Here is a 72,089-nt window from a genome sequence, read left to right on the forward strand (position 1 = left end):
TTAAACAATGCTGCTTGGTACAGCTGAACTGGCAAAGAGCTATTGTCAATACATTGCTCTACAAAATTTTGTTGAACAATTTTTTTATCGACAGGGTGAATGAATTAAATAGATAGGGGAGGTTTGTTTGGTGACTTGTACTGCACAATTAATCTGCATTAGTTCCTCAGCATTGGGCTTACTCTACCTTACAAAATACTCTTAATCCTTACAATCATCTATTTACTAAGGAAAATCAACAAGCAGCCGTAGAGTGAGCCCACAACAGGGAGTCTGACTTCCCTCTTGTTAGCACTAGAGACTGTTAGCTGCAGAAGAGCCGAATAAGTATCCCTCTTTAACTTGGCCAAGCTCCCAAGGTCTAATGAGGAACTGCTGGAAGTAACGTCTGGAGAAAGGATGCTTATGACTCCGCGACTAACTGTGGCCGTTTCTTCTGATTTAGTGCTCGTAAACAAACGGATCTTACAGCCTTGTGAGCATTGCAATGGTGAAGCTACTGTCCAAGGAATTGCTTAAATTATGATTGAAAACAATCGTCTACTGTATCTTCGTTATTCACGCTTAGGAATAATTAAATGGCATAAGTTCATTGGACAAAGGCAACGCTTATTATTTTCACTGTGGAAAAATTAAGCGAATGTATCTTCCACGACAGAAAATGTTATAGCTGATGTATCACACTGTGTTGGATTTTTAATGTAATGTACTTCAGTTATTCGATCAAATAAGCGATCGACGGTAAAGAGGAAACTGTTTTCACTCACTCTCTCAAGTCATTATCTGCATAGCGAGAACAATGCGAAAGATGCAGATTTACATAAAATTTGTAGCTAAGCTTGGATAATTTCTCAAAGTGGTACATACTTCAAATTATTAGCCATATTTCTAATATTGATGCCTTAAGGGAAAAGCAGTCGACGTATCTGTTATTTATTAAATGCCTTCTACACAAAGTTCTTCTAAATTCAGTGGAGATTGCTGGAGATACAATAATAATAATAATAATAATAATTATTATTATTATTATTATTTTCAACGCTATCTATGTACCAAAGAGAGTAAGATACTATCATGTTGTGCAGAATAATAACAGCTTGCGGACTGCACATATAACTCTGCGTGAATTGGTTTGCGGCAGACACTATGTCCCAGAGACAGTCGACTTTTGTGTTATTCATGACATATTGAAATGGTAAGATACTATCTTTTCCCACTTCCATGATGAACTGTATTTTCGAATGGAGCGAGTTCAAATGACAGAGAAATATGGGTGATGTGTCTGTTCCGTGTGACCACATCAAAAATATCGCCAGAAGCAGGGAAGTTGGAGACTTACCACTTGCAATGCTTTCTCCTCAAAGTTTCCCGTAAAATACTTGGCCAACATGGATGGCAGAGGACTTACCATGGCGACACCGTCCACTTGTTCAAAATACTGATTACTTAATAAGAAATAAGCACATGTTTGAACAATGCCACAAAATCTTTCTCAAACTTGCTGATGATAAACTCTCATAAGTCCTGCAGAGGTACGTCCGTGAACAGAGAGGTGGTTATCACACTGAACTCGCATTCGGGAGGATGACGGTTCAATCCCGTGTCCGGCCATCCTGATTTACGTTTTCCGTGATTTCTCTAAATAGCTTCAGCCAAATGCGGTGATGGTTCCTTTGAAAGGGCACGGCCGACTTCCTTGTCCATCCTTACTTAATGCGATGAGACCGATGACCTCCCTGTTTGGTCTCTTCCATCAAATCAACAACACCAACGTCAAAGCTAACTAAAAGAACTGACGGTTGTAGCCTAAGGGTCTCCAGGTTTCATATGCTCCGAATTTCGGTTATAACGGTCACATTTGCCTATGTGAGGTCCCAACAGCGAAGTAAGATGTTTATCGAGGAAATAGGCGGAGCCTCCAATGTTGCTCACTATTGACCCAAGAGGCGACCCGTCCTTATCTATCTTCGGTAGGCGTACAGTCTGGAGGTAACTGCAGCCTGTTGACGCTGGCCTTTAATGACTTTTCTTTAGAAGATCTAACGTATTTCACTGAAATTCGCCGGTCGCATCCTCTCTTAGCGTGCGATAAACAGAATCGTCGAGCAGCGCTTATATCTTATTGTTGTATTCAGCTCGTGAGCGAAGGACAGTGGCGTTCCCCTTGTTCGCTCCCAAATTTCGCAGGGCATTCCTTTCTGCTGAACTGATATTAAACTTTTTCGGCTATCACCAACTGGAGACGTCGGACAGTTGAGTAGACGAAATATTGTGGGATTTACGCAATACGATCCCACAGCAAATACGAGAGGAGTATTTACAGGAATATGATTGTGGAGGGAAGGCTGTCCATTTTTACTGAAGTGCAGTAGGATCTCGCCAATCCGACTGCGGGTGGTCCGAGTGCCCACTTAGTCCGGCCATCCCATCTCCGGTGTTTGTTTACGAATACGGACCAATCATACAGACAGGTCTGAACTTGTCGACGACTCAAGATCTGTGATATGTATCATTAAGTAGTTCACCGTTGCTAGGTGTGATAGATCGATCAGTTTTAGTATGAAATAACTTTTACCTGACTCTATCAATATCTGTTATTGTGCACGCATTTGTTTTATAATTTAGTGACAGTGCTCTTCTTACATATTGTAGTGTATGAAAGTAAATTGTGGCACCAACCAAACGAAAACTGTGATGCTATCTTTACAACCGGACATTTAGTCGAAATGGAAATGAGCGTTTGGCGTCATTGGCCGGGAAGCCCCTTGCGGGGGAGGTCTGGCCGCCTTGGTGCAGGTCATATTACAATCGACGCCATATTGGGCGACCTACGAGCTGGATGGGGATGAAATGATGATGAAGACAGCAAAACACCCAGTCCCTGAGTGGGGAAAATCTCCGACTCAGCCGGGAACCGAACACGGGCCCGTAGGATGGCAGTCCGTCACGCTGACCACTCAGCTATCGGGGCGGACCGGACATTTAGTACAGTGAGTGGACCAGTACAGTTGACGTTGACTGCACAACAGAACAGAATTAACTGACGATCAGATCGTTGACGCTGTGACTCGAACAACCGGAGACAATGAGAAATGCGATGAAGAGAACGAAGACAATGACTTACTGCTCCAGTATCATTTGATGTAGCCTTTTAATACATAGAACAAAGCTCCTGCCCCAGTAAACATTTTGTGGGATAGGAAATAGCAGAACATCGCGACAACATCAAGTTCATCGCGTTTTAAGTAAAAGAACATTACGAACTTTCTTCGTCTTGCTTAAGAACAGACATTTTGTACCGTGTGATTTCTCATGTTTTAAACAATCAAGGGCAAATCTCTTATGTGTCAATACAGTACTGTAATGAGATATGTACAGATTTTAAATTCTCATTCACAGTAACAATATCTTACAACACGATGCAGACGTATTGAAAGTACAGGCACTACTGTACATTACACTTTAGTGTAAGATTTTTTAATGTGTCCACGTTTTCTTTTCGTTTTGTTACGGTTTTAACACGTAACAATATTTCAGACGGTATTTCTAGTTGAAAATCTAAGTTTTACTGTACCGTATTGTGATGTTAAGGGACCATGAAAGTGTTTCTCTGATAATCCGATCTATTTTGCGTTCATTCCATGCTCGCGGTCCCTTAGGGAGTGATTTAGCGCGGTTTTACTGCAGTGATATTGAATTTTCTTTCGTTTACTGCAGCCCGCCACGATTTTCTCTCCTGTGTCAACTTCATCATCAAGAGTGGCACTTAAAACCTACATTCTCAAATACTTGCTGGATGTGTTCCTGTCTCTCTCTTTGTCTACAGTTTTTACCATCTACAGCTCCCTTTAGTACCATGGAAGTTATTCGTTGATGCCTGCTTTTGATGTCCTCCTTGATCCGTCCATCATTGGTTATTTTGCTGCCTAGATAGTAGAATTACTCAGCTTAATCTACTTCGAGGTCATTAGTCCTAATGCTAAATTTCTCGCTGTTCTCATTTGTGCTACTGCTCATTATTTCATCTTTCTTCGATTTACTCTCAATTCATTTTCTAACTCATCTCAAAGATTTAGAAAGGTGTTCCACTGGGCTCAGACCGCGACTCTGGGCAAGCCAGCGCATTTCGGGAACGTTATTTTCCAGGAACCGCTGCTTCTCCGACGCTGCTTATGACAGTGTGCATTGTGATGCTGGTCCAAACAATCGTCGTCTTCGAACTGTTTCTTTACTGTATGCAATGCTGTACAATATTTTAAAATCCTTCCTCATTTAGCGTTTTCTTAACAGCAACAAGAGGAGCACACCCTAACCACGAAAAACGTATTCGTAACGTAACGCCACCTCCTCCGAAGTTTACTGTTAGGGCTGCAAGCGATGGTGCGTAACGTTCTCCATCGGATTGCCACAGGGTATAGCGTGATTCCTCACTCCAAATCACTCTTTCCTCCTTCATCCATTGTCCAGTGCCGTCACTCTTTACACCTTCTCAAGCGTCGCTCAGTACTGACTCTACAACTGTGTGACTAATGAGGAGCCTCTCGACCTTAGTTCTGCTGATACAAGTGACTTTTTACAACCCTACGGCAGTACTCGATGGCCCCTGTCCGTCAGGTCATGAGGTGTGTCTGGTCCTGATGTAGCGTAGTGGTTCCTTCGAGTTGCTACTTCACAATCACTTCACCAATAGTCGACTTGAGTAGCTTTAGATCGGTTGAAATGTCCCTGATGGATATGTTGCTCAGGTGACATCCAGTGACCAAATCACGTTCGAATTCACTGAGTTCTTCTAACCAACCCATAATGTTATTACTACTTCCCGCCTCCTTTTATACTGGTTGGTCCGTTTCTGGTTGTGAGTTCGCCATTACATGGGGTGTGCGGATACATTTGATCAGACAGTGCAGTTTATGGTCATTTAACTTATTTAGCGTTAATACGTCGTAGACTAGCATCTTGCTTACGGGAGTAACAGTCATATTACTTCGTTTGTTTAAGAGCAGTTCTGATGGTTGATTAAAGGGATCCATTGTCTCAATTCGGCGTTGTGGAAGTGACTGTAGCAATATGTAGTTAATACAACACCACATTTTAAATCAAAAAGCAGTCCTGTTTTCAGCCCCGACTGTATTATTGTCACAATAATCTGCATTATAATACAGCTAAAGTGGAAAAAGGAGTTGTCTTTGAATAAATTAGTGATTGTGACACCGTGTATTGAAACCTTGTTGTAAATCCACAATAAGTTTTTCTGCATACATATTGCATTTAAGAAATAAGTGTGGGGAAATTATTGTGCCGGAACATATCTAACGAGAGAAAATACCGCAAGGGGCTGGAAAACATTTGTAAGCTCGCTGCGACTGACGGAAACTGCGGGGTTACTCACCGCCACCGTGGGAGTCCGCGTGCAGCACGATGACTTGTTTGTCGCTGGCGCCGCCCCCGCCGCCGCCGACTTTGGACCCCAGCAGTTTCTTGACGAGCTGTATCTTGCTGATCAGTAGCGCGAGCGAGCCTATTAGCAACGCCTTAATCGCTTTCAACTTGATTATTGTCAGCACCATCGGCATAACCATCATCATCTTGCCCATCATCATCATGCAAATCATCATCATCATCTTCTTCATTCCCTTCTTGTCACCCTTTCCTTTTTTCTTCCGTGCAGTCCCTGTACAAAAGAAACCAAAGATTCAGTATTCGTGTCATTTTATTCCTTTTTTACAGTCGCCTAGTTAATTTACGAGACACTTTAAATGGTCGTTTCGCTTTAAATCGGCCCGTGTACACGCTAACAGACATTTATTGGCTGGCTGTCAGAAATCAAAATCTCCTAAAAAGGAGAGCACACGGATACAGCTGTGAAATATTCGTGAGTGTTGTGGAGCAGGATGTATATGGGAGATGTGACTTCACTTATAAATTATTAAAAAATTTAAATTAATCAGAAAGAGACAGCACACAAATAGATGCGATGGCGCATGATGCATGGACTGAACATTATAAAAATATTTGGTTGAACACTGAGGTAGACAGTTCTACAAATCCTGAGGGTAGGAACGGAGAATTACTAAAAACTATTGTGTTGCTTACTTTAGGAGAGTTAGAGGCAGTAATAAAAAAACAAAATCATAAAAAAACAAAATAATAAAGAGTCACCTTAAATATTGAATTTGTAAACAATCGAGAATTTTCACTCAAACTCCATCGTCTTCATCTATTAAACACTTGCTGACTTACGATGTTGATCCGCGATACATCGTTGACGGCCAACCTCTAAACTGTACGCTGTAAAGCCAATAGTAGAGTCACTCTTGCAAAAGTAACTGACTGGTTTTCGTAAAGGGGGAGCTTGCATCGACAGTGTATTCACTATGAAACAGTTAATAAAGAAAAGAAAGGAATGCAAGTTGCCCTCCTATATGGCATTTTTAGATCTATAAAGGCCGTCTCTAAGGCAGACAGGCATGAGTTTTGGAATATAGTGGCGTCAACACAAAATAAGGTGTATAAAAAACTTATATAATGGTAGCTGCTTCAGAATCAATTCACCCAATTATAGTGAGGCTAAGTATAGTTATTAATCAGGGAGTAATACAAGGGTGTGTGTTATCATCCACACTTTTCAGTATTCGTATAGACGATATTCTCACAGAAGAAAGGCTCAGGCACAACCTGGAATTACTTGAGCAAGGACCACTTTAAATGTGCTAGCATTTGCTAATGACTTAGTGATTGTGTAAAACACGAAAGATAATTCTCAAAGAGATATTTATTTACTAAATAACATTTGTAAAGAAGACACTTTAAAAATTTCTGTTTCGAAATCAGCAACCATGCCATTCCAGGGAAAACACACAATAAGAGCAATGATTATTTTCGATGACAATATTTTAGAAGAGGCTCAACATTTAATTGTTTAGGTTGTGAGATATCGTATGATTACAATAGAGACTTGACTAATAATTTAGTAATGGACTGTTGATCCAGATTGTCCCACACCTCAACGGCGATTCGGCGTAGATCCATCAGGGTGGTTGGTGGGTTACATCGTGGTGGGTCACGGAAGTCATACACAAGATGTGCACAATGGGGGCGCGAATGCCTCTCCAGTATTCTGCCGATATAGTTGCACTATCGATCGGAGCATGGCATTCACGTGTCCTACAGCCGTTACTGCACCTTTCATGACCACCAGCGGCGTAAGGTGTCCCCACGTAATGCCACCTCAAAACTGCAGGGAACCTCCACCTTGCTGCACTCGCTGGACAGTGTGTCTAAGGCGGTAAGCCTGATCGAGTTGCCTCCAAACACGTCTCCGACGATTGTTTGTTTGAAGGCTTATGCGACACACATCGGTGAAGAAACGTGATGCCAATTCTGAGCGGTCCATTAGGAATGTTGTTAGGCCCATCTGTACCGCGCTGCGTGGTGTCGTGGTTGCAGAAATGAACCTCGCCATGCGCGTTGGGAGTGAAATTTGGAAATTTGTGGTAAGGTCTTATGGGATCAAACTGGTGAAGTCATCGGTCCCTAAGCTTACACACTATTTAATCTAACTTTAAACTAACATACGCTAAGGACGACACACACTCTTCCGACGGGGGGAGCCGCGCGGTCGGGAGTGAAGTTGTGCGTCATGCAGCCTATTGCGCACAGTTTGGATCGTAACACGACGTCCTGTGGCTGCACGAAAAGCATTATTCAACATGGTGGCGTTGCTGTCAGGGTTGCTCCGAGCTATTAACCGTAGGTAGCGGTCGTCCACTGCAGTAGTAGCTCTTGGGCGGCCTGAGCGAGGCATGTCATCGACAGCTGCTGTCTCTCTGTATCTCCTCCATGTCCGAACAACATCGCTTTGGTTCACTCCGAGACGCATGGACACTTCCCTTGTTGAGAGCCCTTCGTGGCACAAAGTATCAATGCGGATGGGATCGAACCGCGTTGTTGACCGTCTAGGCATGGTTGAATTACAGACAATACGAGCTGTGTACCTTCGTCCTGGTGGAATGAGTGGAACTGATTGGCTGTCGGACCCCTCCGTCTAACAGCCACTGCTCATACATGGTTGTTTACATCTTTAGGCAGGTTTAGTGAAGTCTCTGAACAGTCAAAGGGACTGTGTCTGTGATACAATATCCGCAGACAATGTCTGTCTTTAGGAGTTCTAAGAACCTAGGCGAAGCAAAACTTTTTTGATGTGTGTGTTTAAGACGAATAAGATCCATCGTACTATACGAAGTAGTAGACGGTAAAAGTTGTAGGGGAACAATGAAACTGGGCAATATCCAATCAATAATTGATGCTAGTGTGATTTCTGTTCTGATATGAAGACGTCGGCACGCTAGAAGTAGGCATTATTGGTCGGATCTGTCAGCTCGAAGAATAATTTCCTTACCCTCGATGGCTGTTTTACAGACATATCATTTTTCTCCAGGATACACAGTCTTTCTCGTCTAGTTAAAGATAATTATATACGTCGAATACTTTGTGAGTATCTCAAATGTTTCTATTAACCTACGATAAACCACTTTTATTCTTGGCACTGAATTTGAAATTCTTCATTTGAAAGCAGGGTTGGCAAAATACAGTTAAAGTAAACAAACCTAAGACTCAGAATCAAGTTTTAATAACGTTGTGTTAAATATATTGATGTCAGTGAAAACAAAAACACCAAGAATGGTTCATTCTGCTTTATGCGACAGGACTAGACAACATACAAATTTTGGTTAACCGACATTGTGAGAAGGAAAGCGATCTCTGAACCTGAGTAATGTAATCTTCGTACTAGAGAAATTTATTTACTCAGATCGCAAAATATATCAACCCGTTGAAGAAGACGCTTTAGTGTAACCTATTATTTTATTTATTTTTTTGGTTGTTTAACGTATAACGAGACACAGGAGTTTCTTCTTCAACGAGTTGTTCCCGGATGTGTCCATGACTAAATAAGAGTGCACTACCTAGAGCGGCACAATGTTTATCAACTTATTCAGCAAACATTGTCGGTATTCATGGACTCAGTTTTTCCGTCTTTTTATCTCAAATATACACACCTATGTCCAGGAATGTGTAGAGCGCTACCGGTAATAAAAGCTCTGTACATGATCTGAAAGTGGTAATTTAACTTGTCAAAACTAGTTGTCTGTACATAGGCTATATGTTTATTGCGAGGTGGGCAAATAAACTTGTCTAGTAAGAAGATTAAATTATTCAGTACACACATGATCTCTAACTTCGGGAATTCATTGTGTAGTGAGTCCCAGATGTAGTGCAGTCAGTCCCTAAATGTTGTGGCATGGAAGCAAGGAAGACACGGATATATTCCTGGGGAAGTAATGTGTTTATTCCAGTTACTAATCACAAAATTTTGTATTAGGTTATTAATTTCGGTCTATGATAACCATCTTCGGGAGGAGCTGACGCAGTGGTTATCACATTGCACTCGTATTCGGGACGGCGAAGGTTTAAATTCACGTCCGGCCATCGAGATGCAAGGGTTTTTCATAGACCCTCACTTTGAAAACGCTGGGATCGTACCTTTGAAAGAGCACAGCCGATATTCTTCCCCATCATTCCGTAATTCGAGCCTCTGCTCCATCTCTGGTGACCTCGATATCGACGGGACGTAAAACTATAGTCTTCCGTCCTGAAGATGGTGATCATAGATCGCAATTAATAACATGTAAAATGTTGTGCCTCGCAGGTGGAATAAATGCAAATTAACCGTTTTGTTCTGGAGAATTGTGGAAGACGGGTAGCAGCGCTTCGTTCCACGTTTTCGATTCATTTGACGGCTCTTCTCAGCCTAAGTTTGACGTAATATTTATCTTTGTATGACAGAAGATGACGTACTGATGGGACTAAGTTCAGATCATCTATCCGTTCTACACATCCTCGAAGTTTGATTTCAATAGAGCCATTTTCTATGGATATTACAATTTTCAGAACAGTTAGTTCATAATAAGTACAGGTAGTAACATTGGAAACCGGGGGAGAAAATAATATTTCATCTGGATGTCAGTGGCAATGTTATTTACTTCCCACGTGATACACAAATACTTTAGTAACAAACACAAATAAGAACTTCAAATAGTTGTCACACTATTGTTTATGGTGCAGGTTACACCTCAAAAGCTGATGAAAACTGGAAGTCCACTCTAATACTCGTATTTATTCTAGCTTAGAATAATTTGTGAGTCAGTTAGAATGGTGTCATGTACTGCCAAATTATGTTGTTCAATTTTGCGTCTCACCTGATACATGGACAATCAATTCGGTAGTCAAAGTGATTACTTAGCTCTGACATTACCGGACGCTGTATGAAACACTTAAAGCATAATGCAACTCGTTAAACGGTAAAGACAATTTTGATACCCAGGGACCTTATCTTCGAGCCTCACTGTTGCTCCAGATATATCAGACAGAGCTACACCTGCTTCTTGCCACGAAGTGTATCACTCAGTGACTACATTGTGATGCAGTGGCCTTAATGCAATTTGTATAACGTGAATATGCACCATCTCTGCACGGATCTCTGAGTCAGATCCTTTCCTTAAGCTTGTGTATAAACTGAAAATTGTGTTATTTTCTGACAGGGAAGAAGTGGACACGTGTCTCATTAGGTTATTGTATAAAAGTGACGGATCTTAAATTCATCTGATGATTACGCAACATTTTACACATTTAACAAGCATTAAAAAAGCGATTTTTCTTACACGAGAGTTTTCATCGCGGAAGTTGGTGGTCATCCGAAATAGAATATATGTCAGTGTCACACACAGACGTATCGAAACATAGCAACGCTCTAGATGGGCATATATGAGAAATCTGTTCTAAATTTCTTCTAGCCAGCGGGTCGTCTCCACACCTTCCAAACTACACGGAAGCTCCATTACGGCGTTGAGCCATTAACATTTTTGGGAGTATAAATGTATGTAGAAGGATTCACTATTTTCTAGAGAATGTGGTCTGCTTTTTATAGAGCATCTAGTGTTTTATTAAACGTTTGTGTTCGTATCTGATGTACTGTACGTCACGAGTGATATTTTAATAAGAAGTACTTTCTCAAATCGTACATTTTTGCAGCCGACTTCCAAGAGCAGAAATGTAACTTCTTAAGTATGTGACACAGAGCTGCATTAATATTCTGTTATTACAACGAATTACTGTAATGTACCGTCTTCTCGGTATGTGTATCAACTAAAACTAAAACAACTACAGAACGATACGAAAACACATCACTTGTATATATGTGGTATGTGAAGTAATACTTACGAAAGATTAATATTGCTGACTGAAAGTTTTGAATATATATATATATATATATATATATATATATATATATATATATATATATATATATATATATATATTGTTTTCTGAAAGTAATTATTTACGTAAAGATTTATAAGCTTAGTGGTTAACAAGAAAGGTTGCATATTTTGAAAATGTTAAAAGTAGAAGTATCGTCTTTTTTTTATATCGATTTCGTTATCGACAGTAAAATTAATGGAACTGTAAATGAAGGCAGATATTTTGTTTGCAGTTAATACTGAAAAAATAGAAATTATTGTATCTAAGGTAGACTTACTTTCAGATCATATAGTTTTGAAATTATGACTAGTAATTGTCATTGTGGAAGAGCGCTATCTGATAACACATCGAAATTCCGGTAGAAAGATAAATTTACGGAAAAACTGTATTTTATAGTTAGGAAACTTCATAAGTTATTTTACGGAATATTCTGTCTGTCCTTGGAGGAACATAGACACGTTAATAACATGAATACACAGTATTAATATTGCACAAAAGTATTTTCTTAATAGTTCGTTATGAACCGGCTTTCGGTTTCTTTGGTCATCGTCAGATAACTTAATACTAAACAGATAGTCCACGCAATTACAGCGAGAATTCATTGCTGTTCAAAGATTATTGTAGAAAGCTATGTTATAGTTTATGACAGTATCGATACAAAACACAAGCATAATGTAGTACCTAAAGAGACTCAGTAAAATAAATCTAGCCGGCTGGTGTGGCCGAGCGGTTCTAGGCGCTTCAGTCTGGAACCACGCGACCACTACGGTCGCAGGTTCGAATCCTGCCACGGGCATGGATGTGTGTGATGTCATTAGGTTAGTTAGGTTTAAGTAGTTCTAAGTTCTAGGGGACTGATGACCTCAGATGCTAAGTCCCATAGTGCTCAGAACCATTTGAACCATTTTTAAAATAAATCTTCTGTTACAGCACGTTAAAATAGTAGAACTATATGAATGTAGTGCAAGTGTAATGGCACAAGCTACTGTGTTCTATGGATGAATTGTTGAATTTGATGAACAGCCCAGCCGGCCGCTGTGACCGAGTGGTTCTAGGCGCGTCAGTTCGGAGCCGCGCTGCTGCTGTGGTCGCAGGTTCGAATCCTGCCTCGGGCATCGATGTGTGTGATGTCCTTAGGTTAGTTAGGTTTAAATAGTTTTACGTCTAGGGGACTGATGACCTCAGATGTTAAGTCCCATAGTCCTTGGAGCCATTTTTTGATGAACAGCCCGAAAAAAGAGGAGGGGGAGGGGGAGAGAAAAGTATGTGGAATGCGAGTACGAAACAGTTACTATAACCTTATTATCTAACGGTGAGAGAAATAATAACAAGCTGCTGTTACTTTAGGAAGGGTGAATAACGGAACTGTGTTTGGTCATTAAGGAATAGTGCAGCATTCTTTGATTGATGTTTATTAATGACTAGAATTTCGAGTAACGTTAGTTTTCTGCCTTAATTCCTCTATTGAGAACATCACATTTCACATCATTTGAATGACTTTCATTGATAGCATGTTCAACAAAGGTGGGATCTTTCTTTCTCCATCTCAGCTGCTTTCATGCTCGGTCAGTCTAGTATTGATAGCCCTTTCTGATTGACTTACATGTAATTTGCCACACAGATTGTAAGAAATTCTATAAATTCCACTCATGAAAAAGAGGAATCTTATCTTTGCTATTGAACAGAAGGTACTCAACAGTATTCCTGGTGAAAAACGCTGGAACATATTTTCTGGAGTTTAGTTTGCTAACAAGAACCTGTGAAGTCCTACCAACATATAAGATGGGGGCCCATTTGCTATCACTGTGCATTTGTAAATGTACTGTAGTATAAGTTTCATTCATTTAGAATTTCTTTAGGTATTACGTTATGCTCGTGTTTCTTGTCGATATAGTCACAAAATGTCGCATATCTTTGCACAAAAATCCTTGTACAGTTATGAATACTCGCTGAAGCTGTGTGGACTATGTCTTTAGAATTGAGTTATTTGACAATTGCGTAAAAAGCCGAAAGCTGGTTCATAACGAACTATTACATAAATATAATTGTTTAACATTGTAAGATGGCAAGAACTATGCCTCTTACATGAAGTCATTAAATATCACCTAACTCACGTTGAGCGAACAGTAGGGCTGAACAAAAATGACTGACAAGGCACAATGCATCTTGTAGAGGGTATAGTATGGACGTACTGGAATAATTAATGTCGGGTGATGGTTTTAAAGTAATTCACACAACATGAAAACTTTGTGGAAACGTGTCGATTTACTGGAGGCTAGTTTACACCAGGGAAGTACTCAGAATTGACCGCCACGCTGTATTCCGTAATATTGCGCCCGCTCCGGCCACTGATTAATTTGTTGGATCACGTCGGCAAAGGTTCCTCGAGGGTTTCATGGGCCGTGTATTGTAGAATTTTTCTCGCACTTCGCATTACGCCCTGTCAGTCGATAGGAATTACTTTTGAGTTATCGCGCTTCACTCCATGCAAACGCAATTTATTACCACTGCCTGATAGAAGAGTCTTGTAATGTGATGATTGAAGGTCGGGAGTTAAAATAAATTTGTGCTAATCGACTGCATCTGTTTTCAATCAAGTAGTTGAAATCCCAAGTCACTTCCTTAATTAATTTTGTGTTCAACATTTGCATCTGGTGTTCAATAGCTGAATATAACATCAATGTGCACCCCTTTTTATTAAAAGTTATCAATTCTGAATCAATTAATGTCAACACTGACACCGCAGTTCAATCAGGAGTCACAGGGCCTTATTACTTTTTTTGCGTTATCCCATATTGCGGCAGTTTTGCACTCTCTGTTGCTCTGTTAGTCAATTAACTGGGTCGAACACACGCCAAAACCAGGTAAGGGACGGGTGGGGTGTTACAACATTAATACTACGTATTAAAGCTATTCATATCGAACATTTCATTAATTGAGTGGAAGCTCTCTGAGGAGTATATTCATTACATGGTACATTACCGAAACTGGTTGTAATAAAAGATTATTACTACAGCTGTTTGTCTCATTATAAAAATTCTCAAAAGCGAGCCAATATGATTTTTTCACGAAATGGCTAATATTAGAGTTTCCAAAATATCATCGTGTTATTCGTTCTTGGTGTTTAATTTCAGAGTCGCCCAACATTTAATTCCCTGCAACTATTGTGGCTCATAGTGTACTTACCTGCATCTGTATCGGGCTTCAGAGCGAAGTCGACAGTCTTCGGTCTGACTGTGTCTCCAAACCACATGGGCAGCTGGAGGCGCAGTACGTGTCGTTCGAAGAAGTCCGCAACTGCTGCCTCCAGGTGTCGGGATCCCTCGCCGCCGCCGCCGCCACTGTCTTTGTCCCTTGACGTGGGCGCCAGCCGCGGCTGTGTGGCGTCGGTGCCCACACGTACGACGTACACGAGCCCTTCCAGCAGCGGGAACTGTGGCATGGCGTCCAGGTACCGGATGAGGCGCGCCATCCGCCACTGTGCGCAGTCCAGAGACAGCCGCGGTAGGCACTTTGTCACGACATCGGCTAGAGCTGCAGCAGTCGCGGGACCCGCGTCCAATATGTCAACATCTGCTTGCGCCGTATCGAAAGACGAGGTGAGGTCTCCATTAGCTGGAAAAGCAGTGATCAACCCGGACGGTGCTAAGACGAAGGAGACCAACGCCGACATCCACCATCTCATACGGACACGCCTCTCCATCCTCTCGCTTAATGGTTTGCGGTCGCCGAAGCACGAGGTGATATATGAGGCGGCAGCCGCGAGTCCGCAGCTTTATTTGCATCAGTGTCAGGTGGAGAGGGGAGGCAAAGTAGCAGTTATTTTGCTGATTCGCCACTCAGTCACTAACGGTTACTTTCTAGCGCATTTGGAAGGTGAGTTCCTTCTTTCCCCAACCCCAGTTCAGACCGTACGGGTGGCGAGAAAATTCGCACGCATCGGCCCCTGCAACAGAGCATCGTAAATGTGTACTGCTTGCAGGAAAGGTAGGGAAATGGGTAAAGAGAGAAGAACGGGGTGGGAGTAGGAGAGAGAGATTGTAGCATGACTCGACGGGCCGTGGGAGGCTTAAGAATTGTGTGTGTGTGTGTGTGTGTGTGTAGGCGGGAGTGGGGTAGGAGATGCGGCCAAGTGTGTAGCTCTCGGGACCAGGAGGTCAAGAGCGAGTTCAGTGTCGTGCCTGCATTACCTGGCGCAGAGTCACGGCGCCGTAGGCAATAAACATCACTTGCGCGATAGCGTCGTAGCGGCCCGCTGTGTCTGTAGTCGCGGCACGACCTGATTGTGGATCCAACGTTTTGCTCTTCCCTGTGTTGGAAACGTTTTCATAACATATGGAATGCTACACAGATGTAGCTAAGGATAGTGAAAATTAAACTGTAGCCCGCATCTCGTGGTCGTGCGGTAGCGTTCTCGCTTCCCACGCCCGGGTTCCCGGGTTCCCGGGTTCGATTCCCGGCGGGGTCAGGGATTTTCTCTGCCTCGTGATGGCTGGGTGTTGTGTGCTGTCCTTAGGTTAGTTAGGTTTAAGTAGTTCTAAGTTCTAGGGGACTGATGACCATAGCTGTTAAGTCCCATAGTACTCAAAGCCAAAGCCAATTAAACTGTATCGATTATACAATGCCTGCCATTACAATCGCAACTCCATGACCAAACACCACATTGGTGTGAAGTGCAATACAGTCACGTATATTCAAATGATTAGCATTTCTGCTCAATCACAGAAAACAGATATGCATATTATCATCTACATTATGAAAGGATCGAAAAGATAACACAGCTAGTTTCTCACTGTAGTACGTTAGTACGTTGGTTGTTTGTCAAAATATCATTTTATGTCAGTGTAAGAAGGAGAAACGTGTACCACCACGTGTCGGAATTCGAAAGCGAGAAGATTGTGGTTGAACGAGATTTTGGTTGTGATCTTAATATGGAAAAGCCATGCTGGATCTCAGCAGTTCCACGAAAGTAGCGCCCGAGAGGACAGACATATTTTTCGCGAGACACGCTAGGTGCGTTGACGTGTGGAGCACCACACACCAACAGCACAACGACCATTGTTGAGTTTTTAAGGCCCAACACACAGGGGTGTACCGACAGCGATGCACTCAACAACACAGGACACACGAATAGAGTGAAGTCGTCTCTTCAGACGCGTCCCAGCGGCACGGTGATCCTCCGAGGAGGTCTAACGTTGCCACATTGCTTTCGTCATCACATTGGCCCAGAAGTTGGCTTGTTTTTATCGTACAGTATCACGTACACAACAAGGCCACATCTGCTTCGCTCCATATCACTCTCTGACTGAAAACATCGGGTAATGGGTTCTTGAGAGATGCCTGTCACTGCTAGCCAGCCACAATGATCAACTCTGCTACGGAATTGTAGCAGAATTTAATCACATAGCAGTATCTTTACGTCATCCAAACTCCGCTTTGCGCGACGCCCAACAGATTTTGAGCTACTGTAGCTGCTAGAGACTGCAGCTTTTCTACTAAATTTCGCATCCAATATGCTCCCGAATCAACAACATATTTAATCCTGTATTCTTCCTACCATACCGTCTATGCACACTAAGTAAAGTTTCGTTATCTTTCTTCTTGGTTGTATAGTTTTAATAGGCAGTAGCGCAGATGCCAAGATTGCTACCGACTGGACGAGAATGGTGAGCGTGATAGCACAGCGTTGAGCACACTGGACTCGCATTCGACAGGACGACGATTCAAACTCGCGGCCGCCCGTCTTGATTTAAGTTTTCCGTGATTTCTCTAAGTTGCTTAACGTAAATCCCGGGGTCGTTCCTTCGAAGGGGCTCGGCTACTTTCCTGCTCCATCCTTCCCTAATCTGAGCTCGCGCTCCATCTATAATGACCTCAATGTCGACGGGACGTTAAACACCCATCTTCTCCTTCGGACGGAGAGGCGGGCAGCAAATTACGAGTTGAGCTCACCGAGCGTACCTCACATCTTTTAAATTACACACCACTCTGCCACATGATATGGAAATAGTACCACTAAAAGAATGGAATCGGCGGAGAGCTTGTCTTACACACAAACATTATACAAGCCAACACAACGCAGGAGGCTGTAGAACCAGAGGAAAAATTTCAGTACTAACTTGATGCGGAAGCCTTCCTCCTTCAAAAGATGGCAGATAAGGAGGAGGAGGAGGAGGAGGAGATTAGTGTTTAACGTCCCGTCGACAACGAGGTCATTAGAGACGGAGCGGAAGCTCGGGTGAGGGAAGAATGGGGAAAGAAATCGGCCGTGCCCTTTCAAAGGAACCATCCCGGGATTTGCCTGAAGTGGTTTAGGGAAATCACGGAAAACCTAAATCAGGATGGCCGGAGACGGGACTGAACTGTCATCCACCCGAACGCGAGTCCAGTGTGCTAACCACTGCGCCACCTCGCTCGGTCAGTTGGCAGATAAAAGAGATAGACTGATTGACTATGCAGCAAAATAATTGTTCATTAACATATCATGAATTATCAAATACTTTATTTCAATTTTTTTAACGTTCTGTATGAAAGTGTGTTTATATTACGATGAATGACTAGGTGGATCAACGAAAGAGACTTCTTTTAAAATTTACACAATCTTCGATACGCGACCGCATCTCGTGGTCGTGCGGTAGCGTTCTCGCTTCCCACGCCCGGGTTCCCGGGTTCGATTCCCGGCGGGGTCAGGGATTTTCTCTGCCTCGTGATGGCTGGGTGTTGTGTGCTGTCCTTAGGTTAGTTAGGTTTAAGTAGTTCTAAGTTCTAGGGGACTTATGACCACAGCAGTTGAGTCCCATAGTGCTCAGAGCCATTTGAACCATTCTTCGATACGCGGGATCCACTAGTAGTGTGAGCTACTAAAACGTGCGAAATAAGTAGCGTTATTGAAACAAGCGTAACATTACATCTGTTTGTAGATCTTCTTTTAACAGATGCCAGTTTTTGAAATAGCACGATGTATAAAATAACATTGAATCCCCTTTCTCTTCCCTGTCGACCTCTGTTTCTTCTTCTATCACGCCATCAGACAAGTCCTCCCCTCATAGAGACCTTCAATATACTTCTTCCGCCTATCCGCTCTCTCCTATGCATTTAAAAGAGGAATTCCTATTGCACTTTTCATGTTACCACCTCAGCTTTTCATTCCACCGAAGATAGTTTTGGCGTTTCCATATGATGAGTCAGTCCTTTCCACAATAATTTCTTTTTCGATTTCTTCAGATTTTTCACGTAGTCATTTCGACTTAGCTTCTCTGCACTTCCTGCTTATTTTAGTCCTAAACATTTGTATTTCTGTTCTCCTGAATATCCCTGAACATTGTTGTGCTTTCTTTTTTCGTCTAGCAACTGAAGTATTTCTTGTGTTACCCATGGTTTCTTCACAGTTACCTTCCTCCTATATATGTTTGTCTTTCCAACTCCCGCCATTGACTTTGTAGAGACGTCCATTCGACTTCAACTGAACTGCCTTTTGAGCTACTCATTATCGCAGTATCGCCTCAGAGAACTTCAACTCCTCTTTCCTTGATATTTTCATATCCCGATTCATTGCCATTGATTCTTCGTGACTAGTCTCTTAAACTCATCTTCAGTGGTAAGTTGTGCTCTGAGTCTGTATCTGCTCCTGAGTACGATTGCTAACTATTATCAGAATCTATCCGTGACAATGATGGTCCGTGACAATGATGTAACTGAAAACTTCCCGTATCTCCCAGCCTTTTGCCACGTGTATCTCCTCCTCGAGTGATTCTTGAATACAGTATTCGGTATCATCAGTAAAAATTTACTGTAGAACTCGATTACTCCTTTTCTTCCATCATTCCTAGTGCCTAGCCCATATACTCCCGTAACCCTTTTTTCTAATCATTTCCCAACAACTGCGTTCCACTCTTACATGACTATTAGATGTTCATCTCATAACTCAAAAACCTGTTTACTGTAGTCATATGCTTTCTTTGTCTGATCATCTTCTTCATACGAGTCGAGCATGTGCGAGGGGCGTTTGAAAAGTCCTTGCAAAAATAAAAACTACTTACATGTTGAGGGTAAACCATTTATATTTTTCGACATAGTCTACTATTAGACTTATACACTTCGTCCAACGCTGTTCTAATTTGTTGATCCCTTCCGAATAATAGGAATTGTCCAAGTCTGCACAATAGCTATTAGCTGCTGCAATCAACTCCTCGTTTGAACAAAATCTTTGTCCCGCCAGCCGTTTCTTCAGATTGGGGAATAATTGTCCAAGAAAGCCAAGTCTGGAGAATAGGAGAGATGTGAAACGAGTTGGAATCCTATTTCCATTAATTTTGCGACCACAACTGCTGAGGTGTGTGCTGGTACATTCTGATGGAAAAGGATTTTTTTGCGGTCCAATCGCCAACGTGTTTCTTGCAGCTCGGTTTTCAAACGGTCCAGTAACGATGAGTAATATGCACCTGTAATAGTTTAATCCTTTTCCAGATAGTCGATGAGGATTATCGCTTGTGAATCCCAAAAGACAGTCGCCATAACCTTTCCGGCCGAAGGACTGGTCTTCGCCCTTTTTGATGCAGATTCCCCTTGTTAATCCATTGTTTAGGTTGTTGTTCGGTCTCAGGAGTATAGTAATGTATCCATGTTTCATCCACAGTGACGAAATGACGTTTAAAGTCCTGTGGATATTTTCTGAACAGCTGCAAACCATCCTTGCAACAATTCACACGATTCCGTTTTTCGTCAAGCGTGAGCAATCGCGGAACCCATCTTGCGAATAGCTTTCTCATGTCCAAATGTTTATGCAAAATGTTAAGTACCCCTTCATTTGAGGTGCTCACAGCACTTACAATCTCACGCACCTTAACTCTTCTGTCATCCATTACCATATCATGGGTTTTATCAATGATTTGTGAAGTCGCAACGTCCTCAGGGCGTCCAGAACGTTCAGCATCCCTTGTGCCCATATGGCCACTCCGAAAATTTTGAAACCACTTATAAACTGTTCTAATCGAAGGTGCAGAGTCACAGTAATGTTTATCAAGCTTCTCTTCAGTCTCCTGAGGCGTTTTGCCTTTCATAAAGTAATGTCTAATCACCACACGAAATTCTTCTTCGTCCATTTTTTAATAATCACTCGACTTCCTAGATTCACACGAATGCCAAACACAAAGAAATAGGCCAATATGGCTGAAACTAGGTGTGCGTTCTTTCCAAAGATGCTACTAACTAAACATGACCTCGATACGCGCCGGTGGTGCCATCTCTCGGACTTTGCATGGACTTTACAAACGCCCCTCGTATGCCTGAACTACTGTTGTCAGCACTGGTTTTCTGTCGAATCTTATGGGAACAACCCTATTACTGAAATGTCCACAGGAGCTCTCTCTCTGCCCTACTGTCCTATTCATAACGAATATTATTCTCGTTGTACCATTTTTTTCTGCTGTTGTTACTACCCTATATTCGACTGACCAGAAATCCTAATCTTCCTTCCATTTCACTTCATTGACAACCTTTTCAGATTTTCTAGCTTTCCTGCTACGTTAAAATTTCTGACATTCCAGGCTCTGTCTCGTAGAACGTTATCCTTTCGTTGGTTATTCCATCTGTTTCTTATGATAACCTCCCCCTTGGCAGTCCCCTCCCAGAGATCCCAATCGGGGACTAATACGAAATCTTGGCCAACGAGCATCATGTCACGTCTTCGATTACAGGCCACATGTCCTGTGGGTACACATTAAGTGTCTTTAATGCAGTGGTTTTCATTGTCTTCTGCATCCTGTTGATGGTTCCGTCTTCTAGGGCAGTTTCTCGCCTCAAGGACAAGAGAGTGCGCTGAACCTCTGTCTCCTACTCTGCTCTCTTTAACAAGTCCGTTAGCAGAATGAGGGTGACTTGTAATGACGGAAGTTTTCGGCCGTCATGCTGACGATTTTTATTCAAAATTTAAACGGGGGCGGGTTACACGTCCCTATCCGAGAACGTTTTGATTACTATTCAAAGACGGTACTCCTAGACGTCGGGTGAATACTACGAGACGGTTATTTAAGTAGTATTGCCTCACTCGTAAGTGGACTCAGGCTTAACTAGGTTATGAAAGAGCCGCGATGAAAAAAAATCACAAAACAGCAGCCTATATACACTATGTGATCAAAAGTATCCGGACACCTGACTGAAAATCACTTACAAGTTCGTGGCGCCCTCCATCGCTAATGCTGGAATCCGTATGGTGTTGGCCCACCCTTAGCCTTAATGACAGCTTCCACTCTCGCAGGCATACGTTCAGTCAAGTGCTGGAAGATTCCTTGGGGAATGGCAGCCCATTCTTCACGGAGTGCTGCACTGAGGAGATGTATTGTTGTCGGGCGCTGAGGCCTGGCACAAAGTCGCGTTCCAAAACATCCCAAAGATGTTTTATAGGATTCAGGTCAGGACTCTGTGCAGGCCAGTCCATTACAGGGTTGTTATTGTCGTGTAACCACTTCGCCACAGCCCGTACATTATGAACAGGTGCTCGATCGTGTTGAAAGATGCAGTCGCTATCCCCGAATTGCTCTTCAACAGTGGGAAGCAAGAAGGTGCTTAAAACATCCATGTAGGCCAGTGCTGTGATAGTGCCTTGCAAACCAACAATTGGTGTAAGCCCACTCCGTGAAAAACACGACCACACCATAACACCACCGCCTCCGAATTTTGCTGTTAGCGCTACACACGCTGATAGACGACGTTCACCGGGCATTCGGCATATCCACAACTTGCCATCGGATCACCACACTGTGTACCGTGATTTGACGCTCCACACAGCGTTTTCCATTGTTCAATCGTCCAATGTTTACGCTCTTTACACCTAGGGAGACGTCATTTGGCATTTACTGTCATGATGTGTGGCTCCTGAGCAGCCGCTCGACTATGAAATCCAAATTTTCTCACCTCCCACCTAACTGTCATATTACTTGCAGTGGATCCTCATGCTGTTTGGAATTCCTGTGTGATGGTCTGGATAGATGTCTGCCTATTACACTTTACGACCCTCTTCAACAGTCGGCGGGCTCTGTCACTCAACAAATGAGGTCAGGCTGTACGCTTTTGTGCTGTACCTGTCCGTTCACGTTTCCACTCCACTATCAAAATGGAGACTGTGGACATACAGATGCTTAAGAGCGTGGTAATCTCGCGTACAGACGTATGACACAACACAACTGACGCCCAATCATCTGACCACGTTCGAAGTCCTTGAGTTCGGCGGAGCGCCCCATTCTTCTCTCTTAGGATGTCTAATGACTACTGAGGTCGGTGATATGGATTACCTGGCAGTAGGTGGCAGCACATGCACGTAATATTAAAAACCTTTTTTTTGGGGGTGTCCGGATACTTTTGATCACATAGTGTAGATGTTTCTGGGGTGTCTGTGAATGTGCAGCGTTCGTCCTGAGACAGAGTAATATGAAACATTTCCACTAAGCAGGTCGATGACCTGGGGACAGGACTGTCCCTTGGGTGGGTCAGTTGGCCCGGGACCCACAGGGAGCGGAAAGCATTGTCCTCCCACACGACTGCTTGCGCCTAATGTCCAGCTGGACAGCAGTATGGTGCCATGTGCAGTATTCTGGGTGTGCCTTTCCATGTTTTCTGACTTCTTTTGAAGACGAGCATCTGTTACTAGTAGGAAGCATCTGTTACTTGTAGGAAACCAACTCGAGCGTCTTAGTGGTCCTCTGAATTTCTCGAACACGTTTGTGAGTTTATGGACATTTGCAGGAGAACATGCGGTTGGCGTAAAGATGTGTGACGTCAGCTCTGAAAGGAATGCTTTTTGGTAGTCGGACACAGTTTCATGTTATCACTGGAGGCTGAAAAAAGACGCACTATTTTTGTTGGAGTTCTCATGTTGGAGGAAAGTCTTGTAATAGGACTGCAGTGGATCGTAATTTTGCTATTGGCGACTGGCATCTTTGGGATGGAAAGAATGGACAGGTCTTAAGTGAGCGACACGAGAGAAGCAAATCGAGGTAGGACGCGAGAGTGTCTGCTTCAAATTCGCGTTCGGTTGCCATTTCAAACTCGGGTTAGGATGCCGTGCTGTCCTGATCGACTTCGTGTAGCAGCGCGGTAGAGGTTGCCACATATTGGAGTTCCGCGAAGGTGCTGATGACTCCATTTTCATGAATGGGCCAGCACATCTGCAGTGCACAGCTGTGCGCCACAGCCATACTTGGGGGGAACACAATTCGCATCACAAGAAGAGTGGTTCCACTATTGCCCTTCTCATCTCCTTCTGCAGTGAACTTCTGGGTCCTAGTGACCAGCTTCCAATCACTGTTCCTATTAAAAATTACAGGATTTAGTAGTTGTGAGTTCTTGTTGAATTTGGGAGAGAGTAAATCTTTGAGAGGGTAAGAAGTAATTTAACTGATAGAGGGCGACTCTGTTTTCCATGTAATCTTCTTGCAAATACCTGTAACTGTCACAGGTTTTTGTTTATTGATTTTATATGCCGTTTGTTCAACACTTTCACTTAATTTAAGTTGTAGGCTTTTCATCTGTGTCCTGGAAGATAATAGCAATCAGCTCAAAATCATGAGCAACACACTACTCCAACCAGATAGAGTTCGTCAGAGTGAAATTTTGTGCGAATTTCCCACTTTAGGAGCTACACCTAGTGCCTTAACTTCCACGGTATCCATTTATCCTTGCACGCAAAAGTATGGAGATTAATTCTTGAAGGGGTGGCCTGCCCACGGTTGGTTTAGGAGGGTTAAGGTAAATTCGACATAATGGAGTTTTGCAGAAACTGACGACCCTGGCAGGATCTAGTTTAGACAACTTATGTTACGTTAATTTATGTTTCACGTAATTTGGTGAGGCTGTGCTTAATACTGATTCTCTCAGGAAAGTAATAATTATCATGAATCATAGTATTATCGTAATTTGTAGGCTCTTACATTTTCAGTTGCATACATTTTAGAGCATCTCAAAGAATTTATTTATTTATCATTAGTACACCTCTGCATGTGAGCCATTTGTAGCACGAAGACTATCAAGTCTATATTCAATTTCTTGCCAAGTTCTTTGTAAAATTTCCTCTGTTATTGTTGCAATCACATTAGTGATACGATGTCACAATGTAGGAATATCGTCCACTTTAGTCACATACACTCGGTCCTTCACGAATCTCCACATGAGGAAATAAAGCTGCGTAATTTTGGGAGAACGTGGTGGGCAGGCAATGGGTCCTCCGTGTCCGATCCAACGATTGGGAAATTTCTATCCATGAACTTGCGAACAGCCGTTGACCTATGCGGTGGAGCTCCATATTATTGAAAAATGATGTTGGGTTGCAAATCTTGTAACTGAAAGCACATACACTGCTCCAACATGTCCAGATACATTGACCCATTCGGTGTTTGTTCCACAAAGAAGAACGATCCAACAATCACGTCGTGCATTAGCCCACACCAGACGTTAAGTTAGGTCTATCATGAACATGTTCAATGACAACTTGCGGATTTTGAGAACGCCAAATCCGAACATTATGCCTCTTAACCTTTCCTGATAGGTGAAAAGTTGCCTCATCTGAGAATAAACATCTTTCCAGGAAGCTGGCATCCATATCAATACACTGCAGCATATCCGCAGCAAATTGTTGTCGGTGTGGTTTGTCGTTCGGCGTCAGATGTTGCAGAATTTGCATTTTGTAAGCACACATACGAAGACGCTAGTGAACTACACGATCCAATATTGATCGAGGTACATCACGTTGCCTAGATGCTTGACGAAATGACTTACATGAGCTTCTGAGAAACTATCGTCTGATGTCCTCCATTGTCACTTCTGAAACTCCCTAACGAGCACCACCAGAATGTTTCAGCTTCCCGTTGCCAGAAACGTCCTATACCATTCCTTAACTGTTTTCACATCAGGTGGATCATATTTATAAACACGATTATAATTTCTTTGCACAGAAATCGGCGATTTTGTTTCTGCAAACCACACTACAGCTTGCATGCGCTGCTGTGGAGTCGCCATTTTCACTTCATGCGACCATGCTGCATTCTGGCGATGATACTTGGCACTTCTGACGCGGGAATATATATTCTTTGAGAGGCTCTACAATACGATGCATTTTTCATTGTCGTATCTACTGTGGTTTTTCTCTCTTGGGTCCTTGAAATCAGGGAGGTTTGAGTGGGACACTCTGTATTATGTTGAGTGTAGTTCGTAGATTGTGTGGAAAAGATAATTTTCTTCTTTGCGTGATAGGAGAGGTACGTTAATATATGTATTGGGCGTTGGCTTAATTAAAGTTTGAATGCTACCACGGAGCAAGGCACAGCGTGAGTTAGAACGGAATAGTGTTAAAATTCACACTATCATAGAGCCACGTGATAATATTGTAAGGTTACTCCTTGAGTATCGATATCTGTACCTTACATGTAGCGGCCTGGCGCAGCAGCACTGCTGCCAGGGGAATAAAAGAAAAATGGCTCTGAGCACTATGGGACTTAACATCTGAGGTCATCAGTCCCCTAGGCTTAGAACTACTTATACCTAACTAACCTAAGGACATCACACACATCCATGCCCGAGGCAGGATTCGAACCTGCGACCTTAGCGGTCACGCGGTTCCACACTGAAGCGCCTAGAACCGCTCGGCCACCAGCGGCCGGCCCAGGGGAATCTCCAGAGATCGAGAAGCTTCTTTTGATGCCGACCATTAAAGGTGGCACGGAAGGCAAGTGGTAATCGGGTGTCATGGCTGTATCTCAGACGTGGTTGAACAATACATGGCAGCATGCTGTGAGAAGTTGGATAATTCCGTTAAATGTTGCAGTGTTGGTGGACGGGATTGAGAACTCATCAATATTACAAGCGAATTGGTAGCAAAGATCGGTAGAAGCAATGGTTGCCTCACAAAAGTAATAACAAGCTGAAATAAGAGTGATCGTCAATACATGTGCGTAGGAACGTTGGGAACGTGTACCGTGCCTTGTATTGTAGTCAATAAACCTTTCATTTCTATGATGTCAGCGTCTCCTTTCGAATCCTTTTCATTTCTATTAGAGCTGAGTGTAAAAATTTTTGATCGAAAGGGTAGTGAATTTGAAAAGGCATGTACAGATAGGTACAGGGCCCCTTTTTAGTCTTCAGGTGCATGTTTCTTGGGGGTAAGATACCCACTCTAAGCTGTACAGCATAAACAATAGTCCGATCGCCGCGGTTATACCATCACAGCATGTTTTAGAGAGAAATTTGGCAGTTATGGATACGAATAACACAGTAGGCATCTTACAGTTGCGGCGTCTTAAAAGACCTTTAGAAGTCGTACTTGTCTTCGGAGGAAAGAACGTTTCAACACATATAGTGATTGGTGAAAGAAACGCCGAGCAACTTGGATATAGCAAGCAGATGCCAAGGCTCTTCACGCAGCCGACCGTGGGAACAAGAAGAGCCACAGCAAGCAGCAGCCGGCTGCCAGAGAATAAAAGGTAAATGTCCCAAATGCCTTGGCCACAAACAGCTTTTGGAAAGATAAGAAAAGAACTAAAGATAGGAAAAGAAGTAACCAGTGCGTTTGGCAACAGCGCTGAAGTAGGAAGGCCTGTGAAGAAAAGTGGGTCTGACCAAAGATAGTATTTTCCGTACTATCAGAAAGTCTATCTTTAGTCGTTTAACGTTTTTGAAACAAATATTAGGTAAAATAGAACCGCGCACTCCCGTAGATAACACTAAAAAGGGAAAAGTAGGTGAGTAAAGTCGATTTTATGAAGGGGGAAGTATTTTAAATAAATCATCAACTGAAATCAAATCCAGGAGGATGATACGTCAGTGAGAATAGTGGAAAGTCCAATAGGAAATTCTACGAAACTAGTGGTAGGAAGGAAAGTGGAAATGGACAGCGAAGGGAACATGGGAGCACGGCAGATGAAAAGCGCAAAAAGTCAGAACACACCATTAACAGGAAACACGGTAGAAAAAGAAATAATATCTAAAAATCGAGAAGGCTGTGTAATACAGTGAGAGGAACACAAATAAGAAGAGTAGATCAGTAACTTTTTAGCAAACAAATCATGGACTTCATGAAGGAAAATTTTAAAGAAGTGTAGTCATCAGTGCCATCAGTTGCAGCAAAGAAATATTATAAGAATGTAGAAGAAAAAATGGAAACGGATGAACAAACAATTAACAACTTAATAATATAAGTGAAAAAGAATATAAACGAACAAATAGAAAAGGTAAAAGAGGAAAACTCGGAGGTAAATAAGGAAATAACGTGGCAGGTCAATTTTCACAAGGCTGAAATCGGTGAATTTTACGAAAAGCAAACGGTATTAGAGGGTAGTGTGGTAGCGGTTTCAGTTCTCGTAAATGATTCCTCACAACGTCAAGGGAAGGCAGCCAAAAGGGTTCGCGAAGTTGAGAAAAAGGTAGAAACAGTAAACGAAGCTGTCCAAGCGGTACAACACACTGTGGAGGAAGGGATGGATCTGGCAGTGAAAAGTAAATTAAAGCAAGAATTGGGAGCTTTTGTTGGACAAACAAGTGTGATTAGTAAAAAATGACCAACCTATTGAGTTCGTTAAAGCTGTAAATTCAGCAGATTTCATCGAAGGGCAAAACGGCATCCCGTAGGTTTCATTAGAAATTTACACGACTCGTTACCTGCAAGTTGCGATGATAAAACGAAAATCGTGTACATGTTGAATCAGATGGAAGACAACGCCTATAACTGGGATACAAGACTAGAAAAGAAACGAATGTCATACCAACAATATGAGAAAATGTGTCTGGATAAATGCAGATCGCAAAGCAAACAGGATGATATACTAATATATATTTGCAACTGACCGAATAACAGGAGATCGGTCGGAACATACGCCGAATGTTTAGGAAAAGAACTTGAAAGGAACCAGTACTTAAGTTCGACGAGAGAGCAGTTACGATGGGTGGTGCAAAAATTACCCAGAGACATGCGCAAAAGCTTAGTATGTGCCTTCACTGAGTCCGTCGATCGAGCAAGGACGATATTCACCCGACTGGAAGGAGAAGAAAGACAAGGGGAAGCGTTTAGAGAAAATTTCGACAACGCCGGATGACAGGCAGAAGGCGGCGCGAAACGGAACGGAGAAATGAAGTGTGGCAGCGGACGAGGCGACTGTGGTTACAGAGGCTATGGGAAGCGGAGATACCGCAAGCGGGAGGAAGATGAGCATAATGAAATACTTGGGAGAGAGCAGGCCGAGTAGAAGCTTTTGCAAGGATATCAGTCGGAAAGCAGGCTGCAGTTTCAGGTGTGGCCCGACATGAAACGGACGAAGTGAGGCCGCAAAATTGCGATGTGAATATCACTAGCGAAGTTTTCGTAGCAACAAAAGACCGATTAAGAGATGACCACGAAGATTTGATCAAATGAGAGGTAATTGGTGATGTTAAGGCAGTAATGGTACCGGTTATAAAAACAGTAAATGAAGTCTAACCTTTCATAATGCTACTTAACCAAAATCAAACATGTGAAAGGATTGGGCCAGGGTTTTAAGTACACATCATTCACCATTTGAAAAATTTTACTACCATTAAAAAAACACTGCATCTACTAAGAGAACAATTTTTGAGATCAGAAAAAAATACTTCAAACAGCAGGTAATATAAATGAATAAACAAATAAGTAACTATTTGACCAGCCAAACCATCCACTACTTTCTTTAAACTCTAATGTCCAATTACGACCAAATATTATTATCGTTTAAGCAGCAGACTATACATATTTTAACTAAGGGCATAATTTGGGAGAACACTAACGGGCGCAAATAAGTCAAAAATAATTTTCCGTAACCTTTGACAAGAACGTTACAACTTGCCCTACTGGGCTGACTCAAATTTAAACAATCGTGAAATTAAGGCACAAAGGCCTGAATTTTAGATTTAAAAGAATAAAAGAATGGCATGTCAGGACTAGGTGCTGCCTCTCTATCTCCAGTGAGAAACAAATTCCGGCGCCGTTGCTAACCTTAGAATGCAATGAGCTGAAAAACAAATTTAATATCTGGCTTGGCGGTATAATCGGAGGGATAGACACCATTCTTTTTTCGTTTTTTTTTTTTTTTTAAAGTTCAGAATCAAGGAACTCTACACCGCTCAAGAGTGATCACAGTTAACAACGTGCTGCCAGAATGTTCGGCAGAGATAAATCCCTTAAACACAAGGTCTAAGCCACACAGTGCAGATTACGCGCGTTTCCTGTTAAAAGATTTGACTGGTACCATCAAACACAATAAACAGAACCTGACAGGGTGACGATCTGATGAAATGAAGAACAACTAAAAACAATCTGTTTACAGTTATGCACCGCGAAATACAGTCAACTGTGGTGAAACCAAGCGCGAAGTGTCAAAAGCCAGTGCGATTACAGCTCTCGACATTTAAAAACAGGGGGAGTGGGGAGTCCGGAATATTAAATAAGCTACTACACCAAAAGAATAAGCAGTTTGCAACAGCAGTTGCTTTTCATACTAATTCAAAGAAACTTGGCCAAGTTTAAAAACATATTACGCTTTTGAAATAAGGGGTACCAAAGTGGCACAGAATACCTGATCGCTTAGGCCCTTAGAATGAGAAAAATAGCAGTTACATGAAAGAGTTACATGCCTGTGCTCAGAAAACAAATGGTGAGCCCCTGGAGGCGCTCAGAAGTCATACAGAGGCAAACGCGCGGACGAGTGTAATATCAGAAGTATCGTTTGATTTCAGATATTTTCTGTATTTGGAATTTACAAACGTACAAGCTCTACCCCAAAACTTGGATTTCTCAGCTTGGTGTATCATTAACATTGTCTTGGCCATTAAAATAGAGACTTGATTTTGTCTGCGGTCATTTAGAAGGAAGGCGAAGGAGAACGTATTCATAATTGCTGCAATGTGTTGCTCTTACTAAGAACTTTGTGAATCGTTTCTGCAGAGCTACTCGTCTAGAGAGATACACGAACGAATAAAGCACGAGATGATCGTTGCAAAAGATTACAAAGGACTGGTATTCCAAGACCCCAGTAAAATTCAAATTCACTTTTCGCCAGAATCAGTACGTGGTCGCTCTGTCATCAATATTTTTGAAGATCATGACCCCACCTCCAGATTTTGTGCTGTCCGTGGCCATGTCAAAATCGACCAACAGGTCAGGATGTGCTAATATTAATGCATTTATTAGTGCCCTCTTCATTGCTTGTAATTCATTCCTTAGTTCATCCCAGGTCAACACCGTCTTTTAGTCTGTCAGTGCACAGAGCCATGAGGTTGCTAATGTGTTGATATTAATAAATTTCTTGTAGAAATTAATGCCGCTAAGGAAAAAGTCCTTCCAGGTACAAGGGACCAGAAACTGTGCAATAGCTTCTAGATTCTCTGGGTTCAGTTTGATCCATTCAGCTGTTACGTGTTCAAAAAATTCAACTTCCCATGTAATGAAACAAGACTTATCCAGGTTGACAGTTACTCCATAATACTTCAGTGTAGTGAGCAACGCGGTCAAGGTTCTGCAATGTTCCTTCCTACTTCCCTTAAAGATTAATATATCATTGTCGTAGCATGTGAACTCTTCCCTTACTGTCATATTGTCACGTCCATTCAAGTCCGTGGATGAATGCGGACAAAGATATTTTCAGGCCAAAGAGTAGCCGGCGAAACTGGTAACAGGGGTAAAAAAAGGAATGCCTAATTCTTCTACATCTACAATTTTACTCCGCAAGCGACCTGACGGTGGGTGGCGGAGGGTACCCTGAGTACCTCTATCGGTTCTCCCTTCTATTCCAGTCTCGTATTGTTCGCGGAAAGAAGGATTGTCAGTATGCTTCTGTGTGGGCTCTAATCTCTCTGATTTTATCCTCTGGTCTCTTCGTGAGATATACGTAGGAGGGAGCAATATACTGCTTGACTCTTCGGTGAAGGTATGTTCTCGAAACAAAAGTCCGTACCGAGCTACTGAGCGTCTCTCCTGCAGAGTCTTCCACTGGAGTTTATCTATCATTTCCGTAACGCTTTCGCGATTATTAAATGATCCTGTAACGAAGCGCGCTGCTCTCCGTTGGATCATCTCTATCTCTTCTATCAATCCTATCTGGTACGGATCCCACACTGTTGAGCAGTATTCAAGCAGTGGGCGAACAAGCGTACTGTAACCTACTTCCTTTGTTTTCGGATTGCATTTCCATAGGATTCTTCCAATGAATCTCAGCCTGGCATCTGCTTTACCAACGATGAACTTCATATGATCATTCCATTTTAAATCACTCCTCATGTGTACTCCCAGATAATTTACGGAATTAACTGCTTCCAGTTGCTGACCTGCTATTTTGTAGCTAAATGATAAGGGATCTATCTTTCTATGTATTCGCAGCACATTACACTTGTCTACATTGAGATTCAATTGCCATTCCCTGCACCATGCGTCTATTCGCTGCAGATCCTCCTGCATTTCAGTACAATTTGCCATTGTTACAACCTCTCGATACACCACAGCATCATCTTCAAAAAGCCTCAGTGAACTTCCGATGTCATCCACAAGGTCATTTATGTATATTGTGAATAGCAATGGTCCTATGACACTCCCCTGCGACACACCTGAAATCACTGTTACTTCGGAAGACTTCTCTCCATTGAGAATGACATGCTGCATTCCGTTATCTAGGAACTCTTCAATCCAATCACACAATTTGTCTGATAGTCCATATGCTCTCACTTTGTTCATTAAACGACTGTGGGGAACTGTATCGAACGCCTTGCGGAAGTCAAGAAACGCGGCATCTACCTGGGAACCCGTGTCTATGGCCCTCTGAGTCTCGTGGACGAATAGCGCGAGCTGGGTTTCACACGACCGTCTTTTTCGAAACCCATGCTGATTCCTACAGAGTAGATATCTAGTCTGCAGAAAAGTCATTATACTCGAACATAATACGTGTTCCAAAATTCTACAACTGATGGACGTTAGAGATATTGGTCTGTAGTTCTGCACATCTGTTCGAGGCCCATCTTGAAAACGGGGATGACCTGTGCCCTTTTCCAATCCTTTGGAACGCTACGCTCTTCTAGAGACCTACGGTACACCGCTGCAAGAAGAGGGGCAAGTTCCTTCGCGTACTCTGTGTAAAATCGAACTGGTATCCCATCAGGTCCAGCGGCCTTTCCTTTTTTGAGCGATTTTAATTGTTTCTCTATCCCTCTGTCGTCTATTTCGATATCTACCATTTTGTCTTCTGTGCGACAATCTAGAGAAGGAACTACAGTGCAGTCTTCCTCTGTGAAACAGCTTTGGAAAAAGACATTTAGTATTTCGGCCTTTAGTCTGTCATCCTCTCTTTCAGTACAATATTGGTCACAGAGCGTCTGGACATTTTGTTTTGAGCCACCTACCGCTTTGACATAAGACCAAAATTTCTTAGGATTTTCTGCCAAGTCAGTACGTAGAACTTTACTTTCGAAATCATTGAACGCCTCTCGCATAGCCCTCCTCACACTACATTTCGCTTTGCGTAATTTTTGTTTGTCTGCAAGGATTTGGCTATGTTTATGTTTGCTGTGAAGTTCCCTTTGCTTCCGCAGCAGTTTTCTAACTCGGTAGTTGTACCACGGTGGCTCTATTCCATCTCTTACGATCTTGCTTGGCACATACTCATCTAACGCATATTGTACGATGGTTTTGAACTTTGTCCACTGATCCTCAACACTATCTGCACTTGAGACAAAACATTTGTGTTGAGCCGTCAGGTACTCTGTAATCTGCCTTTTGTCACTTTTGCTAAACAGAAAAATCTTCCTACCTTTTTTAATATTTCTATTTACGGGTGAAATCATCGATGCAGTAACCGCTTTATGATCGCTGATTCCCTGTTCTGCGTTAACTGTTTCAAATAGTTCGGGTCTGTTTGTCACCAGAAAGTCTAATATGTTATCGCCACGAGTCGGTTCTCTGTTTAACTGCTCAAGGTAGTTTTCAGATAAAGCACTTTAAAAAAATTCACTGGATTCTTTGTCCCTGCCACCCGTTATGAACGTTTGAGTCTCCCAGCCTATATCCGGCAAATTAAAATCTCCACCCAGAACTATAACATGGTGGGGAAATCTACTCGAAATATTATCCAAATTATCCTTCAGGTGCTCAGCCACAACAGCTGCTGAGCCAGGGGGCCTATAGAGACATCCTATTACCGTGTCTGGGCCTGCTTTTAACCGTGACCTTCACCCAAATTATTTCACATTTCGGATCTCCGTCAATTTCCTTCGATACTATCGCACTTCTTATCGCTATAAACACGCCTCCCCCTTCACTGTCCAGCCTGTCTCTGCAGTATACATTCCAATCTGAGTTTAGGATTTCATTACTGTTTACGTCTGGTTTCAGCCAACTTTCTGTCCCTAGTACTATATGGGCGTTGTGACCGTTTATTAATGAGAGCAGTTCTGCGACCTTTCTATAGACGCTCCCGCAGTTTAATATTAGCACATTAATACTGTTATTACCTGTTGCATTTTGCCCACTCCTACCTTGCTGCTTCTTAGGAGGTGTCTTGTCGGGCCTAGGGAGGGAACTCTCTACCCTAAAAAACCCACATGTGCACTCCACACGTACTCCGCTAACCTTGTAGCCACTTCCGGCGTGTAGTGCACGCCTGACCTATTCAGGGAGACCCTACATTTCTCCACCCGATAGCGGAGGTCGAGAAATTTGCACCCCAGATCTCCGCAGAATCGTCTGAGCCTCTGGTTTAAGCCTTCCACTCGGCTCCAAACCAGAGGACCGCGATCGGTTCTCGGAACGATACTACAAATAGTTAGCTCTGATTCCACCCCGCGAGCGAGGCTTTCCGCCTTCACCAATTCCGACAACCCCCTGTACGAACTGAGGATGACATCTGAACCCAGACGGCAGGAGTCATTGGTGCCGACATGAGCAACAATTTGCAGTCGGGTGCACCCAGTGCTCTCTATCGCCGCCGGCAGGGCCTCCTCCACATCTCGGATGAGACCCCCCGGCAAGCAGACAGAGTGAACACTGGCCTTCTTCCCCGACCTTTCCGCTATTTCCCTAAGGGGCTCCATCACCCGCCTAACGTTGGAGCTCCCAATAACTAATAAACCCCTCCCCCCGTGTGCCTGCTGAGACCTTGCTGACGGAGCGGCCACATGTCCACCCACAGGCAGAGCGGGCGATGCCACACGGTCAGCCTCCACATTGACCCTCCGCCTCGTGCGCCGCGAACGCCGCTGAACCCACCACTCCCCTTGGGGAGAGGGTGGCCCAACCGCGCCCGGTACCCGCGAAGATGTCTCGACAGCAGGGACAGTGGGTGAAGCATGTAACACCTGGGGTGTACCATGCGACGCACCAGACTCCCCACTGCCGCTACACTCCGAGGCAGCAGCCTGAAGACGGCTGACTGCGACCATCAACACGTTCAGCTGTTCGCAAACAGTGGCCAGCTCCTCCTGCGTCCGTACACAGCAGTCACACATCCTATTCATCCTAAGAAATCAATTTACTGTAGAAAGTTAATCAACTTTTAACTAGACTGCTAATTCACTAAAGGCGGCTGTCTAAACTGACTAAACTGTGGTAGTTAGCCACTTCTTGTAGAAAACAATGAAAATAGCACTCCCTGTCTCTGGACTGTATTGAAAACAAACACTAGCACTACTGGCACTATGGGTGACTAAAGGGACTCTCTCTGACTGTATTCAAAACAAACGCGATATCTATGGAACACTATTACTAGCACTCGACAATTAAAGCTTCCTAAAAGCAAAAACACACGGAAGAAGAAGTGACAAGTTAGAAAAGTACAGTTAATACTTAAGTTAACGAAGCTCGCTGCACAGCAGACGTGAAGCGGACGGCAGTTACGACGACACTTCCGACAGCATACGTGTGTAGCTTGACTTGTCAAACGGTTGAACGGAAGCTAAGGAGTTACATGGAATTTTTGGCCTCCTTTGACTCTGAAGGCGTGCCTGTTTTGATTTACACGTTAGTGGATGGAAAGATAAATTTCTCTTCTCATTTGTTCTTCCTAAGCCCTCTGTTCTCACGCTCTTCATTCTCCCTCTAAGTATTCTCGAGCTGCCTATTTTGATGGTCCACATATATTCGCAAACAACTTTCCGGAATCTGCACCCGGACTGCTTGATTCTTAAATCGCAGCTGCATCTTTTCTCCTTTCTGGACGATACCTTTACCTCGTTCCAGTTCAAGTAATGCACCGTAATCACACAGGACGCCCATTCCTAATATATCAGTGGCCAGTTCCTGAACTACCAGGGAGTTTCCTATCGACATTTGCCTCTAACGCTTAATTCAGATCTTTCTTCTCTACTCTCTTCCACGATTTTTGCCGGTTATAGCGCACTTATTTCTATTTTTTTTTTCAGTGGTAGCTCTAACCATCTATGATTTGCTTTACATCTGGTACAGGTGTAAGGGGTTCACCACCCTGCTGCAGCAAATGTAATTTCGATGTGCCGGCTACTGTGGCCGAGCGGTTCTATGCGCTTCAGTCTGGAACCGCGCGACCGCTACGGTCGCAGGTTCGAATCCTGCCTCGGGCATGGATGTGTGTGATGTCCTTAGGTTTGTTAGGTGTAAGTAGTTCTACGTTATAGGGGACTGATGACCTCAGATGTTAAGTGCCGTAGTGCTCACAGCAATTTGAACCATTTAACTTCAATGTACTGTTAACGCGTTGCCTGCGACAGAAAATATCATTGCTGCAATAGAGTCGCAGGTCAGAGAAGTCTAAGCAGTTGCAGTCGCTCACTTCTACAGGGCAGCTGTAGTCTGTCTCTGGTACAGCGCAGTTCATAGCGATGTATTGTGAGGTAAATTTTATTGTTTTTATTGGCATACGCGTAGTTAAGTCACTTGTCTGAGTTGTTAATATGAATTTGTTTCAATATTTTTTGTGATTCGTCAGCACCAGGTGACCCAGATTTGTAATATTCAGTTTTCATATAATGGCCTGCTTTGGTAGGCGTGGGCTTCGTGTCTATCTTGGTTACAATAATGCGTTCACTATGCAGTTCGCAGCAGATTACCCGCGCTCCTATTTTTTGATTCATTATTAAACCTACTCCTGCATTACCCCTATTTCATTTTGAATTTATAACCCTGTATTTACCGGACCGTAACTCTTCTTCCTCCTGCCACCAAACTTCACTAATTCTCTCTATATCTAACCTTAACCTATTAATTTTCCTTTTTAAATATTCTTACCTACCTGTCCGATTAAGGGATCTGACACTCTACGCTCCGATCCGTAGAATGCCAGTTTTGTTTCTCCTGTTAACAGTCCACACTACGTCTTCTCAAAATATGGAAAGCAAAGAACTTCACGTATAAGAGATGTATTTCATAATATGGAAGATGGCCAAGTGCTCACAAATCGTGTGGTAAGCATTTTAGAGCCAGTGTTTGCTGGACTTTTTCCTTGTTTTGGTATAAGGAACATGTCCCAAAAGCCTAAAGGTTGTCAGTGTTCTTTTGGTACACCCTGTTTATGTATCCTCTTGCGGACTTGCGATTCTTGTTGAACCACGAAAATATGCTTTCTGACGCATTCCGCGTAGGTAAAACTGTCAGTGTATGAGCAATTGTGTCCATAGATTCTTCGCAGCTAGATAACGTTAAGGTCTCGTCGTCATTGCCGTTTTAAAATTCAGTGACTGGCCACTTCTTTTCATTCTATTTTCCTATTTTTCCGATCAAGCTGAGCCTTTAGGGCTAGTTTACGTTGAAATGTTTACAGTTTTTTGACGACCTGATTCAAATGGCAAGCATCCATTATCAAGTTTCCTATCGTCATCATCATCATCATCATTTAAGACTGATTATGCCTTTCAGCGTTCAGTCTGGAGCATAGCCCCCTTATAAAATTCCGCCATGATCCCCTATTCAGTGCTAACATTGGTGCCTCTTCTGATGTTAAACCTATTACTTCAAAATCATTCTTAACCGAATCCAGGTACCTTCTCCTAGGTCTTCCCCGACTCCTCCTACCCTCTACTGCTGAACCCATGAGTCTCTTGGATAACCTTGCTTCTCCCATGCGTGTAACATGACCCCACCATCTAAGCCTGTTCGCCCTGACTGCTACATCTATAGAGTTCATTCCCAGTTTCTCTTTGATTTCCTCGTTGTGGACACCCTCCTGCCATTGGTCCCATCTACTAGTACCTGCAATCATCCTAGCTACTTTCATATCCGTAACCTCAACCTTGTTGATAGGGTAACCTGAATCCACCCAGCTTTCGCTCCCATACAACAAAGATGGTCGAAAGATTGAACGGTGCACAGATAACTTAGTCTTTGTACTGACTTCCTTCTTGCAGAAGAGAATAGATCGTAGCTGAGCGCTCACTGCATTGGCTTTGCTACACCTCGCTTCCAGTACTTTCACAATGTTGCCATCCTGTGAGAATATGCATCCTAAGTACTTGAAACCGTCCACCTGTTCTAACTTTATTCCTCCTATTTGGCACTCAATCCGTTTATATTTCTTTCCCACTGACATTACTTTCGTTTTGGAGATGCTAATCTTCATACCATAATCCTTACATTTCTGATCTAGCTCTGAAATATTGCTTTGCAAACTTTCAATCGAATCTGCCATCACAACTAAGTCATCCGCATATGCAAGACTGCTTATTTTGTGTTCACACATCTTAATCTCACCCAGCCAGTCTATTGTTTTCAACATATGACCCATAAATAATATGAACAACAGTGGAGACAGATTGCAGCCTTGTCTTACCCCTGAAACTACTCTGAACCATGAACTCAATTTACCGTCAACTCTAACTGCTGCCTGACTATCCATGTAAAGACCTTTAATTGCTTGCAAAAGTTTGCCTCCTATTCCATAATCCCGTAGAACAGACAATAACTTCCTCCTAGGAACCCGGTCATATGCCTTTTCTAGATCTATAAAGCATAGATACAATTCCCTGTTCCACTCATAACACGTCTCCATTATTTGCCGTAAGCTAAAAATCTGGTCCTGACAACCTCTAAAAGGCCTAAACCCACACTGATTTTCATCCAATTGGTCCTCAACTAATACTCGCACTTTCTTTTCAACAATACCTGAGAAGATTTTACCCACAACGCTGATTAAAGAGATACCTCTGTAGTTGTTACCATCTTTTCTGTTTCCATTTTTAAGGTTGGTGTGATTACAGCTTTTGTCCAGTCTGATGGAACCTGTCCTGACTCCCACGCCATTTCAATTATCCTGTGTAGCCATTTAAGACCTGACATTCCACTGTGTCCACTGTATTTGATGAGTTCCGACTTAATTTCATCCACCCCAGCTGCTTTATTGCACTGCAACCTATTAACCATTTTCTCCACTTCCTCAAATGTGATCCTATTTCCATCATCATTCCTATCCCATTCCACCTCGAAATATGAAACATTACTGATCGTATTTTCACCTACACTGAGCAACTCTTCAAAATATTCCCTCCATCTGCCCAAGGCATCCACAGGATTCACCAGCAGTTTTCCTGACCTGTCCAAAATACTTGTCATTTCCTTCTTACCTCCCTTTCGAAGACTGCTAATTACACTCCAGAATGGTTTTCCAGCAGCTTGACCCATAGTCTCCAACCTGTTTCCAAAGTCTTCCCAAGATTTCTTCTTGGATGCTGCAATTATCTGTTTGGCTTTGGTTTTTTATTCAACATAACTTTCTCTGTCTACCTGAGTTCTAGTATGTAGCCATTTTTGATACGCCTTCTTTTTCCTTTTACAGCTGCCTTGACTGTGTCATTCCACCAAGCTGTTTGCTTCATCCTACTTTTACACACTACTGTTCCAAGACATTCTTTAGCCACTTCTAGTACTGTGTCCCTGTAGCTTGTCCATTCCTTTTCCAATGGCTGTAATTGATTACATTCAACTAACTGGTACCTTTCTGAGATCGCTGTTATGTACTTGTGCCTGATTTCCTTATCCTGAAGTTTCTCCACTCTTATCCTCCTACATATGGACCTGACCTCCTGCACTTCCGGCCTCGCAATCCCAATCTCACTGCAGATTAAATAATGATCAGTGTCATCAAAGAATCCCCTGAATACACGTGTGTCCCTCACAGCCTTCCTGAATTCCTGATCTGTTATTATATAGTCAATGACAGATCTGGTTCCCCTGCCTTCCCAAGTATACCGGTGAATGTCCTTATGTTTAAAAAAGAGTTTGTGATTACTAAGCCCATACTGGTACAGAAATCCAAGAGTTGTTTCCCGTTCCTGTTGCCTCCATATCCTCTCCAAATTTACCCATAAACTTTTCATACCCTTCTGTTCGATTTCCAATCCTGGCATTAAAATCACCCATGAGCAGAACACTGTCCTTGACCTTTACTCTAACAACTACATCACTGAGTGCCTCATAAAAATTATCCATCTTTTCTTGATCTGTCCCTTCACAATGCGAATATACTGACACAATCCTAATTTTCTTACTAGACACTGTCAAATCTATCCACATCAGTCATTCGTTTACATACCTTATTGAAACTACGCTGGGTTCCATTTCTTTCCTGATGTAAAGCCCTACACCCCATTGTGCTATTCCTGCTTTGACTCCTGACAGGTAGACCTTGTATTCTCCCACCTCCTCTTCTTTCTCTCCCCTTACCCGAATGTCACTAACAGCTAAAACGTCCAGCCTCATCTTACTTGCAGCCTCTGCCAGCTCTACCTTCTTCCCAGAGTAGTTCCCACAGATATTAATAGCTCCCCATCGCATTATTATTTGTTTGCCAAGTCGTATCTTAGGAGTCCCTGGTTTGTCAGTTAGAGGTGGGACTCCGTCATTTCCACAGGTTCGAGGCATTTTGCTCTGATTGTTGCCAGCATCATATTTAAAGTACCAGGAAAGCAGGTTGCTAGCCTTACTTGCCCCGAGTCTCATTGAGTTTTACCCCTAACGGTTGAGGGACTAACCGGTGGATTTGGTAGTCTTTGCCGTATGAGCACAAAGGTGACCACGACTCAGAATATGTCCGAGGTGCCCAGCCTTATTCCAAAGTAATTGGTATCCCGACTGTCGGGACCACTTACTTGGCCACTCATACGTTGCCCGTGGTTCATGAGCTAGGACATGACTACAAGAACCCACACCATGAACCACTCAAGTTTCCTATAACGATCTGAATTTAAAATTACTGATATCACTGTTCAAACTGTGAATTAAATCTACTTACGTAGCAAAACTGATGTAATCCCCGCGTATGATGATGAAGATCTGCCTTTAGCCACAAAAATTTAACAATCGAGGTCTTGCAAAGAGTGTACAAAAGGTTTATGGTATGGGCCTCACTGTAAAATTATGCTAGTCATAACATGAAAATATAGACAGCTAAAAGTAATGTTAATCGCTAATAAGTAATAAATTTTAAGAGCAATGTTCTTGTGTTCGGCTTTGTGGTACGTCCTTTACTATTAGTAGCTGTACCCATGTTATCAGCTGATTGCAGAAATCTTTGATCATAAATAGGATCCTACTGCATTAAAAAGAAGTCGAACTATATTAGATGAACGAGTTATTCAACCTTATAGAGCTGGTACTAGGTTTGAAATGCTTCAAAATTAGTGAAAAAATACAAAAACAAGGAAATGCTTATCGTTCGGTCGATACCCTCGGTATGATTTTGCTGACGACTTTGAAAGAAAGTTTTCTCTAAGAATCAATAAATTAAAGAACGATACGGATATTATTGTCCTATGTAATGAAGGGAAATCTGAAGTTAAGCAGGCAAGGGGCTGCGGCGTTGAGAAACGGCTGTAATAGCTAAAACTGAAGAATCCTACATTGCCCCTAGTAATCCCTATTAGATTGTGGCTGAGTTGACCCCTCCAAATGGCTCAGAGCACTATGGGACTTAACATCTGTGGTCATCAGTCCCCTAGAACTTAGAACTACTTAAACCTAACCAACCTAAGGACACCACACATCCATGCCCGAGGCAGGATTCGAACTTGCGACCATAGCGGTCACGCGGTTATAGACTGAAGCGCCTAGAACCCCACGGCCACATCAGCCGGCGACCCCTTCTTTTTCCACATTATCCTTACATAACTCGAACTGTCTACAGTAACTGGAAGTAAGTACAGGCCTCAAAAATGTCAAATAGCATTGACATTCACCGGTTGAACAAACTTAAAACATTCTGAGCTTGAACACAGTGAGTTATCTGGAATTGACTGAGCACTTCCGTACCGCCATCACGCATTTCAAAACATTAGTCTTGCTCAAAACCAGATAGACCTCTGCCCACGTGAAATCATGAAGTCCATGCGTCAAGGAATCAGCTAGATGCTACGAAGAAACGAAGTCGTGGTTGAAGTGTTGATTTTTTATTATTGTTTCTCAATGACGCGGTTCACTTTTACTTAGGAGTCTTTTGATTGGTGGATATTCGGTAGCAGTGGGTACATGAGATATCACGTACAAAATATCCCAGCAGGTAAGTGCCCCTTGTCAGAGTTTTAAAAACACTGCGCGGCGTCCTTAATTATGGAACGTGGCGCAGTCCAATGCAAACCAAACGGCATCAGACCTATGGTAAGGCTTTCCATCGTAAACATGCCTCAGGTGTGGTGCATATTCTTGTTGCATACGTCTCACATACACAGAACACTGCACCCAAAGTTTACTTTCGATGAAATGTCGTCTACAGATGTAAAAGTAACTTCAAGTATAACCAGAAACCCTTGCTACTCATCGTCTATGCTTTCGACCTGGCTCACAATATTAATGATCACCTCATTTGACAGATGACGTAGTTATTTGTAACGAAGTACTGAGTATAAAAATAGCTGAACAAAATTTCGGGCCGATCTTGATATGATTTCAAAACAGTTCAAAGATTTCAAACTCTCTTTAGCTGCTGAGAAACGTAAATCTCTGTACCTTAGAAAATGCAAAAGCACGTATATTATGACAACAGTTATCAATCTGTAACAACAAATAATCTGATATGGTTCTTAAGATTCTCCTGTCGTACTTCATCTCGAAACAGTTCACAGGTGAAATGTCGGATGCCAGTGCCCAACGGGCATAACATTTCGGAAAACGGCCACGTGCACAGTTCATCATATTATTTAATGAAAACTATCTCAAGTCTGCCCACAATTTATACGGAATCTAACATTTCATTTGACGTATTAAAATTCTGAGAAGACTAGATTCATTACACAATCCCCTGCAGAAATACTGTGTCATGATTCCTATAGAGCCAGCCATAATTGCGGTAGGTTTGCCGGTGCAGGATTTTGTGCATAAACTGACCTCTCGATTATGTCCCATAAATATTAGATGGGATTCGTGTCGGACGATCTGTGCGGACAAATCATTTGCTCGGATTATCCAGAAGGTTTTTCTAACAATCACGAATAATTGTGGCCCAGCAGCATGGCACATTGTCATCCACAAGAATTCCATCGTTTTGGGAACATGAGGTCCATGAATTGCTGCAGATGGTCTCATGTAGTCGAATATAACTATTTCCAGGCATCAATCGATTAAGTTGGACCAGAGGACCTAGTCAATTCCATGTAAACACAGCCCACACCATTGTGGAGCCACCAACATCTTGCACAGTGCCTTGTTGATAATTTGGTTCCATGGTTTCGTGGGGTTCTGGGCCACACTCCAACTATATCATTAGCTATTACCAACCGAAAGCTTGACATCTGACTAGACAACGGATTTCTAGTCGTCTAGGGACCAACAGATACGGTCACGAGCCCAGTAGAGGCGCTGCGGGCGATGTCGTGCTGTCAGCAGAGGCTCTCGCATTGGTCGTCTGCTACCACAGCGCATTAATGCCACATTTCGCCGCACTGTCCTAACGGACACGTTCATCGTACGTCCCACGTAGATGTCTTCATTCCACGCAATGTTTCTTGTCTGTTAGCCAATGCTCTCGGTCGTTGAGTGAAGGCCGTCGGCCATTGCGTTCTCCGCAGTGAGAGGTAATGCACACTCTTCACACTGTGGATCACGGAATATTGAATTCCCGAACGATTTACAAAATGGAATGTCCCATAGGTCTAGATCTAATTTACATTCTGTGTTCAATGTCTGTTGAGTCCTGTCGTGCGGCCATGCTCACATCGGAATCCTTTTCATATGAATCACCTGAGTACATATGAGAGCTCTATCAATGCACTGCGCTTTATGGTTTGAGTATGCGTTTCTACCACCACTTGTGTATGTGCATATTGCTGTCCCAGACTTCTGTCACCTCAATGTCAGCTCACCGTATGAATGACTGTGGTGCGGAGCTGTGCACTGCAGATGTGCTAGCCCCTTCCCGAAGGCGGAGTCGTTAGCACCTTTGCGAGACTCCGATATATGGCAATCTCTACCGCCGTTACACCAAGCCGATCAGGACACCATAGCGTCCTAAACCCAGTTAAATGCAAACACTCTTGCGTCTTACACCAACCTGCTTGCCTCATGGTGCTCACTTATACCCTGCGTATTCCCAGTCACCGAAAGGTGCCAGTCGCCAATTGCAAAACTTTGAACCACTCCGGTTTTGCAACCACATCTGTTTTTAGTGTCGCAATAAGCCACGTGGTCTTCGCTGTCTGTGCCAAACAGTAGCACTCACTACCACTTAGTGGGAGTGCGGACCGTCACATAGGCATTTCTTAGTTTCCCATTCAGGTCGGGTTTTGATCCCTTCCCCTCTCTTCTCCTTCTACTACGCTTCCATTGTTGTCTCTGTTGTTGGGTATTCTTCGATCTTCCCACAGTGCCCTCTTCGTCCAACGCTATTATTCTTTCACATTGAACCATTCATGTAATTCAAGCGTGTTTCAGATGGAGTTTAACTGTGAAAGTTTGATTTCACACGCCATACTTTCCTCTTGAAACTTTCTTCATCCTTCTAAAGAAGTCCTCCCGCTACCTCCTACACATCTTTCGTCAATTTCTTCTATAGCACTTTAAATTTTATTTCGTTATTCTGAACTGGTCAGTATGGTTTAGTTTTCTAAACTGACTTTCTGTTGACCAGTAGTTTCCCGTAAATTTCTGAAAGCAGACGCGACATCTGTTGTATTATCCTCGTTCGAAAGCGCTGGCATGTTTGACTTCAATCTGTCCACAAATTGCTTGAGGTGGAATTTAATAATTCTGTTTCTCTTCACCACAGTATTCGTTTCGACATTACGCCAGTTTCAAAGGTTCTAACATACAAAACATACAAAAACGTTATATAACAAAAAGCAGAATGTATCTGTCTAATACAGATCCCGTAAACTTATTTTCATAACATGTTAAGTTCAAGCTTACACGGGCATGCAGACCCCAGTGTTCTGAATTCTAGGCTGTTTAATTCCGTTTTCTCGTAGTTCCACTCAAACTTCTCATGTCACATACGACAACGTTCTTTGATCCTTTTTGTAGATGCTGATTAATGTTACTGATTTTATGTCCTACTGCCGTAGTCCGTTTCTGATGGCTTCTACCCTATTTCTGATTACCTCATATTTTTCATATGTCATGACAAATTGTTTCAGTAAATGATAAACTAATTTGGGGTCTAATGTAACGAGAAAATACTATACTTCGTGCACAAACTCTAAAGCTAGTTGTGTACGAGACAGTTTTTCTCAGCGAGCTTCTGCAAGTAATACCATGTAATGGCACCGAGAGACAACTTTCCGACAGTGTCAGAGAGTGGGGCAGGACCTCAAATAACCGTGCCCTGCACGGCAGCGTCCATCTGCTGCCATAGCTCTCAGGCAATAATAAAAAGCCGGATAAGTGCGAGTAGGACTCCCGCGCCAATGGTTCCGTACAAAATTATGTACATGATTAGTTAGTCCATCCCGGGAATCGACGATATTGCGTGTTATCGATATCAATATAACAGAATTCAAAACAAGAACAGCTGCCAACATGAGTGAAATAGAACTAGATACCCTCGGAGTAGTGAAGTAACTTAAATCACTTTACAAAAGCAAGTCTTCCGATCCAAACTGTATACCAGTTAGGTTCCTTTTACAGATGCTGATACAATAGCTCCATACTTAACAATAATATACAACCGTTCGCTCGACGAAAGAACCATACCCAAAGACTGGAAAGTGGGACAGGTCACACCAGTATTCAAGAAAGGTATACTTTTTCCATCATATTAACTACAAATTATCAATTTTGGAATATTTTCCTTTGCTCGTGTGAAATCTTGCTTCGTGCCTAATTCCATGGTTTTAGGTTAACGTGAAATATCCTGTAGGTTTTGTGTGAGTGACTTTGCGAGCATCAAATATGAGATTGAACTAAGTTACAAGCTTCAATTTTCTACACCAACAAGAGAGCAAAGACCTTAGTAAATGACATGATTTTCAAGTCGATGCGTCTACTCGTTCCGTATAAAATGGATTTGTAACAGTCAGACAGACAATTAAACAGACAAACGGGGCAACAAAGTGATCCTTAGGGTTCCATTTACACAGACTTCTGTACGGAACCCTGAAAACTATATCGGTATTTTCGGGAGAGCTGTCATACTGCAACCTTAATTTGTGTTGTATTTAACAATTTCTCAAACGTCACATCTTGTTAATGTATTTTGCTGTACTCATGCACAAATTAATTGGACGTAATCTCGAAATTGCGTGTTTCGAGCCATAATTTGTGGACGTAGCATGTTTCTGAGTGAAGAAATCGCCCGTTTTAGCTGCTACGTGAACAGCACGAGCAGCTAGGCTACTTAAAAAGTTCATGACTCAAGAAATGTATTACAGCAGAGAACGTATAACAACGTGGTAGGCTATATAGAATTAATAAATGAAAAAATAATTTTTTTTTCTTGCCAAGAAGACTCCATCCTATGTTAATGTGATTGATAGATCAGCGCGTTGTCCATTGTGACACATACAAGTATATACTGCAACTAACCGCTCCACAAACGTATGCCGCAGTATCGGGACAGTTGATACCGCTGCCACAATGGATAATCACCTGATGTGAATGTCAGCTATGTGTCAGCAAAAAGAAAAGTAGTGAAGGTAGTTAGCCAGAATGAGATTTTCACTCCGCAGCGGAGTGTTCGCTGATCTGAAACTTTCTGTCAGATTAAACCTGTGTGCTGGACCGAGACTCAGGACCTTTCCCTTTCGCGGGCAAGTGCTCTACCATCTTTTTTTTTTTTTTAATTTTCTTCGTTATGGTTCTCTGCATTTGCTCGTAGCGGACGTCACATGACATACGTTGAAGTTCGTTGTTGATCCTTTTACTCAGTTTTTTTTATTTTTTTATATTTTTTTTTATTACAGAGAGCAGCTAGCTCTCTGACCGAGCACGCTGAGCTACCGTGACGGCTTCCCCTCTGAGCTGCCCAAGCACGACTCACGACCCGTCCTCACAGCTTCAATTCTGCCAGTACCTCGTCTCCTATCTTCCAAACTTGCCTGCGAAAGGCAAAGGTCCCGAGTTCGAGTCTCGGTCCGGCACACAGTTTTAATCTGCCAGGAAATTTCAGTGAAGGTAGTTGCCAGGATATGAGCTTAGGAAGAAGTAGTACCTTTGATTGATCTGTATGAGGAAGGGCCAGCTTTATGGGATATATAGTTACTGGACTACAGGAACCGAGGTGAGAAGCAAAATTTGTTAGCTGAATTGATTACAATTTTTAACATCCCCAAAGAACAAATTTGCCAGAATATCCACAGTTTAAAGAATAAGGCAAAGTAGTTTTCTAATACGCATTTATTAACACAGAGCAACAAGAGAAGTTATGTTTGAAAGTAATCGTTTTCGAACTCGGAAAATTGCCATTTAACTTCAAGTAATACATCTTGAGCCGTGCGCACTCAATATGGGGCTGCTCACTTATATCGACAGCAGTCACGGCGAATATCTGTGACCGGTTGCTGGGTAACTGGAGGATGCGCTCCCGCTAGGGGGCAGGGAGGAGGCGGCGCCGAGCTGCAATATATGGACGTGTACGACGTACTTGTGAAGTCTTGTCTTATCGGTAGAAGAGTCCACTGATGCCGAGAACCTGTGGAGACTTCCGTGGGCTGAACATTGCGTGAAGTTGGCAGCCTGGTTTAGGGGATGTGTTACAGGCACCGAGATACCGATAGGAATTCGTACTTTCAGCCACTCAACCATTTCAATGAAGCATAGTTGACTTGGGGAATTCGTCTCACCTCAGGACTGTGGACTTTATGGTGAGCGCTCATGTCCAGCTTAAGGCAGCAATTTTGAACCTGCTAAACGAGTATTGCGGCCCCGGGCATCATGGTTACATTTCTAACTCGGAAGTGATTTTCCTGTGGCTAGCTTGAAATACTGTGGGGTGTGTATGTGTTAGTTTAATTTTGTACTGGGCTACCTCTATTTGATTTGAGGTGAACATAGGCTAAATCATTAAATTTACTATTGGCAGTTTTAGCATTCTTTTGTCATACTGCTGAGTAGTGTGGCATGGTAGTGTCTGTGCAAGTTCCGCGTTTTTATATTGTCTAGAGGGCTGCAAACTCCAGTAATTGCTCCTAAACTTTCTTGACGTTTGTTTCTCTTGTGCCTGCCTATCTTGCCCCACTCAATGATGCATTGTTTTATTATTTAAGTTTCACTGGTATTAATGCAGTTTCAGTATTATAGGGGAACTAATTGTCATTTCATAGTTGTTATTGTACTGAATTCAAGAGGGACCCCAGAAATGGGCCTTTCTGTATTGTTCTCTGTGCCTCTGATTGGAACAAAGTTCATAGTTCTAAAATAAAATAAAAAATATGGAAAGGCAGTTCTTTGTATACCAAAGGACAGAGGTATCTTTTGTCATTTTGGTAAGCTAATTTCATGTATGCACTTTAAGTTGCTCACTGTTCTACTGCTTTCGGGTGGGTTCTCCTCTTACGCTATCATTGCACTGCGTTTTTGTCTCCCCATGTTGCCCCAGCGGGCTTAAACTGATGTATTTCGTGTATGTATAACTGCATATAGACTGCCATTAACAGTTTCAACAGTTAATCCCTCTAATTGAGCATTAACTTGATTTAGTTTTCTCAAAGCGGTTCTGTTTTAATTTCACTGTCGTGCTGACAGGTGATCCTTGTTGTATTATATAGTAGTGCTCATAGTTAATTTTACAACTTTTTAATAATCTGAATAATTCATATTAAGCTTAATTATTAACGGTTGTTAATGTCAAATCCTTTTGCTAAAGCTATTTGTGAAAATCTTTGCTAGCACCATCGGGAAGTGGCTTTTGGTATATTACTGCATTTGCCGACGCCAGAGTAATCACTGCTCTTTGTATGTTTAACATTTTGAGAAGTCTCACTTCTTTCAAACATTCTTATTGGCCGTCGGAATTCAATCGTGTTAAAAAATTGTATCCTATCCACTGGCAATACCGTATTTGGTTTAACATTAAGAACTTATTTTTGATGGGCGCTTTTGTTTTCTACGAAACTGTAACAGCCTGATTGAGCTGAGGCCGCTAATTCACTTGTTCAGAGTATTATCATTATTAACGAAAGTTTCTCGGGCTTCCAGCCGCGTCAAGTGGTTTAAAATCCATGAGCTTTGTGCCGAGTGCTCCTCGGCCTTGATCAAGTGGTGACTGTCTTCTAGTCGCTGCTGCCGTCCTTATATAGCCACGCTACCTTTCATGACGTCATTGGTACCCGCTCCGGCACCATATATGGTGATGTTTGCTTTAGGCGCTCACCGCGCCCCCTTCAGCCTTCCGATGGTCGGGCCCCATGCTGTGTTAAACTGCACGCTGCCGTATTTATTGCGCGTGTTGTCACAAATTTTTATTTCGATCACTTCTTTTATTATGCTATCACAAAAACTGTTAGTATGTGTGGTAGTAGATGTCTCGTTCGAATGCAATACGATGACCGTTTTCTCAAAAATGGCTCTGAGCACTATGGGACTTAACATCTGAGGTCATAAGTCCCCTAGAACTTAGAACTACTTAAACCTAACTAACATCACATACATCCATGCCCGAGGCAGGATTCGAACCTGCAACCGCAGCGGTCGCGCGGTTCCAGACTGAAGCGCCTCGAACCGCTCGGCCACACCTGCCGGCGACCGTTTTCTAATGGATGCTCTGCTACCACTGATTTACTGGGTACCGTAGGCGAAACAACTCTCATATTCTAGACATCTCTCGTGTTATACACAACCGCCAGATTTCGCAAGCTATCTTTCCGAAAATACGTAATCAGAAAGACTCCGAGGTGGACTCGAAGAAGTTTGCTATCTTACCGTTCTGTGGCTCAATAACAGGAAAGATAAGCCGGCTCCTAAACAGGCATAAAATCGATTCTGTCTTCAGGGCTCCAGCAAAATTTTTTCAGCTCTTGAAGCCTACGAAAGACGACGTAGACCTCAGAACGTCAGGAGTATATAAAATACCTTGTGGGTGTGGACAGTTCTATATCGGACAGACTGTGCGTAGCATTGAACTGCACTGTGCAGTATATCGAAATATTTTAAAAACGACTTTGATCCACTGTTTCGCCCCTTAAGGGTGGAATTCCGAACAATCCCTTCTTAAACAATGCTAACAATGTAAGATTACAGCTTCTTCAAATATCAAGTTTTTATCCATAGATGTTTAGTGCTATCAATAGTCAATGAATCAGTCTGGCCCTATCCCACACCCTTAGGGGCTGAATTTCCAAAAGACAGTGAAACACGTATTTTTTTATTTCTGACCGAGAAGCCAAATACCAATTTTCTAACATATAACTTTAAAAAGAGCTCAGAAATAAACTTTTCATAAAACGTTTCATCCGTTACTTCACCCCTTAAGGTGAAATTTACAAGAACATTGAAATGCGTATTTTTTTCTATTTCTAACAGAGAAGCCAGCTACAAATTTTCAATGACGTAACTTGAAAAATGTTTGCATCAGGCAATATTTCCATAAAAACTTTCAAGCTCTGTTTAACTCTGACAGGGGTTGAATTTCCAAAAACAGTAAAATACTTATTTATTTATTTCTGACGGAGAAGCCAAATTCAAATTTTCATAATAGAATAGTTTCATAAAACATTGCATCCCTTATTTAACCCTCTTAGGGGTTGAATTTTCAACCGAGAATTTTGTAACCGAGAAATCTAATAGCAATTTTCATAGATGTAGCTATAAATATACTTTAGTTCTTCAAGAAGATTTTATTTTAAAAAATTCACCCAATGTTTTCCCTCCAGAGGGGGGCGGGGGGGGGAGGAGTTGCCGAAACACGTATTTCTACCGGGAAAACAGATACCAATTTTCGCAGGTGTAGCTTCAAAATTGTCTCAATAGCGACATTTTTCAAAAAAATTCCATCCATATTTCACCCTACCACGAGTGAAATTTCAGAAAATTCCATCTTCAACGACGCCTTCAGTATCAGATCAGCACAGTTTGCAAATTTAAAGTTTCCGTTCTTAGTGGTTTGACTGGGCGATGATAAGTCATTGAGTCAGTCAATTGGGACATTGGATTTTGTGTGTGTTAAAGAACAGACCTTCTGGAATTTGCGTTATTTCGTCTAACTGTTATTTTACCTAATATTAAAAAGAATAAAAAGTAAATGATGCTAGAAATCTTAGCATCACGAGCAATCTCTCTTTAATAGTAATGGATTTACACATATTAGTGTCCTGCTTGTCAGTTTTGGATACAGTTATAAGGAGCATCTCATCCATCTCCATCGCTGTCGTTCTCGTAAAATTTCGATATTTTTGTGGTTTTCCATCACAAGGTCTGCAGCGAGATTGTTGCATGCTGAAACATGATTGAACCACCCAATCAATTCCCTTATCCAACACGAACATGGTCGTTTACGTTTTTATTTTGCCACTAGAAACATTAAAGGTGCTGCTGCAGCTTGATGCTCTTCCATCATAAACTCTTCCCTCACGCACAGAACGAAAACAATCGGCGAAAGTGATATCTCAGCTCTCACAGAAACTCTCACTCCACTGTACGTAAAAGCTTCCGACAACTTATCTCGGAAGACACTCAGACACTTACAGAAAGCACTTGCGAGTGCCAATCAGACAGTAACTGTCAGCGAACATTTGTCCCTTTTGTAAACAATTCTGCTGTTAATACTAATATCGTCTGAGGGCATCAAAGTGCCTGATATCAAAAAGCTCTTGCACGTATTCCAGCTCCATATTAATACAGTTTCGGCTATTTTCCATTAAGGGGCAATCAAACGCAAACGAGACAGATGGAAAAAAAATAGCAAACTGTTTATTATTTCCTAATCGCAATAACTGTTATTACATTTACCCCATTGTGAGACAAGACGATCAGTGCCTAGGTGAAAAAATGTTCGTGGTGGCTCACGGTAGTACTATCTTTGTTCCAAGGCGTGCAACGTATCATGCGAGGCAAATCTACGGACACGTTTGGACTTGATGGCGCACTTCAGATTTAGCAATGTGATCGCGCACCGCTGTAAGTTAATTACGGAACCGTGTTCCAGAAAATAAAAAACGGGCCGTTGCAATCAAAGGCAAAGATCATCATGACCTTCCCGGAGCAGCTGGCGTGCCTGTTGTTTCGACTACAACATGGAAGTCTTACAGAGAAGACCTTAAACATCCTCCATGCAGTCCCCATCTCTCCCCAAGCGACTTCCATATGTTTGGAGCCCTGAATAAGGACGTTCGTGGCTGTCGACTTCCTTTTGACGACGAAGTGCTCAGCTAGGTACAAGCATGGTTCCCGGAAAACTCCAAACATTTTTCCACGAAGGCATTTACCGTCTACATAGGTCCGTTATCCACTTCTAAGAGTGGAGCGGGCTGTTCGAGATCCACTCTATTGAAGAGTCGCAGACAAGTTGATTGTGGGGAAGATGAGGGATTCCAATTGGGAAGAAATGAGAGTTCCCGTGCCACCATGCGCCACCTAAGACCTTGGCGGAAACCGAGGGATAGGGAACTTACTCGTCCTTTGAGAACGATGTCCCAGTCAAATACTGATGGCTGTGTGTGAATAATGTATTTATATTGCAATGATTCAGCCAAACAGTAATTGGTGTATATGAGCAGTGTATATGTGCTGTAGAGATGTGTAATTGTCACTGTACAAAGTGAAGAGTTGCATTTGTATCATTTTCATTTGACTGTTCTTTATATAATGATAGAATATTTTATCTGTGTGTGTGTGTGTGTGTGTGTGTGTGTGTGTGTGTGTGTGTGTGTGTGTTAGAGAGAGAGAGAGAGAGAGAGAGAGAGAGAGAGAGAGAGAGAGAGAGAGAGAGACAGAGAGAGAGAGAGAGAGAGAGAGAGAGAAAGAGAAAGAGAAAGAGAGAGCGAGTTTTGTTATTGCAAATATAACTGATGTACTACGGTTACTGTTAATTATTTTCTTAAGGAAATGCTAACAGTGTTACCCCGTCTTTGTTGACTTCACTTTGTGCTAATTTTGTTTTGCACACGATGTAACAATAAAGATGGAGGATGGATAATAAATTCAGTATCGCAAATTTGCCTTACCCGGTGATGCAATGCGATCGAGAAGGATCTTTGTTGTGATCACGATGCTGCTGTCTCTTGGAGACCACTGGGCCACAAAAAATGGCTGTGGGTAGCACATAAACTAGCAAATAGATTGCAAAATTTCAAATAACCTCTAAGTGGCTGTTCCAGCATGGCGTTCCGTGGCTAAAAACACTGCAAAAACTTGAAACGTTTCTAAATAGGATGCAAGACGGGATATCTCGGGTTGGTAACTATAGCACTTAAAGATTTTGCAGTTTCAACGATGATGTCTGTATGACTATTTTCCAAATAGCGGATCACCGTTTATTAACTCAGACTAAATAATCAAAAGCTTACGCCATCACACTGTTTAGTCTTTCAAGACAGTTCATATTTCAGTGCACTGAACAATATCGGCCATCCTCCAGTCGTAATCAGTCAGCTACAGGACAACACTTGGAGAGCAGGGTCGCTTCAAGGACGACGGGGCATCTGGTGTTGGCTTCGTCCAGGAGTGGATGCTTCCCAGAGTTGTCGGAGACACCGCCTGAACCTGGAGTGCACGTCTGGAAATGCGAATAACGGTCAGCAAGCTGACAATACAGGTGAGCGGCCCCGTGTGAAATGAGCTTGGGACAGCGAGTGCAGTGTGGCGGTCCGCAGCTGATCGGGCAGCAGCGGAGCTGACAAAGGATGTCTCTCGGCTCCAACAGGAATTTTTGTTTCAGCACATACCCATGTTACCCATACCCACAGTCCCATATCACATTTCTAACCACACCTGCCACGGTGTGTGTCTGTGTTGCTCTTGGTTTGTACACAGCAGCGCTTGCAGTGTCAGTGGAGGGAGGCGAGAGAAAGGGTTAACCCATTAGTCAACCAGTTACCTCAGCATGTTGTTTGTGTGTTTAGTACACGCGTTTCGTATGGTTATACATCTATAGCAAAAATGACCGGATCCATCAATGTTTGGAACGTTTTAAATGTTGTGACACCCACGTTAAGAAGGCTTTAGTCGACGGAAGACGGTGTAGAACAGGATAATGACACTTACAAAATGTGTTAGATGGATCTGATTATTCAAAAACGTAAATATTCATTTGAATTCTCAACTGAAGTTACAGTGGATAGGACCGTTGATAAAGAAAATGACTTTGTAGACGATAACGCGATTAACAGTTTTCCAGATTGTTGTACTAGTGCCAATGGCGAAATCAGTACACCTCAGAGAGGTGATGACTGTGAACTTTCAGCAGAAAAGATATCCAGTACTGTTAGTATGTTAACAAAATTTTCGGAGGAACGTCTTGAACGTATTTAAGATGATTGTCATGCATCTCCATGTAAAGTTTCGATCCACAGCAAGGAATGCAGAACTTTGGCAGATTTTTCTTTTAGTAAAGTTCTATAGCAGACTTGGATCCGCCGGAAGAGCGCCACACAAAGGTTTCGATAAGAAGTGAGCACTTGCTTCTGTATGAATGTCTGTTTGCCTTCAGCTGTGCTTGTATAAGGTTTCATTTTTCTAAATATTGATAGCTTTGCCTTCTCGTAAATTTTCCTTGCTTTATGTATCTTTCGTCCGTGGGGAGCCACCCACGTGGTTGAACATGAGAGTTTGTTGGGCTGTACTGTTCCACGAGTTATTGCGATCAGTCATCAGGCAACAGCAGTTGTATGAATGATTCACACCAGTGCTTTTAGGTGTAGATTATAACGGTGAATGTATCGATGCTTTTCTTTAATGTTTTAGGAATTAATGTTATCAGGAATTGTGTACATGCCTCACATCCATATCTTAAGAATAAATGATTTTATACACAACTTTCTCTTGTATTCCGAGGTTACTTTTTTGCACCTAAGCCACTCACCTCGTAGCTTTCCCGTTAGCACATCCAACTCGTTTCCTTACGCACAGCTCCAGTTTGATTCTCGTGATCAATGCATGGGCAATACTAATAATTACATCGCATTCCTCCCCCTATGAACGATATCACAACGTATGCATTTTTATGAGTTTTTGGTCTGTGATCAAATTAATTTATTTTCCGACTCGGCCAAACCTTCGATTAGTTGTATGGTTAGATTCGCCGTAGCTGTCGTTCTCCACGGCGTGTGGTGAGTCGTCGCGCTCGAGGAGAATATCGGTTCCGCAGTCAAGTGTGCTCTGACTGTGATTCGCATTTAAGTTTTGCTAGCAATTGTAGACTTCGGTGTATTCCTGGGCACTGTAAATTGGAGTTGCTTTTGCCTGAAACAAGTTGCAGTCATGGAAGGTGCTACGTTGAATTAGATCTTGGGGGCGTGTTCTTATGCTAGTGTTAGGCTATATTTAAGTTGGTTAACTTTTCTCATAATTAGTCTGTGGCCTAGTATTTTTGCCTTCAGTGAAGTAGTATACCTTTCGCCATATTTCAATATGGTGTGGACGTTCTTTATGTGCTGTTATAGAATTTATTGCTACTTTTAAGTTTTGGTTTGTAGAATTAGCCTCAGATTTTGGATAACTTCTTTTGTTATTTATGTTTATTTAGGTAACAGTGTCTTGAGCTTGTGCCCAGACGTCTTCTTTTATTATTATTCTTTTATATCCTTTAGAGATTAGCTAGGTTGGGGGTTTACAGCCCCACAACACCTAGCCACTTATCACTACCATTGATTGCTGCGCCACAGCAGCAGAACACGGTGAAGAGAAATCACGCCGACGCACTCACAATGAGGCCACGTTGAAGACTGACAGCTGAAGCAGGCAAGAGGCACCTAGCGGCTGAAGTTCGTACCGCTGATCGGGCACAATATTCACCTTCTCTGAAATTTTAGGTAACACCTCGTACTTTGTAGTTAGGCTATAGTGCCGGGAGTCCGGTGCAAATCTGTACTAGAAACTACGTCCAACAACGCAAGAGAAGTATGCTTTCAACAGAAGTAAGTAATAATACTGTAACAGTTAGTGGCGCAACATTTTTCAACTCAGCCTCCCAGCTGCCCACCATTGTAGTAACATCAGAGCCTGTTTACTGCCCAAGAGTCAGACGATTCAGCCAATTAGCAGGGCAGAGTCTTTGGTTGTAGGTTTGGCTCGCGGGATCCAGTAGCGATACGCGAGCGCTTGACCACCCGTGCCGGTGCCGCTGGCTCTGCGGACAGGCTGTGGCGCCCCAGCGCGCCGCCTGCGGTCCTCGAGTGCGCGCTGTTCCGTGCTCCAGGTCCGCCAGCCGCCGCCCGCGTGCGGCGACCACTCGAGGGGGTGGTAGCTGCTGGCGTGCAGGGCGTACTCTTCGCTCCAGCCGTGCCCGGGGTGCGCCTCGCCGCCGTAGCTGTCGTGCTCCACGGCGTGTGGTGAGTCGTCGCTGAGCCAGGACTCTGTGCGACAAAACGAGCACTGAACTCGAGCATTTGGACAATGAAAGAACTAAATTTATGGTTAATAAATAGGCTTCAAGGTAGTACGGAGCAAAAGTTTACTTGAACTTCTACGGAAGGTACAATGCTGTTTTAAGAGGCGAGGGACTTGACAGAGAACCGCTGATTGACAAGTAACTGGAACAAGATTGTAGAATATCCCGAATATCATTCAGTCTGTACATTGAGCAAGCAGGAAAGGAAACCTAAATTTGGAAAGAGAGTTTCAGGGAGAAGAAATTGAAAGTCTGAAGTCTGCCGACGACATCGTAATTCAGACAGTGACGCCAAAGAACTTCGAAGACAGTGCCTTAAAAAGAGATAACAAAACGAACATTAGCACCGGCCGTGGTGGACGAGCGGTTCCAGGCGCTACAGTCTGGAACCGCGCGACCGCTGCGATCGCAGGTTCGAATCCTGCCTCGGGCATTGATGTATCTGGGATCCCTATCAGGTAGAAGGGTTGGGTTGTTTGGGGAAGGACACCAGACAACGAGGTCAGCGGTCTCATAGGATTAGGGAAGGATGGGGAAGGAAGTCGGCCGTGCCCTTTGAAAGGAACCATCCCGGCATTTGCCTATAGTGATTTAGGGAAATCACAGAAAACCTAAATCAGGATGCCCGGACGCGGGATTGGACCGTCGTCCTCCCGAATGCGAGTCCAGTGTGATATAGATGTGTCTGATGTCCTTAGGTTAGTTAGGTTTAAGTAGTTCTAAGTTCTAGGGGACTGATGATCTCAGCAGTTAAGTCCCATAGTGCTCAGAGCCATTTGAACTATTTGAACATCAGCAAAAGTAAAACGAGTGTAACTGTATTTAGTCGAATGAGGGAATCAGGCATTAAAAGTAGTACATGAGTATTTGGGGAGCAAAATAATGCCCGAAGGAGAGGGTATAAACTGTGGACTGGCTGTGGTAGTACACCATTTCTGAAAAAGAGGAAATCGTTAGTAGCTAAAACACATTTAAATGCCAGGAGGACTTTTCTTAGAGTTTTTGTCTGGAGTGTAGCATGGGACGGAAATGAAACATAGACGATAAGCACTCCAGAAAATAAAAGAATGAAATCTTTTGAAATGTTGTGTTAAAGAAGAGTGCTGAGGATGTGTAGATCGAATAACTAATGAAAGGGTATTGAACTGATTTTGTGAAACAAAAAAAATTTGTGGGACAAATGTACTAAAATACGGGGTGTCTGAGAGGAGAAATCCCAAGACAGCAAGAAATACTCGGTTTGGTAGTGAAGGGATGTATGGTGGGTGGAAGCTGTAGAGGGAGACGGAGAAATGAATAGAGAATGCAGACTTAGGTGGATGTACAGCCTGGTTATTATTCAACATTCCCTACTTGAGCCGATGTAGACGGTAAACTATTTACCGTATGGGTGGCTACTTTATAGGAATGACGTTCGGACTGTCTGCTGGAGGATTTGCGTAATTGGTACTGTTAGTGTCATAACTTGAGAGTTAGGCACCGCTACCTGTATCGCGACGTAGGGCTGAAACACAAGCATCAGTGTGGGCTAGAATTGCAAAGCCGGTCGGTGTGGCCGAGCGGTTCTTGGCGCCTCAGTCTGGAACCGCGCGACCGCTACGGTCGCAGGTTCGAATCCCGCCTCGGGCATTTGTGTGTGAGATGTCCTTAGGTTAGTTAAAGTAGTTCTAAGTCTAGGGGACTGATGACCTCAGATGTTAAGTCCCATAGTGCTCAGAGCCATTTGCACCATTTTCTTTATAGTTGCAAAGAGTCAACATAGTTCTAGACACGGTAAGCAGGGCTTTAATCATAAAGCTGTTTTATCAAAACAACAGCAACAGAGCTGCTGCTCTTCGCGAGTATCGACGCATGAAGGAATACGGAGAGATCTTCTTTCCACACCGAGGTTGAAAAACTTGATTCGGAAGTTCGAATTAAGTGCCGATTTCGGAACTGCTCCTGGGGGGGGACCGACGACTGATCGCACCATAAATTGTTTAAGTATTTACTGTTTCCATGGCTGAGAATGCTGGACGTAATGTGCGACGTTCAAGGAGTGCACAAGCTGACCATTGCGTGGTCCACTGTTCGAAAACTGCTGCGAACAGTTGTGAAACGGTATCTCTAATGCGGTTCCAGGTTGTCTTGGATGCAGATGGTCGTCGTATTGAGCAACGTTTGTAGCCTGGAAGTTAAATACGGTCCGAATGGTTCAAAAGGCTCTGAGCACTATAGGACTTAACTACTGTGGTTATCAGTCCCCTAGAACTTAGAACTACTTAAACCTAACTAACCTAAGGACATCACACACATCCATGCCCGAGACAGGATTCGAACCTGCGACCGTAGCATAAATACGGTCCGCAGTTAACTAATATTATTCTCTCACCTGGAAATTAACATGTGTCTGTTCCGATGATGCGTTCGTTATTTCTCTTCCGTGTGTCCTTTGAAATGTTTCCACAAAGTTTCATTGTTCTATGATCACTCGTTTTTCATGGGGCCCTCTTGAGTAGTGAAATTTTAGCTGTTACTATCCTGTTGGTTGAGTATTTAAGCAGAGGTAAAAATTCACAGGATAGACAAACGTGGAGAGCTGCATCAAACCACTCTTCAGACTGAAGACACAACAACACATGCGTTTGAAAAGGTTATCATTATTGGCATCTAATGAGTGCTTTTCGTTGTGGAAGTAAGAGGGATAACGTTTTAACTATCTCCTCGAAAAAATAAAATTAGGGAATTACTTTGTTTAAAGGTACAAGTCCAAAATATTGTTACACAACAAAATCCTGCCGTCACAGTACCGTACGACGCCTCCAGATGGGCCAAAACATAACGACACAGCCCATTGGTAGTGCGGAGAACTGTGCAGTGATTCAGTTTCCGCACATAAGCAAGAACAGCGCTGCAACAGTACATGCTGTATCGACGGGATGAGCCATCATATGACGAAAGGCTTAGGTGTTGCACGAGCTTTCAGTGTGGTCAAACAAATCTGAATAACACAGAACCAAGTGGAGATCTCCTTTCTGTAAAGAACCAGGAATCTCAAGAGAAGAGCAGTCCCTCATGCTGGAAGACCAACGTATCACAATCGACAGAGAGGAAAGTGAAAAATCAATCATGGATCTGCTTTCAACACTAGTACGTCCAATCTTTCCGTGCTATCTCTAATGGCCAGATGGGTCATTCTGACCCAATGTTCTGAATTATAATTTCAAAATTGTGTACAGCTATTATATTTTAATGTTTTTATGTGATTTATATGTCATTTAAGCTACAGAACAGTAAATAAAATGCAACAGAATAACATCAGGTATTAAAAATATCCTAAATTCACTGAAACCCGTAAGACCCAAACAATAGGAAGCAAGTGAAGAGGTTTAGTTAGTTTTAATGCATCAAAATGGAATTATTAGTTTTTACACCAATTTTAGCTAGTCCATACTTCTACGCAATTGACACTTTTGTAGTTTTTTGTGTATTTTCCATGAATCATCTACTTACGACAGTTCACTTCGAAGTTGTTTTAGTACACTTCCAGAATTTAAGAACTTGTCATTTAAGACGTGCCTGTACTATTTCGTCTGCATTTATATTTACATTTTTTTTCTTATTATCTGTGGTTCTGTGGTCCTATGACGTTAGCGCCTCCTCACACAGCCAGGGTGTAATTCCACTGCAAATCGGTGAATGACATGTTTTCTTTTGATATTTTGCCAGCAACAGACCCGAATACTACACATGCATTTATTCCTGCTAGGTCAAGAGTATTGTAGTAGGAATGTATTTGTCATCTTGCTGTGGGAGTCTTCACTGAATATTGCCTGGCTGTTTTGTGTACTGTGTTACAGATTCTGGAATGTTTACCTCGCTTTTATTTATGGTTACACTAGGATGAAGGGAACTAGTACAGTTTTTACTTTCTTTCCTTGATAGACTGTTAGGGAAATATAATCAGTTCAAATTATTTGAGCAGGATGTATTTCTATTCATCTTTCAGTTTGGCAAGGTTGAGGGAAGTAAAGTAATAATTATAATGACGTTTCTGCCTTTGGATGGAAATGGTTACATAAGACGCATCACTGCATAATCAGAAACCCCTTCGTCTTGGGATCATGCGATATCCTTACCAACATAAGGGAAACCATTGAGAGTGTTCTTAATATCAATAACCACAGCTAATCAGAATTTTTCATACTTGTCTTGCTTCGAAGCCACGAAGTGTGTGAACGGAGAGCTAGTCTTACTTGGGAGGAGTTGTTGGCCTAACGTTACGTCAGATCCAGGTTTGTAACACATTGTGGAGTTTTCTATGAAATCCCATGCAGCAGAAACAAATGCAAATTTATCAATCTGTAAATGTACAGAAAGTATCGACTTCTCGACTAACTTCACGAATCTTATAATTTCAGGGAACCTACGTCTACTCCTCCTCCAGAACTCACTGTAAATATGAAACTATCTCACCTTCACGTAAATAATGTTTCTGATATATTCCAACCTTGAACTCCAATCACCTCTGTAACGCAGTTCATCGAAAGAGGATAGAAACAAAAGTATAGCCTTTGGTGCCACTGTTGTTAGTTTATACTACAACAATATGAATAAAACTTAATTATTATACCGTAAAATAAAATGGACTCAATAACGAATTGCATGAAAGGAACTGACTTTTGCAAGAGAATGAGAAACAAAGGTAAATTAATTAATTGAGTCCACTGTTGTTCATTCATACCACAATAATACCAAAAAAGTTAACTATTGCATCACAAACGAAAAAAGTTGAAGCTTGGGAGTGTATGAAATTAACATAAGGCATTACGTCACGACGACATTTATTACGTTCTGTTTTAATGAAAACAATCAGTCGTGATCGCAAATGACGTCTTATTGCTTTCAAAAATTATTCAACTGATCATTTACACTACGGTGGTGGTTTCAGTTGACACCATCAGGTAAAACTTGAATTTACACCGGATACTAGTACAGACTGATTGCCCTTGAGAGTGACAGAAATGTTGAAATTGCGATGACAATAAAGAAAGATAGCTCTAATTGGAGTAAGAAGTTCTTCTCGCTAATGATTCATCAATGGATGAAAGGATATTTCACTTTGCAGATATGTGACGAAGCGTAGAATGCACGTGTCACTCTGCAGCGAATTTGAAATTTCCTGGCAGATTGTCCGCCGGGCCGGGACTCGAACCTGGAGTCTTGCCCTTGCTGTCTAAGCTACCATGGGAGTACTCACGTTTTATTTGTAGCAGTACAATCCATTGGAAACAAGCACCTGGATCGAGGCTAAGCTGCTTCCCGCAACATCCTTTCTTCTAGGAATGTTAGTCTTGCGTGGTAGTCAGGTGAAGTTAGAAAAGTTGAAGATAGGGACTGGCACAAGTAAAACTTCGAATGTGGGGCGGGTGGGGTGGGGGGGGGGGGGGGGCAAATAGGGGGAGGGGAAGTAAGAGGTAGGTTGTCTTGTTTGGTATGTGCCTAGTTTAGTCGGTAATAGCATTTCCCTGGAAGGCAAGGTTACAAAGAAATTTGGATGCTTTATAATGAACAAAATGCTTCAAAGTGTGACAGAAAATACTTTTGAGCGGCGTATTTCAACTTTGTTGCCTGCAGGATGGCTGCTGCTCTCACCGTGGTTGTCCTTTTGGAGCTGCAGCACGACGACTTGCTTGTGGGTCGCCTCCGATCCTCTACCTCCTTCCCCTCTGCCACTGCTGTGCTGGCTGCCTCTCCGACCCTCGGAATTTCTTTCCAACAATTTCTGCACCATCTCCACCACTTTCATCGCCAGAGAGAGTAATGACTCAAGAAGTTCGGAAGCAGACTTCAGTAACATCATTGGCATCAGCATGATCATCTTCCCCATTACCAAGGTGCCCATCATCATCATCAGGGTGTTTTGTACTCCCTTCTCACTCTCGTCTCTGTCGCCGTCTTTCTCTCGGCAGCAATGGTTGCTGTTCTCACTGCTCCCGTGACTGGAGAGCAAATTGCTTAGGTGGCCGCCTCCTGAAACACAAATCACATCGTTTGTTGAGTTTCCATATGTACATTATTGAACTGAGGTAAACAAGCGTGGAGTGTATGAGGCATTATTGGTTCAAATGGCTCTGAGCACTATGGGACTTAACATCTCAGGTCATCAGTCCCCTAGAACTTAGAACTACCTAAACCTAACTAACCTAAGGACATCATGCACATCCATGCCCGAGGCAGGATTCGAACCTGCTATCGCAGCGGTCGCGCGGTTCCAGACTGAAGCGCCTAGAACCGCTCGGCTACCAGCGGCCGGGGAAGACATGATTGCTTAAATGGAAACGAAGATGGGTGTATACGAATATATACAGGGCGATTCAGCTGCCGCTACCTATAGGTTTTGTGCAATTCGCAATATCCTCTAATACCACAAGCAATACTTTCATATTCTCTCTGTCACTATGCGCAAACTATTAATCCTACATAAAAAATGAACGTAATCTTTTGTAGGAAATTAATGTAGTTTAATTTTGTACTGAGATACATCTTCGCTAGAGGCAGTATTTTTTTGAATTATTCAAGGAAAACGTACAAAAGTGTCCTTCAAAGGCTTTTTTCTAGGATAACTTGAAAACTGTGGCTCCAGCGAAAATGCATCCCAGTACACTGTTCATCTTCTCTGTTGGACTAATAGTTTACATGTAGCGACAAAGAGAATATAAAAATCTCGCATGTGGTGTTTTAAGGCGTTGCTGGTAGCATGAAGGCCATAGGTAAGGGGGCTGGATTACGCTTCATACCAGGCGTCCCTCCTAGGAGTCGTCAGGTGTACTTTCTCCGATGTCTCGGCAGATATTTGCAATTTTCGTCTGGCAGTGTGTAGCTGGAGTCAGGCCAAACAAATAATGCCCTTCACGTCTTTCATGCGACGCCCAGCGTCGATAAAAAGAGTCGATTTGTTTCATATTACAATCAAAGTAATTTTTAAGGCGGAATTTTACGTGTTCATGGTCTAAAATTAGTCTAGTGCGATATTTGTGTTCTCTGTATGTATCAACAGGAAGAGTAAAACACGAAGAATTACCTGTCCCTCACCGGCTGCTACCGTCATGATGTAGCGCTGTTTAATTGCTCTTCGAGTGTAGGTCGTTCCTCGTGTTTTATCGTTAATACACACAGAGAAAACAAATATCGCTGTAAACTAATTTGGTAATTTTCCTTTGTCTAGAGCAGCAATCTTGTAAAATTTTCTAAATGGCATTTCCGCCTTATGATTTCACTGTATATACCGTATTTCACGGACTATAAGATGCACTTCTTTCTTCGAAAAGTTTCCTTCAAAATTGAGGTGAGTCTTATAATCGAATTTAATATAAAAATGTCCCGTGTTTGAGTTAAAATTCCCTCCAATCTTAAAAATGGCCATATATTCGATGCCGCGGGCAACCTGTCTCTATCTGGCAACACTGGATTCAACTTGCAGCAGCAGTGCACCGATGTGACGAATGTGAGTTGCGGGCATTCACAAGCTTGCTAACACTGTCTCCCTCCCACCTTGCCATCACGAACGCAGAACACTGTGTAGTCGATGATGCATCAGTGCAGTGTAGGGTGCTGGTGACCTTGAATGGAAAGCGATTTGTGCTATCAGCAACAGTACATTATTTTTGTTAGTAGCTAGTTTATGATGCGGGTTATAAATTTAGAATAATAGCATTTGCAGAAGACCATGGAAAGAGAGCAGCTGAGCTGTATTTCGGCCCTCTACCAACAGAAGAAACCATTCGCAATTGACGGGGTAGTAGAGAAGAACTGAAAAAGATGAAAACTAAATAGAGGACTGAATGCAAAATGGCCAAAATTATGAGATGATGTATTGAAATGGATTTAAGGACACCGTCAAAATGGCACTGGAATCTATACAAAAATGATTCAACTAGGTGCTCGTAAGCTAGCACTACAATGGAACTTACCACACTAAGCGTCATGGACTTAGCAAGCGAATCAAAACCAAAATCTCTCAGAAAATACCACAAGAGCGTGCAGAGAAAATATATTCTTCCATCACTTTATTATTCAACATCAAAAGAAAGCCAGTGTAGAACTAAGCCGAGTAGCGAATGTCGACGAAACACCTCTGACATTTGATGTTCCCAGTAACGGAACTGTTGTCATGAAAGATTCTAAAACTGTAACTATAAAAACAAGTGGACCCAAAAAATGCACTTCACTGTTGTTCTTCCTTTTTGTGCTGACCGTATTAAACTTAATGCAGTGATCATTTTCAAGGGCGAAACACTCCTAAAACCTTCTAAAATACCGCCAGTTGTTGTTGTTCACGTACTGGAGAAGGGCTGGATGGAGGAGGCTGCTATGGAATTATGGGTTAACAGAGTGGGGGAGAGATGAAAAGATGCTTTGTGAAAAACAGTTTTCTTCTTGTGCTAGATCAGTTTAGCAGTCATTTGAAAAATTTCGTGAAAAAGAAACTGAGAGGTGAAATACGAAGCTTTCTGTTATTCCGGGAGGACTTGCTTCACAGCTGCAACCTCTTTATGTCTCGATAAATAAACCATTTAAAATGTATATGAGGGTGGAATGGAACAGATGGGTGATGGATCAAACCCAACACGAATTCACACCGTACGATCTTTGAACAGACCCACAGTCAAACAAGTGTGTCAATGGATAACTTAGTAATGGTGTAGAATGAGAGAAGACGTTATCGTTAAACCTTTCAACAAGTGGACATGAGTAACGCTCTCGATGGCAGTGAAGACCATATTATATATGAAGAGTACAATGATGACGATCAAGAGCAATAAGACGGAGAAGAAGAAGAAGAGGAAGATGAAGAAGAGGGAAGTTTAGATGACTATTTTCAGGTATTTTAAAGGTCAGTTCAATTTTATAAAGTAAGAATTTTTTTAGTCTGGCTTTGCAGTCTAACAATAAAAATAGTAAAAATGTAATTTTTAAAAATTGTTTAAAAATAAAGATGCTTCTTACAGTCTGTACAGTCTTACAGTTCGTAAAATACGTGCATTTATTTAGCTAAGTACATTTCGGCATTAGCCTATTTTCAACTGTTACAACGTCAGAAATCGACGATGACTTGTGCTCCACATACGTCGGACGATCTTTGACGCTGTAGCACTTGAGATGGCCTCAAGACGAAATCTAGATGGTGAAATAACACATTATTTACAGTCAAGTGACGGAAATAGGTTTTCGAATACTAATTTGGGACCGTTCTACAGAATGGGCACATAAAGATCCGCTTTAAAAATAATTTTGTTTATAATGGGAAACAAACGAATGCTTTTCGTCGACGCTGGACGTCCCATGAAAGATATGATGCGCTTATTTGTTTCAGATGGCTCCAGCTACACAATGTAAAAACGAAATTGCAGACATCTGCCGAAACACAAGGCAAAATGCTCACTATGACACTTAGGGGGACATTCTATAGTAGACCCAATGCGTCTTGATGATACAAACTGTCTGATCAGAAGTCTTCTGACACCCGCGTGTGGATCACTAGATGTCACGGGAGGTGGGCCCGTCAGTACGACAGCAAACAGGAGGAAGTATAGAGAAGGTGTTTCAGCGGGAGGGATCGGCCAGGAGGGCTCAGTGACTTCGAATGTGGATTAGTCATTGGATGTCTGATGAATAGAAAATACTACAGGAACGTTTCAACCCTTCTAAAGGTGACGAAGTTGACTATTGGTAATGTGTCTATGTTGTGGAAACGCGAACGAACTGGTTCTACAAGTACTAGAAACATCAAAAGAAACTCTGCATCACCCTGGTTCCCAGAACTCATGCAGATAGGCGTTGATTGTAGATGTTGTGTAACAGACACAATCCCTTTGACTATTAAGAGATCTCACTCAACCCGCCCAAAGATGTAAACAACCATACATGAGCAGCGCCTATTAAACGGAGGGGATCCGACAGCCGATCAGTTCGTCATTCCACGAGGAAGGAGGTAAACGGCTCGTGTTGTCTGTAGTTCAACCATGCCTAGACGGTCAGTACCGCGGTTCAATCGCGTCCGCGTTGTTACTTTGTGACAGAAAGAGCTCTCAACGAGGGAAGTCGCCAGGGGTCTCAAAGGGTTCAAATGGCTCTGAGCACTATGGGACTTAACTTCTGAGGTCATCAGTACCCTAGACCTTAGAACTACATAAACCTAACTAACCTAAGGGCATCACACACATCCATGCCCGAGGCAGGATTAGAACCTGCGACCGTAGCGGTCGCGTGGTTCCAGACTGTAGCGCCTAGAGCCGCTCGGCCACCGCGGCCGGCTAACCAGGGGTCTCAGAGTGAACCAAAGCGATGTTGTTCGGACATGAAGGAGATACAGAGAGACAGGAACTGTCGATGACATGCCTCACTCAGGCCGTTCAAGGGCTACTATTGCAGTGCATGACCGCTTCCTACAGATTATGGCTCGGAGGAACCCTGTCAGCAACGCCACCATGTTGAATAATGCTTTTCATGCAGCCATAGGAAGTCGTGATATGACACAAACTGTGCGCAATAGGCTGCATGACGCGCAACTTCACTCCCGACGTCCATGGCGAGGTCCATCTTAGCAATCACGTCACCATGCAGCACAGTACAGATGGGCCGAGCAACACGCCGAATGGACCGCTCAGGATTGGCATCAATTTCTCTTCATCCGTGAGTGTCGCATATGCCTTCAACCAGACAAAAAGGTTCAAATGGCTCTGAGGACTATGAGACTTAACTTCAGAGGTCATCAATCCCCTAGAACTTAGAACTACTTAAACCTAACTAACCTAAGGACATCATACACATCCATGCCCGAGGCAGGATTAGAACCTGCGACCGTAGCGGTTTCGTGGTTCCAGACTGTAGCGCCTATAACCACTCGGCCACTTCGGCCGGCTTCAGCCAGACAGTCGTCGGAGATATGTTTGAAGGCACGGTAAGGCTGAACGCCTTAGACACACTGTCCAGGGAATGCAGCAAGGCGCAGGTTCCCTGCTGTTTTGGGGTGTCATTATGTGAGGCCGACGTACGCTGCTGGTGGGTCATGGAAGGCGCCGTAACGGCTGTACGATACGTGAATGCTGTCCTCCGACCGACAGTGCAACCATATCGGCAGCATGTTGGCGAGGAATTCGTCTTCATGGACGACAATTCGCGACCCCATTGTGCACATCTTGTAAATGACTTTCTTCAGGATAGCGACATCGCTCGATTAGAGTGGCCAGCATGTTCTACATACATGAACCCTATCGAACATGCCTGCGATAGATTTAAAAGGGCTGTTTATGGACGACGTGACCAACCAACCACTCTGAGGGATCTACGCCGAATCGCCGTTGAGGAATGGGACAATCTGGACCAACAGTGCCGTGATGAAATTGTGGATAGTATGACACGATGAACAGAGGCATGCTTCAATGCAAAAGGACGTGCTACTGGGTATTAGAGGTACCCGTGTATACAGCGTTCTCATCTATGAAGGCCTCGCTATATATTGGTACAACACGCAATGTGTGGTTTTCATGAGCAATAAAAAGGGCGTAAATGATGTTTATGTTAATATCTATTCCAATTTTCTGTACAGGTTCCGGACCTCTCGGAACTGAGGGAATGCAAAACTTTTTTTTTGATGTGTGTATTATCTGAAAGCAAAACTTCATTATTTGCAGCTTGTAGGCATTTTTGCGTACAACGTCATGATGCCGCCACATAACGGACTTTTCGCTCTTATGACAAAGGACACATCTACACAGTGGATGTCATTCTGATTCATTAACGGTTTCCCGTTTACCTCTGCTACGATATGACATAGCGTTCCTGACAAAATTTTCGATGACGATGCAGGATACTGATTCCTTAATGGACGGCGATTCACCACATTTTTCGAAAACAGTCATCGCCGACATTTTAAGTTCTGGCAGTCGCAATACATATTTGTTTTCTTTTAAAGATTAAAATTCCTTGTTAACCAGTCTTCCAGCAGGTGAATTGAACAGTTGTCTTCTTTGATATTCTTGTAGGAATTTGCATGAACCACATCACAATACAAAATAGCAACACTTTATGAGTTGTTCCACGTAAACCTCTTTGTAGTTACATAGAATGGTGTTTCATGATTTCAATCCCCGACGCCCATAACTGTATGTTTTTGAATCCGAGCTTAGAAATATCACAAAACTACTACGGTTTATGGTACATGACTACCAATCACATAAACCGTCGCAAAGCCTAAGAAAAAATGAAATATTATTGGAAAAACAGGGTTGCTTATCCCGTTTGCTAAATTATAACAATTCACAGCTCCGAGTAAAGCCAAATTTGAAGACAAAATTTTTTAATCCTTATGTGACTGCAGGGCACACATGTATTCCCTGCTCATGCATTGCAGCTAACGCTGCCAATATTTTATTGCAGTTAAGTTGATTTTCTTTTCTGGATTTACATTTCACTACGTAGTACCCTGCGATACATTTATAAATAAAACTGTTGTGTTAACTAAAATATAGCCCCAGTATCTCGAAGTACTCAGTATCTTTCACTACAGAAAGTAAATTAGAGATACACAACCCATATTATTTGTACACGATCTCCCTTACTAAATTCGAGCTCTCAGCGTCTCACTTTTCATATCCAGTAGTTCCTCAGCGTCTCACTTTTGATGTCCAATAGTTTTAATTTTGTCTGTAAAATATAGCTGAACATGCTATTTTCATCGGCTTTTATTAAATTTCCATTTCAATTAACGTCGCCGTTTATTTCCAATCTGTACCACATTCCATGGATTCTGTTTACATGAATTCTGCTGGACTCTGAGACAATGGGTAATGAGAAATATAAAAAAAGGTGAATTCCTTTCATGATAACTCTGTAATAATGAATGCTAACGATGGGCAAATGCCTAGAAATTCAGGTGCTAAGATGATGCATAATAAAAGTACGATGTCTTCAAGACTCACAAGAGTGAACACAACAACTAAAAATGTACCAAGGATTGTACACAGGGAACGGAACCATCCACAGATACTTCTGAAGAGCTTTACTTACTGCCACGACCTGCTTCTGGTTTGATGCTCATCCTCAGTTATTTTAATACAGGATTAGATTCATCAATAGATATTTGTCTGCTCATGTAATTTGTTCAAGTGAACGGCATTTTCTCTCGTTTTGCCGTTCACTAGAACAAATTTGAAGAGGAGATCACATGCTTCTGACGAATATAATACTTAGAGTATACTATATTGTTTTTCATTGTATATTAGTGTAATTTTACTTAATCGACTACGCACAGAAATTACTAATACTGAAAATATTTTTATAGCTGACGCGAGCCGGTAGTGTAGCAATTCTTTCCATCGAGAAAGTTTTTTTTGCTTTCAGTATTCACCTTTTCGTATCTCTTGATAAGAGTAGGACGCACGTATTTGCTGCTCCCTTTGTCATTCATTTTACGACTCAGTTTATGTATTTTGTATACGAGGAACCTCTCACACGCAGGTCGTTCATATACTATTGTCACTGAGAGAAGATTTATTAATTTACGAAAATCATTAAGTAGTGTTTCATTAGTAATTAAAGAGCTTTACTCACTCATTATTAACAGTTATTTGTGTATGTTCGATTTGTTTTATTGCGCACCATATCCTAACTGTGAGAGAGTAAGCAGAGATCAGAAGAGAACAATTTTCACTCTTGCAGATTGTTCGTAAATGTAAAATTTTGCAACAAAGAATTTATTTGACGCTATTATGTGAGATCATATCCATAATTCTCTCTGTCCATCTTCAGTTCTTCGCAGCTGCTACACAATAAGCATAACTATATGAAGATGTATGCGATAGGAGAATTAATGTTTTAAATGTATTCATTGATGGTTTCGTTCTCTATCAACAGTCTTTAATAGAAGGGATTGCAAGATCCAGCTTGGATAACATAATATTGAAGGTTTATTTGTTACAGAAACTGTTTCAGACACAATGACATATGTTTTGAAAAGTATCCCAGCACATTTTGGAGATACAAAGTTATAACGATACGAAGAAATTAGAAATTTACAATGTGTAATATATCTGCCATCTTTGACTAAGAAACGTTGAAGTGAGAGAATTCTGGACGTGTCAGCTATTGGAAAGATGGAAAGAGACGTATGAGAAATGTGAAATAACAGAAACTACAACTAACCAAAATACAAATGTATTATACACAGAGAACAGAGTACATGCGGATTCTTGGAGGCACAGTAACTTCTACATTGACCTCTCTTATTGATACGCGTGATTCGTCTCTCTTTAGACACTTCAAAATCGATACGCTGCCGGAACTGTACAGTAGGGAAGAATATAAGATAAATGAATATTCTCATTCAAGTAACGACAGCCACTCCCGACGACCAATGCACCTTCACGCGGTTGGCTTAATTGAACGTCCAAACGAGAGAGGCGACTACATCTGAAGGGTATCTATGAAGAGTCCATACTAAAGTATGATTCCTGGAGAAGGTCAACAGCCTTTTTAGTAGTAGCAAGGGCAACAGAGTGACTAACACACTGATCTGCGTACTTTTCCGTATATGCAGCTTTACTGTATGGCTTAGTGATAATGGCGTCCTCTTCGGAAAAACCTTCCCAAGGTACGATAGTCCCCCAGTCGGGTCTCCAGGGCAGAACTGGGCAGGAAGATAATGTCATCAGGAAAAACAAACCTACGTTCAATGGCCCGGAACAGTGGAAGGTTACATCCCTTAGTCAGGTAGATTAGATAATTTTTAAAGAGAAATTGGTGAGTGGATGTCGTATGTAGTCGGTATTAGTGAAGTTCAGTTGCAGGAAAAACAGGTACTTCCTATCAGATGAGCACAGCTTCAAAATCAAGGAAAGGTAATGCAAAGCAAACATGAATGAGGAAACTGGATGGTGGGTAAAGTATAAAGTGCTTTCAAAAAGTTTCCGTTTGAGGGCGGTGCTGCAGCGTATATGTAACGTAGCGCGACTTCGATGCGAGTATATAAGCATCGACATGAAGGCAATGGATGGCTGTCCTCCTCCTCCGCGAATTCCGCCGCCTCTATCGCTCGTTCCTGTGCACTCGTGACAGGGATACACCCCAACGCCACTGGCAAATACAGCGACAGGTACGGAACATTATTACAGCAAAGAAACGCCGGGACTGGCCCCAGACCTGTACACGACTGAACGCCACCCTCCCTATTAACTCCTCCAATTACTGGTCCGCCTTCCATCGCCTTCCTCATTCCCATTCCGCACCCCATTACCCCCTTCTCCATCACGACCGTCTCCTTCCTGACAACCTCAGTTAGGCCAACCACTTCCCTTCCCACCTTTATGAGGTCTTCTCCATCCCTGACGATCCCCACTTTCATTATTCTCTTTTCCCCACTGTCACGGAACGCACCGATACCTCGGTCGCTCCACTTGCTCCTAGTCTCCTGCAGTTGCCGGCCTCTAACATCAACATTCCAATCACAGCACAAGATATTGAACTTACCCTCCAGTCCAAACGCAACACGGCTCCTGGTCACTACTGTGTCACCTACTGCCACCTTAGAGAAAGCCCCTTCTCTTTCCTAACTGTCCTTGCACATCTCTATAACATCATCCTCTCTACCGGCTTCTACCCTGACCTGTGGAAGACTTCCCGTGTCCTGTTATTCCTCAAACCCAACAAAACCCTTCCGTCACCTCTTCCTATTGTCCCATCTGCCTCACGTCTGTTTTCAGTAAGGTCTTCGAATCTGTCCTCTCCCATCGTATCCATCTGTACCTTGATCACCGCCACCTCATACCCCTTTCCCAGTGTGGCTTCCAACCCTCCTTCTCCGCCAAAGACCAACTCCTTAACCTTGTTCACGTTCTC

This window comes from Schistocerca americana, chromosome 3 (genome assembly GCF_021461395.2).
Source record: "Schistocerca americana isolate TAMUIC-IGC-003095 chromosome 3, iqSchAmer2.1, whole genome shotgun sequence".
Classification (NCBI taxonomy): domain Eukaryota; kingdom Metazoa; phylum Arthropoda; class Insecta; order Orthoptera; family Acrididae; genus Schistocerca; species Schistocerca americana.